Here is a 72,089-nt window from a genome sequence, read left to right as displayed (position 1 = left end):
GGAAAGGGTACGAATTGAACTCCACCAACTAGCCTTTCAGGATACCTGTCGTCACTATTATAAAGTCCGTGACTACACCTCTTAACCATATCTATTTTTAAAGAACCCAAATACGCGATAAAACGCCAACAGAAGCTATACCGGACCATCCAGCCAGCGTTGTCTGAGATTTGAGTCCGAGATTATGCAGATGTCTGGCCTCTGATTGGTCAGTGACGCAGATTGCGCAACATCCACGGAGGGGTCAATTGTTTGAGTCTCCAATCAATGCATGTTTTTGGGATGTGGTAGGAGAAACCCAACGCAGGCATGGGGAGAACAGGTAATCTCCACACAGAGGGGGCCGGGATTTGATCCGTGGTCCTCAGAACCGTGAAGCAACAACAAGCTCCAGACAAAATTGGTGCTATGTTACAATGGCATTGTGTATTTACTGTTTAAGAAGGTACTGGTCAGTGGGAAGAAGCTACTGAAATTTCTGCTGGTTTTCGTTTGCATTTAATGGACGGACGGATGGATGGATGGATGGACGGACGGACGGACGGACGGACGGACGGACGGACGGATGGATGGATGGATGGATGGATGGGTGGATGGATGGATGGATGGATGGATGTTCAATTGCACTGACCTGTTGCAAGGAGGTGGAAGAGGTGGTGACCAGAATGCGCTGGGTCCAAGAGAATTGTGTATGATTTTCTCTTAGTTCTGGGAACATGCAAGCCAAATAAAAGGCATGTTTGTTGTTTAACTTGTCCTGAGTGAGTGGCAATTGTACCCATTCTTTATAACATTGTTTAAAATACAACAAACACTTGGCACTGAAATGAACCATGCAGACAAAAGCAAATGTCAATATATACATGACATCAGACCTTGGCTGAATAAGGACGGCCAAAATTCGCATTGTTGACTAGATAATACATTGCGCTAATTTTTATTTGGGGCATTACAAAAATGTTTACATTGGTTGAAAAGTTGGATCCTCTCATTTTGCAAGTGCTACGGTGGCACAGAACGCCCTCATTTAAGACTTGTACTAAGAGAAGTGCATGCAAAATTCTCTTGGACCCTCCACATCCTGGTACCCACCTCTTCCAGTTCCTTCCCTCAGGTAACCGCTATCGATTAATGCAAACTAAAACCACCAGATATTCCAACAGCATCTTCCCTCTTGCCAATTAATTGCAAGAGGAAGATATTGACTCTATGTCGTGTGTTTTTGTTTTCATCTATAACCAGTATTTTTTAAAATCAAAATGGCTGGCCATTTTTGTACTAGATTGGCTCCAACTACCGAAGACCAATTTCTTGAGTGTTTTTGACATATTTGGCAATTAAAGAAGATTTAGATTTTGTCATTTTAGTCCACAAGCCAAAGGAAAAAGAATAAGAAATCATTGCATTTCTTCTTAGCGTTGAGGAATCACATAGCATTCTCCATGCTAAATTATTCTCTTCTATTTCATGCCTTGCAAAACATACACACTGAACTGTGAGGCAATTTCACCCATTTTTCAGATGCAATGCTGGTTCGGCTGGTTATTAGATCAGCGACCGCATCTGTTTGTGTGAGTAGTGAGTAGTCATGTTTCCGGCCATTTATTTTAACATGCAAACCCATACGAATCAGGCCCTAAGATTTGCATCAAAGGTAGACCTCAAGCATCACATTTTTTCAACATTCTCTGCCATGTCATGTCACCTATTAAAATAAGAAGTGATGTCATTTAAAAAGTTGAATTAGTAAAACTTCATACCTCACTTAACTTGTACTCGATTAGCTTGCCAGATGGCAGCAAGTCTTTGTGGCTAATGTCCATAGCTATCATTAGCAGTCAACCCCACGATCTGGAATTCTATTCAGTCTCACAAATCATCACTTGTTGCCCCTGCTCAATCATCCGAGTATGCTTACATAAATTCCGCTACACATATTCTTCTAGTATTCCCCTTTGCAAGTTCTTCACTTTGTGGTCTCTTCAAAAAGTTTACAAATGTAAAAAGTACAAGAACAACAACAACAAAAATATATGCTGGGCGCCCTAACAAGCGCTTGCAAACACCATAGGGATATTTGAATTTCTGACTAGTACTATTAGTGACATCATTGTTGAGCTTGATGCTTAATATGATGCTGCATGTACATTTTCTAAACTAAAAAAAGATCGGAATTGTCCACTGCCTTGTGAGGAAAAAAAGGTGCAAGTCTCTATTATCAAAATATTGTTAAAGTTAATTGACAAAACTGTCAAAGGGGGAGGAGCCTAGCAGAAAATCAATCATGGATCAAGTTGATTTCAAACAACTCTTACTGAACTCATCAGAAGTGTCCTGGTAGTATTATGAAATGAGCTAAAGGCAGGAGAAATGAATCTGACTTTTGGACAAAAGATAGACAAAGACGAGAGGATTAGAAAGGGAAGCATTTCAAAGGCAGAGTGAGAAAATACAAAGGGGGAAAAAAGATAGGTGAGGGGATTAGTGATGAGCGAGAAATGAGAGGGTGTCGAAATGGGGGGAGCATCTAGGAGAGAGAAAGGAGGCAGAGTTCAGATATAAATTCAAGGACGCCAGAGAATAGGAAGTGATCTGACTGTCTCTCTCGTAAGAAAGCACTGCCTTCTAATCCTTAATAAATATTGTTTTAAAATTAAAGGCCCCTGATGAAGCTGTTAATGCTGGCTTACTTGGTTGGCGAAGGAGCCAGTTGTACATGGGAATGAAGGTGGAGTCTTGCTGTGGCTACATATGTAAAACCACAGGGAAGCAGCAATGTGTTAGCCTGGCGCTTTGGCCCAACCTAAGTTCCCCTCTGTTCCCGCCGGCACATCAATCATACAAAACAGGCCCGTCACAGCCACACGGCATGCTGGGAGACACACCCGTGCCAGTACACACACACACACACACACACACACACACACACACCACACACACACACAACACACACACACCACACCACACACACACACACAACACACACACACACAAACGCACACGCACACACACACAAACGCACACGCACACACGCACGCACACATGCACACACGCTTGCACACACACAGGTGATGTCACTACAACAGTCATTCGCTCACATAGCCCCTCACAAACGAGCAAGTACATGCGCACAAAAGACTTGACAAGAATCCAAAGGGCAGACAGCATAAAACACATACAAATGCAAATAATCGCATTTCTTATTTCACAAAATGCCCACTGACAAAACAGAAACAGGTATCCTGTGCCCACAGCGTGCCCTCACCCAGTACTAACAATGGGTGATATTTACTGAGAGACCCCCAACAACACACGCTCACAAAAGAAAGGAAGAAAATACACAAAGGGATGCTTGGATCACTTGATCTCCAAAAACTCATTAAGAATGCATATATATGCAAATATATGCACCTCTAGAAATGCACCTTGGGCCAGAGTGTTAGTGTGTGTGCTTGCGAGTGAAAGTACACGGCTGGAAGAGTGTATGTGTTTCCACTGAACAACCAATGACACTTTGACACTGTTTCCAGGGAGCTTACAGTATATACTGTAATATTAAAATGTGGAGAGGTTTTTGGGGTCCACGCTCCCCCTCCATTATAGAAAATACAACAAAGAAAAAGTACAAAATTCAAATTTTGTGTCTTTGTACCTAATTGCAAAATAAGGTCAGTACGAATGTAAATACTGTGTGACTTATCTTATGCACCTAACATTGTTATGGAACAGCACAAATAGACAATAGGCAGTAAATGGCACAACCTAATGATTGCAGACATCTAAAACAATAAAATTGTCTTGCATTACTTACAGGAGATGTATTAAGCATTTTTGTCACAGTTGATAACTATTCCCAATAATCCATAAAAGCAGAGACACTTTCATTCAAAATACACAAGGGATAAAGAATTACAGGACACCTAATATCCACTTGTGACTGAAATAAGCATGCAAATAAACCATTAGCCATACTGTCTCCCTGGACAACTGGCCCAATTTCGAGTACAGTGTTTGTTACAATATTGACAGGTGGAGCTTGGCTTGCTTTTCACCAAGCGATTATTATTATTAGCTGAAGGTGTGATGAAAAAAAGTGAGCAGCCATAAATGTTCAATTGTATTTTTACTTCAAGGCAGCACTTCATTACTGCGCAGCTGAATTACTCTTGTCAATTAGTGAGATCTGTGCATGTGGCGCATGCAACAAACACATTGCCAAACACAAATGCCTTCTACCGCCATGCTGACACCTCAGGCAAACATTGATATATGTGCTGACTATAAGAAGCAAATGCTGAAAATCCCGTTTGCAAACTCTATTCTGTGCTAACACTTCAGCTCTGCTTAGTTTTTATTTTCCATTATATAAAAAAAAAAAATCACAGAATGACTTGATTATGGAGACATGTTTTTTCTTTTCCTTTCTTTTTTTTTTTTACAAATAGGCACTTTACTTAAGATTGACCTGGTTGTTTGGTGTAACACTTGACTGTTGGACAAGCACTCCAGAGACCAGACTATGAAATCAAGTTGAGTTAACAAAAATATACTTTGCTTTTGCATCTCTTCAATACACACCATGTTCAAAACCAGACATGAAATTAATTGATAGTTATTTACAATTTAGTTATAATTTATCCCGTTGTATTTACACAAACTGCATATTCAGTATTGTTTCAGTGGGTCGTCTCATTAAAATAAAATGCCATAATTATTCAAAGTTGTTACGACGGTGCATCATTGTATGTGTTAGTTTCAGTCGTGTTGACTCCAAAGAGTGGGAATAATGATAAATGATTAATGATGATAAATACAAATCTACAATCTACAATACAATCTACAATACTTCTGGCGTAAAGTTGACTCATTAAAATAATTGCTACTTGTCCTGACTGTGTTACCATTTCTGCATTTGTCGACATGTAGATTCACGGGATGTGATTTTCACAAACATACAACCCAAAACCTGTTATTTGTTGCTAAATTTAATCTGCTGTATGACAGTTAATCGATTTGCTGTAAGAGGCCTGAAAAAGAGTTGAGATCCTTTTGAAGGTTCACCTCAGGAAACCTTTTTATAACTTTTACTTTCCCTAGACAGACAGGTTTGATCAACATCTCGGTGGCAGAGCCAACGTGGGAAAGAACAGAGCAGAGAGGACAGTCACTGAATGTATATTTCCAGGCTTGTGGACCTGTCTCCTTCATAACTCTGGAAGGTCACAAGAGCCTCAAAAGTCCCAATACGAATTCTCTTCTCACTTCAGCAGCAGCCCCGCTTTTCGTTCAGCAGTACCATTGTCAAACGTCTTCATGACAAATCAATATAAACTCCCCACGGACTCCCCTCTACAGCTTTCTGTGCTGCCCTTGAGTTTTCAAACATGACTCAAACAGATATTTCTGTGAAAGACCTGTCTTGATAGCCTCAATTTTATATACTGTATTTGATTCCATTTTATTCACCTCATTTCATATAATGCTCTATATTTTAAAAATCACAAAATCCCCAAAAGTTCAGAAGAACTAATAAGAAAAAAAAAGAAGCTCTTTTAGAGTGATGGGAATTTTGCCAGTGGAACAGCTCTAGAGCATTGTACTCAGTTCAAATCCCGGCCCCGCCTGTGTGGAGTTTGTTCGTTCCCCCATGCTTGTGTGGGTTTTTTCTAGGCACACTGGTTTCCTCCCACATCACACAAAAATGCATTAACTGGAGACTCTAAATTGCCCCTAGGTGTGATTGTGAGTGCGACTGTTGTCGGTCTCCATGTGCCCTGCGATTGGCTGGCAACCAGTTCAGGGTGTACCCTGCCTCGTGCCCGATAACAGCTGGGATAGGCTCCAGCACTCATGTGACCCTGAGGATAAGCAGCTAAGAAAATCGATGAATGGATGGATGGATGGATGGATGGATTATTCTCATCAGAGTCACTCTGGGTATAACCTGAACTGGCTGTTAGCCAATCACCATGCACGTATAAAAAACGACCATTTACATTCACATCTATGGGCAATTTAGAGTCTTCAATTAACTTACCATGGCAAGGATGTGGGAGAAAATCAGAGTAGCCGGAGAAAGCCCACACAGAGACGGGAAGAACATGCACACTCCACGGAGGTGAGGTGAGATTTGAATGCGGCTTCTCAGAACTGTGAAGCAGGTTTACTAATTAGTTGTTCACTGTGCTGCCCTGAGCAGTGATAATCAATCAATAATGTAATGAATTTAAAAAAATACATTCGAACCTGTAGATCAGAAAAGGGTTGAATACATTTGTCATACTGAAGAGAGAGTTTTGTACAGGTATATACATATAAAAAGGGCTTTAAAAAAACACCAAGCATTTGTGCCTCCTCTCAAAGGCTTTGGGCCTCTCCTCTGAATGCATTGAGACCACGCCTTGTTGTACTGTCAATCCAACACCGCGACCACATATTACTTTTGTGACGAAATAATTCGACTGCTGGTTGCCCAACTACACCAGTAGGCAGCTCTTGATCTTGTATAATTGGGAGGGGCAACTTACCACTGACCACTTTTTTAATCATAGGCAAAAAATCAAAATGATGAATAACAGTCTAACTCTACAGCCTCTATTTCCATCACCTGCGTAGATCTGGCATGGTGGGCGGTGCAACCGTGCGCCAGGGGCACGTTAAACTAGTGTTGGTCATTTTGAGACCAACATCCTCTGGCAGTTCCAAGAGTGGGGGAGGGGTGAGGGTGGGGGGGCTGCACCACTGTGGGAGTGTTCACAGCCAACTTCATTTCATCCAGCCAATTTGATTTGCGTCTCCTCTTGTTTCTTTTCAACGTGGTGCACACAGATTTTTGAAGTACACAAACAATCCAAAGGGTGAACAGAAGCACAAATATCTGTTGAAAAAATACTTTACCTTTGATTGTTTTGTTTTTTTTTGCAATGACTTCAATATAGTGGCTGGCAGTGAAATTAGTATTTAGTATGTTTGCTTTTTTGTCACTAAACATACTTTCAAAGGTGCTATGAACCTGAAAATTTCACCAGATGTTGGGAACAACCCATGCAATCCATATAAACAAGAAAGATAAAACAAATACACTCAGATTTTGTGTGTAATAATATGAAAAGACAAGGAAAATGTATTGAACAATCCAACTGGTATTTATTTAATACTTTGTATAAGGAGCCTTTATTTGCAATGACAGCTTCAATATTCCTACTGTTTGGGGAAATTAATCGGATGCGTTGCACTTGTGAGATTTCGGCCTATTATGTCACACAAGCAGTCAAGGGTTCTGTGGGCTTCTTCTATGAGCCTTGCAGTTCAGTCCTTTCCATATATTTCAATTGGATTCAAGTAAGGTGTTTGGTTGGGCCATTCTAGCAGCTTTATTTTTTTTTCCTGTTGCAACCTATTGGGAGTTTCCTTGGCAGTATGTTTTCGTGATCAGTGATGAAATGTCTACCCGCGTTTCATTTTCATCATCTTTGTAGATGGCAGCAGAAAAAAATGTCTTAGTAGATGTGCTCACTCATACTTCCGTCAAGAATGTGAAATTTACCAGTTTACCCTCTGCTGAAAAGCAGACTGACACCATCACGTTCCCACCTCCAAACATTACTCTTGGATTTGTGTTTTTAGGGTGATTTACAGTGGCATTTCTACTTCACACATGGTGTCCATTATGACATCCAAACAGTTCATCGTTGCTCTCAACCAACCAGATTATATTCTCCTAGTATTTTACTTGCTTGTAGAAATGTTGCTAATCAAACATTAAACGAGCTTTAAAATGTTTTTTCCCAGCAATGAGGTCTTACATCATAAGCATGCATGCGGGCCATGGCAGCTGAGATCACAGTTTTACTTGTGACAAAATGACCTGCTAATTCTAGCTCTTGAAGCTCTGCACCGGTGGTCATTGGCTCTTGAACAACTCTTTTGCTTATTCTATGCACTCCTCTGTCAGAAATATTGCGAGGACCACCTGATCAAGGTAAATTTATAATGTTATGACCTGGTTTCCACTTACATATTCTGACTCCAACAGTGCTTACTGGAACATTCAGAAGCTCAGATAAGTGCCTGAAATCAATTCTATCATCATCTTTTGCAACAACTGGTTTGCAAGACAGTTCTTTGCTCTTTAGGCATACTCACATGTTCGGTGACCACACTGATTTCAATGCAGCTGTACTGCATGGAGTTTGCCTTTATACTCGATTGCAACCCATGGGCACAGTTTTAAGAAAGTGCTGCAGTTCTTCTTCAGGTCAGTGATAGCTGGTCGCCCCAGAGGGGTGTTTCCTCAGCACATTTTCCCCATTTCTGGCTGGTGTTTTTACTTTCCTTTCCATAACATGGAACAAAGTAATAACATTGGTGACCGTGGAACAGTGTCTGTGTGAACAAACTGACCTCCATGACCAGATAAGATGTTTAATTATGCTGCAAATTTGACAAAGAAGACTGGTGTAAGTAATATGTGGAGCTGGGAGTCATGACAAGTACGTCATCACAGTATTAAAACGCATAAGTCACGAGAGATGAGCTCCATGGATTTCCCCGTGTAGTTAAATTTTTTGACGTGTGCGCAGATATGCAGAAGCTACGCAGAGGTCCTGCGCAGGGGAAAACGTAGGTCATGTGATGTAATGCGGCTGTTTTTGGCCGGCGACCACGGGAGTATAAAGTGGATTTTACCCATCATGAGATGTGTCTTGTCTCACAGCTTGGCAATGAGACGTTTTTGTATGCCATCAATTAGGATTGAACCTACTGGTATTCACTTGCACTGACGATAGGCTCGATTGCTCTTGATTATTGGTAGATTTTAGGTGTTGTGTTTTTCCCCTTCATGTGTTCAATACACTTTCCCTGTGTCATCTCCCATTTTTACAAATTGTTTGAGCTTATGCGTTCTTCTCTCTTTGTATGGGATGGATTGCTTGGGTTGTGGTGAAACATTTGGGTGAATAACATTGGAAATACATTTGGTGAGAAAAATGGTGACATGCTAAATACTTATTTCAGCTGCTGTATAACCTTGTCCATCCCCTCATACTGTTGTCTCACTGTGACCTGCAAGGCTGAAAAGTTGTGTGAAACCCCTCTGAGTGTGTACACTGATTAGCTGTGTGTTAAGGCATGTGGCACATCAGATGTGAGTGTTAATTTGTGTTGCGAGCATCACCGTGACTCGTCCCAGCCCTCCTATAATGAGCAGTAACACAGTTGTGTGGCCCGGCTTCTAAGTGTTTCCTCCCCGTCTCTGCGACACACTGCGCCTTAGTAATTGGTCACAGAGGGGACAGTAAATCTGCACGAGGACATGGGAGAGGCACAGAGAAGGAGAGCGAACGAAGAGTGCGTGTTTGTGTGAGTTTACAGGGAGAGCTAGGTGAGAGAGGACAGGGGGTGGGTGTGTTTCATCTTCACAACTTTTTCTCTTCCAACTGTTTACAAGGACTGCTGCCTATAGCTCCAAAAACACGCATGCACACACACACTGAGAGGCAGCCCCCCACCTCTATTGCTACCACCCACACGCATATACAGTAAATGACCTTAGCGCGCTACCGTCTGTGAGTAGAGATTCTAATCAGATGCCGGGAGTATTGTGTCTGTCAAACCTGGCCAAGGTTACTTAACCTTCCAGTCTTAATTTCCCTTCCATGTTGGTGCCTACCTCTGTATCAAACATTAGCACATCTACAACAAAAAAAGGAAAAGAAGAGTGTCTAGAGGAAAGATGAAGATTGCCATGCTTGGCTGAAGCTTGGAGATGAAAGTAAAGGATGATTCACGTTGCAGTGGCAAAATGAACTGATCCAAGTCGAGCTGAGCTGTTCTATTTTTAAACATATATATGTCACAACTAATGGAGGAGGACAGTTTGTACTGTGGAACATGTCATTTCTATATCATAAGAGATGATATGTGCAATACAGTATTGGGTTCATAATACTGTGTGAGAGGAGAGCTGCAAGATTCCAGGTATTTTCCATGTCATATTGCTTTGTCTCTGGCCAATGGCAATACATATAGTGCAATTAAGGGGGATACAGGGGAAGTTACATGAATGGAAATATTTTTGGCTATAAAAGTGCCTTATCCTAGCAACCAAAGTACTAGATATAGTATGTAAACACTTCACTTGGGATGGTAATCGCTAACAATACACTCAGCGATTCCATTATTCTTTCATTCAATTTCTTTTCCCTCCAGCTTATCCTCACAAGGGTTACGAATGTGCTTGGATCGTATCCCTGCTATATTAGGGTGAGAATCCGGGTACACTCACAATCATTCCTCTGGTCAATTCAGAGTATTCAATTAACCTACCATGCCTGTTTAGGGGATGTGCAAAGAAACCAGAGCACCTGGAGAAAGCGCTGAGTTTTGGTCATGTGTTTACTACTGATCTTGGTGACAATTCTGTGTGATATAGCATATTGATACTTGAGGCCAGTTGGTGTATGAAAGCTACCTTATCAATTTTGTATGAGTGTGTGCTCTGTAAAATGTGCAGTGACATTGACCATTCAGATCCAGACTATAAGATAATCACTGGTAATTGCATTTAAACTTTCCAAGGTGTTGAATATGGAACCAGGACATTTAACAAATCCAGGCAATTGTTAACATTGGAACCAAGTCCCAGTGATTCTTGATATCATCCCTTCACATCTCTACACTATGTAAAAAATATGCCTTTCTGTATCAAGGCATAACATATGAACTGATCAAAGAATAAAATGAAAATATTTACACTAATTTCTCATGTATAATACACTCAGAAGTATCATGCGCACCCCCAAAGTTGACCTAAAAAAAAAATCAGGAAAACCCTTCTACTTCTTTGTCCATAGTGCAGTTTATACACTACATTACACATCCTTGGCCAAACTGACTGATCTTCAATCTGAAAAAGATCCATAGTAGCTACCTTTGGTGCATCGCTGTGGAACTCATCATTGATAACTTGGTCCAGTCCAGGTGCCTCCTACATTGGATCATGAACAGTGATCCCACCTTCCTCCCACACCCACAGCATGTCATCCTCTGTGCCACCCATGGTGTTTGTGAGGAAGCATTTGTTTAATCCCAAGAGTCTTGGTGCCATTTTTTCCTCATTATTGTCAGCATTTTGAGGCAAAGCTCCATATAGTGCAGCCTCTTTCCCTACGTTCGGCTACAATCCGGAGCATGTAATGCGGCTGATTAAAAAAAAAATTATGCACGAACAAATGAAAAATGACAAATGAAATTTGTGACAGGGAGATGCAGTGAATGGACTACTCATGACTAATTGGAGAGGTAAAAGAGGACAGAAGCGATGAATGACTTTAATAAGTGTGTGCCCTCCAACACGCAATTCCCACCTAGTAAATATTCTTGCTGTCCCCGTTCATCACAGGAAGCACATCTGGTGTGACAATGGAACATCAAAAAGAAAAAAAAAAAACAATTCTGCAAAACGACCGACAGCCTGCTCCTGTTTACAGTATGTTACCACAGCAACACAGACATCAATCACGCTTCACAGTGATGGGCGCAAAGATGGAGCCTCTTCAATTTACATGCTTTGCACGCACACACGCACGCACATACACAGACACACACCCACATCCACAGACACGGATATATACAGTGCTTTGCGAAGTTATTTGGCCCCCTTGAACTGTCCAACATTTCGCCACATTTCAGGCTTCAAACATCAAGATATAAGATTACATTTTTTTAAGAATCAACAAGTGGGACACAATCGTGCCATGGAACGAAATTTATTGGATTTTTTAAACTTTTTTTACAAATAAAAACCTGAAAAGTGGGGCTTGCAATATTATTTGGCCCACATTAATAGTTTGGAGCGCAACTCGGTTGGGGGTAAATCTAAATCTCCATCCCAGTCTCACGTCTTTTGCAGACTCCAGCAGATTTTCTTCCAGAATGGTTGTATATTTGGCTCCATTCATCTTCCCATCAATTTTAACCATCTTCCCTGTCCCTGCTGAAGAAAATCGGGCCGAAACCATGAGGCTGCCACCACCATGTTTGATAATGGGGATGGTGTGTTCAGGGCGATGAGCTGTGTTGCTTTTACGCCAAACATATCGTTTGGCATTGTGGCCAAAAAGTTCGACTTTGGTTTCATCTGACCAGAGCACCTTCTTTCACATGTTTGTTGTGCGTCCCAGGTGGCTTGTGGCAAACTATACACAATAATTTTTATGGATATCTTTGAGAAATGGCTGGAAAATAAAAGTAAATTTTTTTTTAAAAAGCCTACAGTGCAATAAATATATTTAAAAAATGTAAATACACTAAAATGCATGAGAAAAAGAAGAGTTTGAGACTAATTAACATACAACTGTTGTATTTTTATTCTAAAACAATTACTTTTGGAGGCGGCATGGTGGATCAGCTGGTAAAGCGTTGTCCTCACAGTTCTGAGGTCCCGGGTTCAATCCCGGACCTGCCTGTGTGGAGTTTGCATGTTCTCCCTGTGCCTGTGTGGGTTTTTTTCCGGGCACTCCGGTTTCCTCCCACATCCCAAAAACATGTGTTATTTGGAGACTCTAAATTGCCCCTAGGTGTGATTGTGAGTACGACTGTTGTCTGTCTCCATGTGCCCTAGTAACCAGTTCAGGGTGTACCCTGCGTCCTGCCTGTTGACAGCTGGGATCGGTTCCAGCACTCCCGTGACCCTCGTGAGGATAAAATGGAAGGATCAATATATACAGCATATGAGGAAATTAACTACTATACTTATTCTTCATTATCACAGCACTGGACAGTAATTTTCAGGCAGTAGTTAACTTCAGCAAACTCATTTTCAGCATCATATGATTGACAGTTGAAGGTTTTACATCATAGACTAGGAGTTCAATGTTATGTTATGTATGTTTCCTGTATTTGACCAGGGAAAAGCTTAATGCGAAATCACATTTTTTTTTTCAAAAGCAAAGAGGCAACAGAATTTCTAAAGTATGCAACAGGACAACATTTATAAAACAAACATTATAATAATATCCTATGATATAAGATAATATATAATAACAGTGACATTAAAATGTATGTAATTTGATTTTAAAACAAAATCTGTGTGCCAATTTTTTTATATTTGTGAAAGTGCAATTTTGGAGAACAGAGCCTGATTCTGACTTTTTGAGTTTGTATTTGTATTTTACCCCTGCTTGAGCAGTCACCTTATCATGATGGAGGGGTTTGTGTGTCCCAATAAACCAAGGAGCAAAGTTGTCTGGGGCTTCACGTCCTTGGTAGGGTCACCCATGTTCTAGGTGAGGGACCAGACAAGGCAATGTCAAAAGATGTCAGATGTCAAAAGACCCTCATGATGGTATACAGAAATTGATTCAGGTTTCCCTTGCCCCGACACAGGTCACCAGGGGCCCCGTCTGGAACCAGGCCTGGAGGTGGGGCTCATGGCCAATGCCTGGAACCCGAGTCTTCACCCATGGGGCTCGGCTGGGCATAGCACCAAAGGGCAACATGGGGCCCCCTTCGTATTGGTTTGTGACGTCAAGAAGCTCTGATTAAATAGGGTCAGACCCACCTCTACGCACCGCTTGGGCGCTGGTAGCAGTCCTTTTGAGAGGGCTTGGAGTCTGTTCCACTCAGGAGTTGCCCATGGTGAGAGACGCCGAGCAGGTATGGGTATACTTATTGCCCCCCAGCTCAGCGCCTGTACATTGGGGTGGATCGGCTTTCAGGTGGCGGACGGGTCCTGACTGTTGTTTGTTCCTATGCAATGCACAATAGTTCAGAGTGTCAGAATACAACTTTGGTGGTCGATGAGGCAAAAACCCGGGAATGGGAGGAGTTCGGTGAGGCCATGGAGAATGACTTCAAGATGGCTTTGAGGAAATTCTGGTCCACTGTCAGGCATCTCAGGAGGAGGAAGCAGTGCACCATCAACGGTGTGTATAGTGAAGATTGGGCACTGCTGACCTCGACTAGGGATGTTGTGGGTCGGTGGAAGAATACTTCCAAGACCTCCTCGTTTCTACTGACATGCCTTCTCATGAGGAAACAGAGTCTGGGTTCACTGAGGCGGGCTCTTCCATCTCTGGGGTTGAGGTCACCAAGGTGATTAAAAAGCTACTCAGTACCAGGACCCCAGGATTGGATAAGATTTGCGCAGAGTTCCTCAAGGCTCTGGATGTTGTGGGTCCGATTTGGTTTGTCCTGTGAAAGTACAATGATTACTTCTTCACAGTAACAAGGTGCATATTCTCACAAAAAGTGCTGCAAAGTAACAGACGATCGGCTATAATAAATGACCCCCCCCACCAACCTTATTATTTTGTTGTATCAAAGTTCCCATGTACTTGAATTATGATGCTCTAACATGTCATTATATCAGTGGCATGAAAAAAACATCAATAATACTATCATTTATACAGATACTTTCGGGGTAAAGAACTGCGACTCATAGTTTCCAGAGATCTGCATCCAGGGACGCATACAGTTTTAAGTGTAAAATGTTCGATGCAGTTTCCAGGTGTCTTGGGAACATAACCGTTATATGACTTGGTCAAAATACCCGAAGGATCAGGAATAACATCACACTTTATACACCCCATGCTTTATTTTGCTGTGATTGGCCATTTTTCAGGGGGTGTCCCTAGATGATACAAGCAAGCCAGCCCTCACCTGACCCACTACATTGTTGGGCCAATACTAACAACAGATTTCAGTCCTCTTTCTCTCTCTCTCTCTTCTCTCTCTCTCTCTCTCTCTCCTCTCTCTCTCTCTCTCTCTCTCTCTCTCTCCTCTCTCTCTCTCTCCTCTCTCTCTCTCTCTCTCTCTCTCTTGCTCAATCAATCAATCTATCTGAATATATTTAAATTAGTTTTTAGACATCAAAATACACAGTACAAGCAAGGAAAGCAAACAAATCCAATGCCACAGACACAAAACAGGTACACGTATACATAGATATTCCTGTCCCCCACCTCTTCTTTTACTCATAGCACAAAATGTAAGAGCACTGAAGGAAAGGGTACTGAAGCGCTATCTCACTGTCGAGGTTGGATAGAATACTCACTCACACACACACATGCACACCTACACATGTGCACACACGCACACACACACACACACACAACACACACACACACACACACACACACACACATACACACTGTATACATATTTAAAACTAAAAGTAACTCATATATTAGAATTATGAATAATGTTGAATCAAATAGCCAGCCAAAAAAAAAAGAAGTTTGCCACATTAACCACTGCTGTCAGAACATCAGAAAGGGTGGTCTATAAGTGTGGAGAATAATAATAAGAGGATGCTTCACTTTGAGTTTTTATTCATATTTTAGATACCGATAGAAGACGTCTAATCTGATGACCTGAGAGTTCTGAATGGCTGATAATTTAAAAACATCTATTCATCCATCCATTTTCTGTACCGCTTATCCTCACTAGAGTTACGGGCATCCTATCTCAGCTATCTTTCGGCAAGATACACCCTGAATTGGTTACTAGCCAAATGCAGGCATATCGACAAACAACATCACACCATTGGGCAATTTAGAGTCTTCAGTTAACCTACCATGCAAGATTTTGGAATGTAGGAGGCAACCAGAGTATCCGGACAAAACCAACACAGACACAAGAAGAATATGCAAACTCCACATAGGCGAGGCCGGATTTGGACCTCAGTTCCCAGAACTGTAAGAGATATATGCTAACCAATCGTACACCGTTCCACCTATCAACATTCTAGATGTTATTAAATGTAAATATAACTCTTTGTTTTTGTTTTCATTTCCATACCACTTATCCTCCAATTCAAAATATTTTTTTTCTCTAGGTGCTTCAATACTGATGATCGGTATTTAATATTATACCGGTTAAGCTGGAATAGGTTTTTGGGCATACATGATTTTATATCTAAAATAGAGTTGAAAAGGGCATCAAGTAATGATGGTCATCAGGAGAAACTGCAATGTGGAATCTGGTAGTGCTGTGGGGGTTGCTTTGGGATTATGGGGTATTGAGCCCCTTGATTCAGTTCGTTTGGTCACATTACAACAGGAGTCTGAGTTTGTTCCGTATTGCTAGTAGTCAGTCAGATTAATTTCCTATGATGTGTGGACTATGCCAGTGCTGCACTTTATCACCAGTTCTGTTCATAACTTATATGGAAATAATTTTTAGGCACAGTCGAGGTGTAGAGGAAGTCCAGTTTGGTGGCCTCAATACTGCATCTTTGCAATTTGCACATGATGTTGTTCTGTTGGCTTTATCAAGCCATGATCTCCAACTTTCACTGGAGCGGTTCGCAGCTGAGTGTGAAGGGGCTGGCACGAGAATCAGCGCCTCCAAATTCGAGACCATGGTCCTCAGTGAGAAAAGGTTGACGCAGCCTCTCCAGGTCGGGCATGAAATCCTGCCTCAAGTTGAGGAGTTCAATTATCTTGTAGTCTTGTTCACAAGTGAGGGAATAATAGACGGGGGGATCGGTATGGCTTCTGCAGTGATGTGGACTTAGTATCAATCTGTTTTGGTAAAGAAGGAGATAAGTTGAAAGACTCTTCTTCTTTTCCTTTCAGCTTGTCCCGTTAGGGGTCGTCACAGCGTGTCATCTTTTTCCATCTTAGCCTGTCTCGTGCATCTTCCTCTCTCACCCCAACTGCCCTCATGTCTTTCTTCACCACATCTATGAACCTTCTCTTTGGTCTTCTTCTCACTCTTTTGCCTGGCCGCTCCATCCTCAGCACCCTTCTACCAACATACTCACTCTCTCGCCTCTGAACATGTCCAAACCATCGGAGTCTGCTGTCTCAAACCTTGTCTCCAAAACAACTAACTTTGGCTGTTCCTCTAATGAGCTAATTTCTAATCCTATCCAACCTGCTCACTCCGAGCGAGAACCTCAACGTCTTCATTTCTGCTACCTCCAGTTTTGCTTCCTGTTGTTTCTTCAGTGCCACTGTCTCTAATCTGTACATCATGGCTGGCCTCACCACTGTTTTTTTCAACTTTGCCCTTCATCCGAACAGAGACTCTTCTGTAACATAACACACCAGACACCTTCCGCTAGCTGTTCCAACCTGCTTGGATCCGTTTCTTCATTTCTTTCTCACAGTCACCATTGCTCTGGATTGTTGACCCTAAATATTTGAAGTTGTCCATCCGTGGTATCTCTTCTCCCTGTAGCCTCTCACTCTTCCCCCTCCACCCCTCTCATTCACTCATGTATTCTGTTTTACTTCGGCTAATCTTCATTCCTCTCCTTTCCAGTGCATGTCTCCATCTTTCTAATTGTTCCTCCGCCTGCTCCCTACTTTCATTGCATATTAGAATATCATCTTCAAACATCATGGTCCAAGGGGATTCGAGTCTTACCTCATCTGTCAGCCTATCCATTACCACTGTAAACAGGAAGGGGCTCATAGCTGATCCCTGATGCAGTCCCACCTCCACCTTAAATTGTTCTGTCACACCTAAGGCACACCTCACCATTGTTCTGCTGCCATCATACATGTCCTGTACAATTCTAACATATTTCTCTGCCACACCAGACTTACGAACACAGTATCACAGTTCCTCTCTTGGTACTCTGTCATGGGCTTTTTCTAGATCCACACAGACACAATGTAGCTCCTTCTGACCTTCTCTGTACTTTTCCACTAGCATCCTCAAGGCAAATAATGCATCTGCATCACGCTCTTTCTAGGCTTGAAACCATACTGTTGCTCACAGATACTTCTGTCCTGAGTCTAGCCTCCACTACTCTTTCCTATAATTTAATTGTGTGGCTCATCAAATTTATTCCTTTTTTATTCCCACAGCTCTGAATATCACCTTTGTTCTTAAAAATGGGAACTAGAACACTTTTCCTCCATTCTTCAGGCATCTTTTCGCCTGCTAGAATTCTGTTGAATCAGTTGGTCCAAAACTCCACAGCCATCTCTCCAAATTGTTTCCATACCTCACCGGTATGTTATCAGGACTAACTGCCTTTCCATTTTTGGTCCTTTCTCGTGCCTTTCTAACTTCCTCCTTACTAATCATTGCCACTTCTTGGTCCTTCACACTTGCCTCTTCGACTCTTCCTTCTCTCTCATTTTCTTCATTCATCAACTTCTCGAAGTATCCTTTTCATCTATTTAGTACACAACTGGCACCAGTCAACACATTTCCATCTCTATCCCTAATCACCCTTAGCAGCTGGACATCCTTCTCATCTCTATCCCTCTGTCCGGCCAAGATGTACGGATCCTTTTCTCCTTCTTTCGTGTCCATCCTGGTGTACATGTCGTCATATGCCTCTTGTTTAGCCTTAGCCACCTCTACCTTTGCCCTACGTCGAATCTCAATGTACTCCTTTCGCCTCTCCTCAGTCCCACTTTATATGTCCACAGTCAGTCTTTACTGCTTCCCGAGGATTCCACGAGTGTGCATTGTGGAGGAATTAAGTGTCCCATCATTCAGTCCGGACACGCAATTAGAGCTGTAGTCATAACTTCCAGTAGACATGGCATGAGTCACATTACTAAATTTCTCAGCCAAACTGATGCCTGCCTTTTTAATATTCTCAAGAGGGAGGCATAAACACATCGATGGACACACATACATGCACTCAAGACGCTCCCTCACTGCCTATCTTTATAACTCAGAGAAATCAGTGACAAGTGGAAGGCACAGTTGAATTATAGTGGGTGATGACACATTTTATTGTTTGCTTTGCATAAAAGCATCTGCTAAATGACACAAAAGGATTGCATGTAAATAATGTAATTTAATGTTATGTTATGGAAGGTGTTAATACAGAATGGGTGTATGCCTCAAGGATGCAAAATTAATCACCAGACAAACTGCTTCTATAGATCCTTTTCAATAACGAGGTGATGACTGAAGACCAGAAGTCATTGAAAGCATAGTATGCATTTTTAATGATGCCAATAGTGCACACACACACACACACACACACACAAAGAAAACAACTCCATCCTTCCATAATTTTTTATGCAGATTATACTGTTGATAGTCAGGGTTGGAATCTATCCCAGCTGCAAACACCACATTGAGATGAGAACAATCCAAAACAAACTAAGCTTTTTATTTCTTTATTTCACTTACAAATGATCCATCCATTCATTTTCTTAGCTGTTTATCCTCACAAGGGTTGCGGGAATGCTGGGGCCTATCCCATCCCTGTCAATAGGCAGAAGGCAGGGCACACCCTGAACTGGTTGCCTGCCAATCGCAGCACACATAGAGACAAACAGGCACACTCACAATCACACCGAGGGGCAATTTAGAGTGCCCAATTAATGTTGCATGTTTTTGGGATGTTTGAGGAAACATAGCAGGCACGGGAACAACATGCAAACAGCATGCGTGGGGCACATAGGAGTGCCTGCTGTGGAGACAGACGGGAAATAGGAAACCAGCTTACTTGAACCTGCCTTTATTTGCATGTGCGCAGTGACACGTCAGAACAGTCAAATGTCAATCTAGCCGCGCAATCGATTTATTGGGCATAACCATACCAAACGAAAAGATGGATGATACAGTGAAGAAAATAAGCATCTGAACACCCTGCTATATTGCAAATTCTCCCACTGAGAAATCATGGAGGTGTCTGAAATTTTCATCGTAGGTGCATGTCCACTGTGAGAGAGATAATCTAAAAAGAGAAATCCAGAAATCACAATGTATGATTTTTTAACGATTTATTTGTGTGATACAGCTGCAAATAAGTATTTGAACACCTGTCTATCAGCTAGAATCTGTTAGTCCGCCTTTAAGAGTCAGATGCACCTGTGTGAGGTCATTTGCTGCATAAAGACACCTGTCCACCCCATACAATCAGTAAGACTCAAACTTGTAACATGGCCAAAACCAAAGAGCTGTCCAAAGACACCAGAGACAAAATTCTACAACTCCACACGGCTGGAAAGGGCTACGGGAAAATTGCCAAGCAGCTTTGAGAAAAAAGGTCCACTGTTAGAGCAATCATTAGAAAATCTTCTTCTTCTTCTTCTTTTCCTTTCGGCTTGTCCCATTAGGGGTCGCCACAGCGTGTCATCTTTTGCCATCTTAGCCTATCTCCTGCATCTTCCTCTCGAACCCCAACTGCCCTCATGTCTTCCCTCACCACATCCATAAACCTTCTCTTTGGTCTTCCTCTCGCCCTTTTGCCTGGGAGCTCCATCCTCAGCATCCTTCTACCAATATACTCACTCTCTCGCCTCTGAACATGTCCAAACCATCGAAGTCTGTTCTCTCGAATCTTGTCTCCAAAACATCCAGCTTGGCTGTCCCTCTAATGAGCTCATTTCTAATCCTATCCAACCTGGTCACTCCGAGCGAGAACCTCAACATCTTCATTTCTGCCACCTCCAGTTCAGCTTCCTGTTGTTTCTTCAGTGCCACCGTCTCTAATCCGTACATCATGGCCGGCCTCACCACTGTTTTGTAAACTTTGCCCTTCATCCTAGCAGACACTCTTCTGTCACATAACACACCAGACACCTTTCGCCAGCTGTTCCAACCTGCTTGGACCCGTTTCTTCACTTCCTGACCACACTCTCCATTGCTCTGTATTGTTGACCCCAAGTATTTGAAGTCGTCCACCCTCGCTATCTCTTCTCCCTGTAGCCTCACTCTTCCCCCTCTACTTTTCTCATTCACGCACATATATTCTGTTTTACTTCGGCTAATCTTCATTCCTCTCCTTTCCAGTGCATGTCTCCATCTTTCCAATTGTTCCTCTGCGTGCTCCCTGCTTTCACTGCATATGACAATATCATCTGCGAACATCATGGTCCAAGGGGATTCCAGTCTAACCTCATCTGTCAGCCTATCCATTACCACTGCAAACAGGAAGGGGCTCAGAGCTGATCCCTGATGCAGTCCCACCTCCACCTTAAATTCCTCTGTCACACCTAAGGCACACCTCACCATTGTTCTGCTGCCATCATACATGTCCTGTACTATTTTAACATACTTCTCTGCCACACCAGACTTACGCATGCAGTACCACAGTTCCTCTCTTGGTACTCTGTCATAGGCTTTCTCTAGATCCACAAAGACACAATGTAGCTCCTTCTGACCTTCTCTGTACTTTTCCACGAGCATCCTCAAGGCAAATAATGCATCTGTGGTACTCTTTCTAGGCATGAAACCATACTGTTGCTCGCAGATACTTACTTCTGTCCTGAGTCTAGCCTCCACTACTCTTTCCCATAACTTCATTGTGTGGCTCATCAACTTTATTCCTCTATAGTTCCCACAGCTCTGAACATCCCCTTTGTTCTTAAAAATGGGAACTAGAACACTTTCCTCCATTCTTCAGGCATCTTTTCGCCCGCTAGTATTCTGTTGAATAAGTTGGTCAAAAACTCCACAGCCATCTCTCCAAATTGCTTCCATACCTCTACCGGTATGTCATCAGGACCAACTGCCTTTCCATTTTTCATCCTTTGTAGTGCCTTTCTGACTTCCCCCTTAGTAATCATTTCCACTTCCTGGTCCTTCACTCTTGCCTCTTCAACTCTTCCTTCTCTCTCATTTTCTTCATTCATCAACTTCTCAAAGTATTCTTTCCATCTATTTAGTACACTACCGGCACCAGTCAACACATTTCCATCTCTATCCTTAATCACCCTTACCTGCTGCACATCCTTCCCATCTCTATCCCTCTGTCTGGCCAACCTGTAGAGATCCTTTTCTCCTTCTTTCGTGTCCAACCTGGTGTACATGTCTTCATATGCCTCTGTTTAGCCTTTGCCACCTCTACCTTTGCCCTACGTCGCATCTCGATGTACTCCTTTCGCCTCTCCTCAGTCCTCTCAGTATCCCACTTCTTCTTCGCTAATCTCTTTCCTTGTATGACTCCCTGTATTATGGGGTTCCACCACCAAGTCTCCTTCTCCCCTTTCCTACCAGATGACACACCAAGTACTCTCCTGCCTGTCTCTCTGATCACCTTGGCTGTCGTCGTCCAGTCTTCCGGGAGCTTCGGTTGTCCATCGAGAGCCTGTCTCACCTCTTTCCGGAAGGCCGCACGACATTCTTCCTTTCTCAGCTTCCACCACATGGTTCTCTGCTCTACCTTTGTCTTCTTAATCTTCCTACCCACCACCAGAATCATCCTACATACTACCATCCTATGCTGTCGAGCTACACTCTCCCCTACCACTACTTTACAGTCAGTAACCTCCTTCAGATTACATCGTCTGCACAAAATATAATCTACCTGCGTGGTTCTACCTCCGCTCTTGTAGGTCACTATATGTTCCTCCCTCTTCTGGAAATAAGTGTTCACTACAGCCATCTCCATCCTTTTTGCAAAGTCCACCACCATCTGCCCTTCAAAGTTCCTTTCCTGGATGCCGTACTTACCCATCACTTCTTCATCGCCCCTGTTTCCTTTACCAATATGTCCATTACAATCTGCACCAATCACAACTCTCTCGCTGTCTGGGATGCTCAGAACTACTTCATCTAGTTCCTTCCAGAATTTCTCTTTCAACTCTAGGTCACATCCTACCTGTGGTGCATAGCCGCTAACCACATTATACATAACACCCTCAATTTCAAATTTTAGTCTCATCACTCGATCTGATACTCTTTTTACCTCCAAGACATTCTTAGCCAGCTCTTCCTTAAAATAACCCCTACTCCATTTCTCTTCCCATCTACTCCGTGGTAGAATAATTTAAACCCTGCTCCCAAACTTCTAGCCTTACTACCTTTCCACCTGCTCTCTTGGATGCACAGAATATCAACCTTTCTCCTAATCATCATGTCAACCAACTCCTGTGCTTTTCCTGTCATAGTCCCAACATTCAAAGTCCCTACACTCAGTTGTAGGCTCTGTGCATTCCTCTTTTTCTTCTGACGCTGGATCCGGTTTCCTCCTCTTCTTTGTCTTCGACCCACAGTAGCTGAATTTCCACCAACGCCCTGTAGGTTAGCAGTGCCGGGGGCGGGCGTTGTTAACCCGGGCCACGACCGATCCGGTATGGGATTCTTTAGATGAACGCTCATATTTGTTTGGCACAGTTTTTACGCCGGATGCCCTTCCTGACGCAACCCTCTGCATTTATCCGGGCTTGGGACCGGCCTACAGATTGCACTGGTTTGTGCCCCCATAGGGCTGCATTAGAGCAATCATTAGAAAATGGAAGAAGCTAAACATGACTGTCAATCTCAATCGGAATGGAGCCCCATGCCAGATATTACCTTGTGGGGTCTCAATGATCCTTAGAAAGTTGAGGAATCAGCCCATAACTACACGACATGACTTGGTCAATGACCTGAAAAGTGCTGGGACCACCATTTCCAAGGTGAATGGTAATACACGTCATGGTTTGAAATCATGCATGGCACGGAAGGTCCCCCTGGTGAAACCAGGACATGTCAAGGCCCGTCTTAAGTTTGCCAATGACCATTTGGATGATACAGAGGAGTCATGTGAGAAAGTTTTGTGGTCAGATGAGACCAAAATGGAACATCCTAATTCCACTAACCGTGTTTGGAGGAAGACGAATGATGAGTTCCATCCCAAGAACACCATCCCTACTGTGAAGCATGGGGCTCGTAGCATCATGCTTTGGGGGTGTTTTTCTGCACATGGGACAGGATGACTGCACTGTATTAAGGAGAGGATGACCGCGGCCATGTATTGGGAAATTTTGCGGAATAACCTCTTTCCCTCGGTCGGACCATTGAAGATGTGTCGTGGCTGGGTCTTTCAATATGACAATGACCCGAAGCACACAGCCATGAAAACCAAGGAGTGGCTCCATTAGAAGCATATCAAGGTTCTGGCGTGGCCTAGCCAGTCTCCAGACCTAAACCCTATAGAATGTCTTTGGAGGGAGCTGAAAGTCTGTGTTTCTCAGCGACAACACAGAAACCTGTCTGAGGACAGAGAAGATCTGTGTGGAGGAGTGAGCCAAAATCAATCCTGCAGTGTGTGCAAACCTGGTGAACAACGACAGGAAATGTTTGACCTCTGTAATTGCAAACAAAGGCTACTGTACCAAATATTAACATTGGTTGTCTCAGGTGTTCAAATACTTATTTGCAGCTGTATCACAAAAAATAAATCTCTAAAAAAATCATACATTGTGATTTCTGGATTTTCTTTTTGGATTATCTCTCTCACAGTGGACATGCACCTACGATGAAAATTTCAGACCCCTCCATGATTTCTTAGTGGGAGAACTAGCAATATAGCAGGGTGTTCAAATACTTATTTTCTTCACTGTATGCTGACATCTATTTTTTGTTGTTGTTAGTATTACAGTACTACATTACAGTACAGTATTAGTATTAGTATGATTAGTTGTAATAGTAGTAGTAGTAGTTAATAGTAGTAGTAGTAGTAGCATTGCCCGGAGAAAACCCACGCAGGCACGGGGAGAACATGCAAACTTCCACACAGGCGGGGCCGGGATTGAACCCGGGACCTCAGAACTGTGAGGCCAACACTTTCCAGCTGATGCACCGTGCCGCCTATTACTATTATTATTATTATGATTATCCATCCATCCATTTTCTTTTTTGCCGCTTATCCTCAGGAGGGTCGTGGGGAGTGCTGGAGCCTATTCCAGCTGTCAACGGGCAGGAGGCGGGGTAGACCCTGAACTGGTTGCCAGCCAATCGCAGGGCACATTGAGATAAACAGCCGCACTCACAATCACACTGAGGGGCAATTTAGAGTGTCCAATTAATATTACATGTTTTTGGGATGTGGGAGGAAACCGGAGTGCCCGGAGAAAATCCACGCAGACATGGGGAGAACATGCAACCTCCAAACAGGCGGGGCTGGGATCGAATCCGGGTCCTGATAACTGTGAGGTCAACGCTTTACGAGCTGAACCACCATGCCACCTCATTCATACATAAGAGTATAATTTTTACATGGGCCAAAGGTGGAGCAATTTACACAAGAAAAGAACATTATTTTAACCAGGGACCTCAAATGAGGATTAGCACATCTCATTATCTATATTTCAAGGTTATTTGTGATTGGCCTCAATCTAGCAAAGTCTGCAATCGTTCTCTTGAGGTTCACATGTCAAACTGGGGCCCATCGAAGGTGAATTTAGGCAAGAAGAAAGGTACCACCCTGGACTGGTTGGTCCCCAAACACATCATGTAATAATAATAATAATAATAATAATAAATAATAATAATAATATAATAATAATAATAATAATAATAATAATAATAATAATGGTGGCACGGTGGATCAGCTGGAAAGAGTTGGCCTCACAGTTCTGACGTCCCGGATTTAATCCCGGCCCCGCCTGTGTGGAGTTTGCGTGTTCTTCCCTTGTCTGCGTGGGTTTTCTCCGGGCAACGCTACTACCACGACTACTACTACTAATCATACTAATACTCTTACTAATACTAATGAATGTTTTCATAGTGTTCAACCTGAGTTGAAAGATTCTGGAACCATTACTACCATCCAAATATTGTCAAGTGTCTCCATCCAATTCTGTGAATTGCAGACAAAGTTAGATAATTGCCACTCAGACTAGGAATTTGGCAAGCATCTTCCCCAAGAGGCCTCAGATGAAATGGCGCTTCAACCCCCAAAAGTGTCATTCTTAATGAAATGGTAATTACAAACCCAGCGGAACAGCTGAGGGGCCTGCTGGGGCCCACAGACTCATACTACCAGAATAAACCTGCTACAACGTCCTGCAGAGAAGAGAGAGCTAAGGAAGGTGGAGATTAGGAAGGGGATGAGGGGAATGTACAATAAGAAATAGCCAAGAGGTTCAGGTGGACCAACAGCAATTTGGGATTCTTTTAAAAAGTAATATGTAATACACACACTACTTTGAGTGTGCTGTACACATGGACGTTCATCAATAAAGCTGACTGTGTGGAAGGCAGCAAGGGGTTTGATGGGGGGTTGGTGGGCAGTGGTTAAAAGCACCCTCACAGCCTGAGTAATTGATTGCTTTGTAAGTGAACGTGTCTTTAACCTTTGGGAGGTCAGGCCCAGTCGGACACCATCACTCCTGCCTGGGGTTGAACGGCTTCCAGCCATTTGTGTTCAGCTGCTCCCTCGTCTCAGGGCCGATTTGTCAACCATGAGATGTTTTGGGTGTTTAGATTAGAGGCAAGATGGAAAAACAAAGGCAAAATGCCACCCCAAACAAAAAGCCTGGGCCCGGATCTCCCATTGATCTGCAGGCTAGGCACGGGGCCAGCTACCTGGGGTACAGAAACTGCATGAGGGTGGTGGGTTGGTAGGTGGGTGGTTTTGTCAGTCGTGGGGCGCGGTGGGGGGGTGGTTGGGGGGTTAAGGGGGGGTTTGGTCTTGTTGTGGGTTGAGCTTTTCTGAAACAGAGCCACAATGAACCCCCTGAAACACATCAACTGTGGTGCTTGAACCGGAGCCAGATTGGAGGCTGAACAGGAGCCAGGGCGAAGATTGAACGACAGCCAGAGCAGTGACATGAGATAGAGGCAACATATCGCCTTGAGATGCAGCCAAAATGCCAGCCATAGACTCAGGGGGGAATGAGAGGGAGCTTGGGATTTCCAACTGTGTTCTTGGTTGTAATTGACCCCTCTGTACAGGTCACTTAACCACGCCTCCTGAAGTTACGTCACCCCAACGCTTACTAACCTCAGACAAACAATTAGCAAAAATGGCGTCGCAGGAAAAAAAGACGACAGTGAAATTGTCCGATTTACCAGCTGATTTTTCACTCGCATTCTTACCGAATAGTGAAATATCTTTGAAGAGCACACAGCAGGGCTTCAAGTATTTCAGCGAGGGTTATTTCAATGGTATTTCCATGCATATCGGTGGAGAAACCATCGATATTAGCACGAGATCTTTCCGGAGTCAGAGGAAGACCGAGAAGCCACATAATATATTATAACCCAAAGACGAATTCATCATTGACAGTTTCCTATTTTCGTGTTACTTATCACACTTGTGTGCAGAATCTGTATGTCTATCTGTATAGCCGTTTGTGAACCGCCGTATGAAGGAAAAGAAGAAGGCGAGGCTTGATTTACGAGTTGTTTCTCTCGTTTTCTTTGTGTAATGTCACGCGCTCTCCTCAATAATTATTCTTGAATTAGTGCCGAACCTACGTAAGTCCCGATCGAGTACGACAATCACTACTTGAGTGTCTTCAAATATCCTTCCTTCAGTCTTGGTGTCTCGGTGCACGTCGAAGGTTTTTAGGACTCGCTAGTCCGGTTTAGCTTAGCTCGCTAACCGCCAACAAAGAGACACGTTTGTGCAGTCAGGTCCTCGCAAAGTATCGCTCAACACAGATCAAGTCTGTCAATCATTCACACGTAGCTATGTTATGCAAGCGAAGAACTGCTAATTCATTTATATGAGACTTGTTGAAAATCAAAAATAGGGCTTACCTTCGTGCAAACATATCTGTTCCGGTTGATTTTAGATGGATTCAGTTGATAATACGGTCTTCCACAAAGTTTGATTCACCAAAGACATTTTTTGTACTCGGTCTTCGGTTTTGGAAAGGGTACGAATTGAACTCCACCAACTAGTCCATCAGGATACCTCTCGTCACTATTACAAAGTCCGTGACTACACCTCTTAACCATAACTATTGTTAAGGAACCCAAATACGTGATAAAACGCAAACAAAAGCTATACTGGACTTTGTTTGAGGTACTGGCGGACGCCAACAAGGGGCGTGGTTTATGCAGATCTCTGGCCTTTGATTGGTCAGCGACGCGGATGACGCAATTTCTACGGAGGGGTCAATTCTTCTCATCACTGTTGATTTTAAAGTTCTCGTCTGTCACCCACCCAGGTACTTAGGCTTGTCCGTTTGTCAAGCTGTCAGGTTATGTCTCTAGCATGGTGATGCTAATGGTAGAACTGTACAGTGAAGAAAATAAGCATTTGAGCACCCGGATATATTGCAAGTTCTCCCACTTAGAAATCATGGAGGGGTCTGAAATTTTCATCGTAGGTGTATGCCCACTGTGAGAGAGATAATCAAAAAAAAGAAATGTCCAGAAATCGCAATGTATGATTTTTTAACAATTTATTTGTGTGATACAGCTGCAACTTAGTATTTGAACATCTGTCTACAGCTAGAATTCTGACCCTCAAAGACCTGTTAGTCCACCTTTAAAAGTCCACCTCCACTTCATGTATTATACTAAATCAGATGCACCTATGTGAGGTCATTAGCTGCATAAAGACACCTGTCCACCCCATACAATCAGTAAGACTCAAATTTGTAACATGGCCAAGACCAAAGAGGTGTCCAAAGACACCAGAGACGAAATTGTACAACTCCACCTGCCTGGAAAGGGCTACGGAGAAATTGCCAAGCAGCTTGGTGCAAAAAGGTCAACTGTTGCAGCAATCATTAGAAAATGGAAGAAGCTAAACATGACGGTCAATCTCAATCGGTGTGGAGCCTCATACAAGATATCACCTTGTGGGGTCTCAATGTTCCTTAGAAAGGTGGGGAATCAGCCCAGGACTACACAAAAGGACTTGGTCAATGACCTGAAAAGTGCTGGGACCACCGTTTACAAGATGACTGTTTATAATACACTAAAACGCTATGGTTTGAAATTATGTGTGGCATGAAAGGTTCCCCTGCTTAAACCAGCACATGTCAAGGCCTGTCTTAAATTTGCCAATGACCATTTGGATGATACAGAGGAGTCATGGGAGAAAGTTTTCTGGTCGGATGAGACCAGAATAGAACTTTTTGGTCATAATTCCACTAACCGTGTTTGTTGGAAGATGAATGATGAGTTCCATCCCGAGAACACCATCCCAACTGTGAAGCATGAGGGTGGTAGCATCAAGCTTGGGGGGTGTTTTGCACATGGGACAGGACAACTTCACTGTATTAAGGAGAGGATGACCGCGGCCATGTATTCTGAGATTTTGGGGAACAAACTCTTTCCCTCAGTCAGAGCAATGAAGTTGGGTTGTGGCTGCGTCTTTCAACATGACAATTACCTGAAGCACACAGCCAGGAAAACCAAGGAGTGGCTCCGTAAGAAGCATATCAAGGTTATGGCATGGCCTCACCAGTCTCCAGACCTAAACCCAATAGAAAATCTTTGGAGGGAGCTGAAATGCTGTGTTTCTGATCTTTTTTCTGATCTACAGGATATCTGTGTAGAGGAGCGGACCAAAATCCCTCCTGCATAGTGTGCAAAGTTGGTGAACAACTTCAGGAAACGTTTGACCTCTGAAATTGCAAACAAAGGCTACTGTACCAAATATTAACATTGGTTATCTTCTTCTTCTTTTCCTTTCAGCTTGTCCCATTAGGGGTCACCACAGTGTGTCATCTTTTTCCATCTTAGCCTATCTCCTGCATCTTCCTCTCGAACCCCAATTGCCCTCATGTCTTCCCTCACCACATCCATAAACCTTCTCTTTGGTCTTCCTCTCGCTCTTTTGCCTGGCAGCTCCATCGTCAGCACCCTTCCACCAATATACTCACTCGCTCGCCTCTGAACACGTCCAAACCATCGATGTCTGCTCTCTCGAATCTTGTCTCCAAAACATCCAACTTTGGCTGTTCCTCTAATGAGCTCATTTCTAATCCTATCCAACCTGCTCACTCCAAGCGAGAACCTCAACATCTTCATTTCTGCTACCTCAATTTCTACTTCCTGTTGTTTCTTCAGTGCCACTATCTCTAATCCATACATCATGGCCGGCCTCACCACTGTTTTGTAAACTTTGACCTTCATCCTAGCAGAGACTCTTCTATCACATAACACACCAGACACCTTCCGCCAGCTGTTCCAACCTGCTTGGACTTGTTTCTTCACTTCTTTACCACATTCACCGTTGCTCTGGATTGTTGACCCAAATATTTGAAGTCCTCCACTCTCGCGATCTCTTCTCCTTGTAGCCTCACTCTTCCCCCTCCACTCACTGTTGTGCTGCCCTCATACATGTCTTGTACTGTTTTAACATATTTCTCTGCCACACCAGATTTACCCACGCAGTACCACAGTTCCTCTCTTGGTATTCTGTCATGGGCTTTTTCTAGATCCACACAGACACAATGTAGCTCCTTCTGACCTTCTCTGTACTTTTCCACTAGCATCCTCAAGGCAAATAATGCATCTGTGGTACTCTTTGTAGGCTTGAAACCATACTGTTGCTCACAGATACTTACTTCTGTCCTGAGTCTAGCCTCCACAACTCTTTCCCATAACTTAATTGTGTGGCTAATCAACTTTATTCCTCTATAATTCCCACAGCTCTGAACATTGCCTTTGTTCTTAAAAATCGGAACTAGAACACTTTTCACAGCCTTTCTGACTTCCCTCTTACTAACCATTGCCACTTCCAGGTCCTTCACTTGCCTCTTCAATTCTTCCTTCTCTCTCATTTTCTTCATCCATCAACTTCGCAAAGTATTCTTTCCATCTATTTAGTACACTACTGGCACCACTCAACACATTTCCATCTCTATCCTTAATCACCCTTACCTGCTGCACATCCTTCCCATCTCTATCCCTCTGTCTGGCCAACCTGTAGAGATCCTTTTCTCCTTCTTTCGTGTCCAACCTGGTGTTCATGTCTTCATATGCCTCTTGTTTTAGCCTTTGCCACCTCTACTTTTGCCCTACGTCACATCTCGATGTACTCCTTTCACCTCTCCTCAGTCCTCTCAGTGTCCCACTCCATGTAGTTTTGGGTTCCACCACCAAGTTTCCTTCTCCCCTTTCCTAACCAGAAGACACACCAAGTAGTCTCCTGCCTGTCTCTCTGATTACCTTGGCTGTCGTAGTCCAGTCTTCCGGGAGCTTCTGCTGTCCATCGAGAGCCTGTCTCACCTCTTTCCGAAAGGCCGCATAACTTTCTTCCTTTCTCAGCTTCCACCACATGGTTCTGTGCTCTACCTTTGTATTCTTAATCTTCCTACCCACCACCATCCTATGATGTCGAGCTACACTCTCTCCAACCACTACTTTACAGTCAGTAATCTCCTTCAGATTACATCGTCTGCACAAAATATAATCCACCTGCGTGGTTCTACCTCCGCTCTTGTAGGTCACTATATGTTCCTACCTCTTCTGGAAATAAGTGTTCACTACAGCCATCTTCATCCTTTTTGGAAAGTCCACCCCCATCTGTCCCTCAAAGTTCCTTTCCTGGATGCCGTACTTACCCATCACTTCTTCATCGCCGCTGTTTCCTTTTCCAATATGTCCATTACAATCTGCACCAATCACAACTCTCTCGCTGTCTGGGATGCTCAGAGCTACTTCACCTAGTTCCTTCCAGAATTTCTCTTTCAACTCTAGGTCACACCCTACCCGTGGGGCTTAGCCGCTTACCACATTATGCATAACACTCTCAATTTCAAATTTTAGTCTCATCACTCCATCTGATACTCTTTTCACCTCCAAGACATTCTTAGCCAGCTCTTCCTTTAAAATAACCCCTACTCCAATTCTCTTCCCAGCTACTCCATGGTAGAATAATTTAAACCCTGCTGCTAAACTTCTCGCCTTACTACCTTTCCACCTGCTCTCTTGGATGCACAGTATAGCAACCTTTCTCCTAATCATCATGTCAACCAACTCCTGAGCTTCATAGTCCCAACATTAAAAATCACTACACTCAGTTGTAGGCTCTATGCATTCCTCTTTTTCTTCTGATTTCTTCGGATCCCGTTTCCTCCTCTTCTTTGTCTTCGACATAACATTGGTTATCTCAAGTGTTCAAACACTTATTTGCAGCTGTATCACACAAATAAATCATTAAAAAATTATGTGATTTCTGGATTTTTCTTTTTAGATTTTCTCTCTCTCACAGTGTGCATGCACCTATGATGAAAATTTCATATCCCTCCATGATTTCTAAGTGGGAGAACTTGCAATATAGCAGGGTGTTCAAATACTCATTTTCTTCACTGTTGCTCATACCATGTCCTGAAAAGACAGGTCAGAAACCATCAACACCTCCTGAAATGGACTCTCAGTCATATTTACATGAGTAATACATCCATGTAAGTGCTATTTATCGCAGACCTGGACCTTGTAATGCGTTAAGGGTCCCTATTTTGGCTCTTTAGACCTCCAAAAAGTCACTCTGTCACATGACCTCAGTATAAAAGTGTCCATTTCATTTAATAAAGCCTTGGTTTAGTCATAAGAGTTTTCAGAAAATTCCCCATCTGACAGCTACTACTGTTAGACCCAGCTTTATATCTGGTTTGGCCCTGTTTGGCTCATACCACCACCATCCCTCTGAGTGGTTACCTTTGAATATAAGACCAACTTGCACACGTGTTTTGTTGACAGCACTGGGTCGGGAGTCAAAAGGGACCTCGTTTCAGGCCTCTTGGTAGAAGTACATCTGGAATTCAGGAATAAGTGGATGATTTTTGATATTTCACGTTTACTGAGGCACCATAGAGACAATTTGACATCCCAATTATGAGAAAAGGTTGGTTTGGTGAAATATGGAACCTTTAACGGGAGGAGGTCCAGCTGAAATGTTGTTAGTGCATGAGTAGAACAAGTGTGATTCTTCATTACTGTAGGCAAGAACCAGCATGTTCACGGTTGTTTAGAGTGTTTTTAGTTTTTGTGATGTACTGTGTAACAACTTACACAGGTAAGTGTAACAAAAGGTATATGTGTCAAAGAAAAAGCTGCCACTTGTGCCTGCTGCCACTTCCATCTACACTTCTTTTACCACAGACGAGATGTACTGTACTGTACCTGCCACTTCCATCCTCTGCTGACATTTGGGGGTGTTATATTTTCCCATCTTGTTGTCAGATTTGACTGCAGCTAATGCGTGGAAAAATGGTGGTGGTGGATGGCAGCTTCATTTTGTAGACCATTTGCCCAAGATGACGTAGAATGGCTTTTGTAAAATTTTCACGTTGTTACTCTACGGAGATAAGTTACCCACTTGCAAACAACTTATGCCATTGTATGCCACTTTTGGGTGGAATTTACAATTAGGATGGAATACAAAAAAAGGATGAAAGGATTCATAGCTTTCCCCAAAAAAATCAAGTTGAGGAAATGGTGGGAGGATGCAGCCAGAAGAGTTGAGCTGCCGAGAGATCTGCGGTTGTTAAAAGCTTTTGATGGCTCCCAGCTCATGGTGTGTCTGGGTAGAAACAAGTTATCATTGAAAAATAGTAAAATAGGTATGTGTATAACTTTACTCAGTTAGTATTGAACACATTTATAATATCAGGCAAAACAAACAAGTACCAACGGCAGTGGCAGATATGAAACAGAGCTCTTTAACACAGTCTGCATTAACAAGCAGTGGCTACATATACACCACAAAAATGACCAAATCGAGTTTTTTGCCACTGGTCATTTTCATTCTCATTTCTTGTTTCTTCCTCACTGTCCTCATTTCCCTTTTTACTATGGCTCAAACTGAAGCTCAGCCTTCATCGCTGCCAGGGGCTGCTATTGTGGCTACTGCTAAAAAGTCCAGGTGTCTGGGTGCACATCCCCATTGACGTCACTACCCAGAATGCACTGCGATGAAAAACAATGGCAGCCGAAATTGAAATTACGGGAAGTAAAAATAGATAAATCGGGAAGTGAATATTGAACATTGTATCGAATTGTTTTGTTACTCAAGTCAAAAGAGATCTTATATGTCAAAAATTACATTGAAATAGGAGTTCACGTTAAAGGCAGCTCAGGCGGGAGGAAGTTGCCAGAGTATTGTGAGATTTTTTTTCAAATGTGTTTATTGAAATTAACTCATGAAATCCTATAACGTGTAAGCATTCTTAAACCAAAAAATAATCCATCCATTTTCTGACGTGCTTATCCTCACGAGGGTTGCAGGAGTGCTGGAGCCTATATTAACCTGTCAACGGGCAGGAGGCAGATTATACCCTGAGCTGGTTGTCAGCCAATTGCAGGGCACATGGAGACAGACAACAGTCACACACAATCACACCTATGGGCAAGTTAGAGTGTCCAATTAATCCGTGTTTTGGGATGCGGGAGGAAACCAAAGTACCTGGAGAAAACCCACACAGGCATGGGGAGAACCTGCAAACGCCACACAGGCGGGGCCAGGATTTGACCCCCAGTCCTCAGAACTGTGGGGCCAATGATCTAACTAGATGCGCCACTGTCTTCTTCTACTTCTTTTCCTTTCAGTGTGTCCCGTTAGGGATCGCCACAGCGCATCATCTTTTTCCATGTGCACCTATCTCCTGTGTCTTCCTCTATTTTTTTAAAAAGTTTTTCAAAATAGAGTTTTAAAACAAAAGAAGCTAGAGAGTAGCTCAATATTTTATTGTCACCTTTTGGTAACAATGCTCCTCAATCACTAATTACAACAATAAGCCCAACATGATATTAACATGCATACTAAGCAAATAAAATTAACGTATAAAAATATAAGAACACTTTCCACCCTTCAGTTAAGCAAATGTAGAAACATATAACACTAATTTGAAGTCTCAAGTATTTTTGGAAGTGCCGTACAAGATTAAAAATAAGCAAAGCCTGTGACAATGGCAATACCTTGATTTTTAAATGATATCATTCTCCAGTTATGGTCCTACAAACCCTGTTAACATTATTGCTACTTTTAAATGTGCGCCGCCATAAATGAAGCCTTAACCATGTGGTCACCCCCCGGTGGCTGGCTGACTACGTTGTGGACAAATCTACAAATGAAGCACTAATAATGTGCTCGCATTTTGAAATCTAACAAATCGCAGATGATCAGGCTCATTTAAACATGACAGCCGAAATCACGTTCATAATTAAAATATGATTAATTGTGCAGGCGGAGCCCAGCATCTTATTATCTGTTGCCAGCCCAAATACCATTCATAGTTAGCTACGACTTGTCGTGAAGCTTGTCCAAACTAACAACAAAACATTCAACTGGTTTGCAAAATGGCAAAACAAGTTATTATGTTTTGTTATTATGGGCCAGCACCATGCTCTGTCCCAAACTTCAAAATAACAGATTAAAACAGCATTAATGTTCAATGTAATGTCATGTTACCCCATACAAGGGGTGTCAACTCATTTTTGTCACAGGCCACATTTTACTTCGGGTTTCCCTCAGAGGGCTATTATGACTGTGAAACCATAAAAATCTTTAACTGCCTCATCATATTTACGCATGAAATTTATGAACTAGTTTTGGAATCAGAAATCAAGTGTAGTGGGTTTTCCAACTATTGTTGTTTGGTAACACAAAAATGTTTGTAATAGCTCAATGATATCATTTATTAAGCAGGGATACCCAGACTTCCCTTTCCCCAGCCACTTCTTCCAGCTCTTCTAGAAGGATTCCGAGGCGTTCCCAAGCCAGCCAAGAGACATAGTCTCTTCAGTGTATCAGGGGTTGTCCCCGGGGTCTCTTTCCGGTGCAAAATACCCAGAACACCTCACCAGGGAGAGGTCCGGGAGGCATCCAGATCAGATGCCCTAGCCACCTCATCTGGCTCCTCTCAATGCGGAGGAGCAGCGGCTCGACACTCAGCCCCTTCCGGATTCCCGAGCTTCTCACCCTATCTCTAAGGGAGAGCCTGGACACCCTGCAGCGGAAACTTATTTCGGCCACTTGTATCCGGGATCTCGTTATTTCGGTCACGACCCACAGCTCATGCTCATACGTGAGGGTAGGAACGTAGATCGACTGGTAAATTGAGAGCTTCCCCTTTTGACTGAGCTCCCTCTTCACCACAACAGATCGATACAAAGTCTGCATCACTGCAGACGCTGCACCGATCTGTCTGTCAATCTCCTGCTCCATTCTTCCCTCACTCGCGAACAAGACCCCAAGATTCTTGGGGCAGGATCTCATCCCCGACCCCGAGAGGGTACGTCACCCTTTTCCGACTGAGGAATATGGTCTCAGATTTGAAGGTGCTGATTGTCATCCTAGCCATTTCACACTCGCCTGCGAAATGCTCCAGTGAGCGTTGGAGATCATGGCTTGATGAAGCCAACAGAACCACATCATCTGTAAAGTGATGCGATGCTGAGGCCACCAAACCTGACACAATCTATGCCTTGGCTGTGCCAGTAACGACCCGTTCCCCTACTGCAGGGGAAGGGAGGTTACATAGCACACCAAACACCTTCCGCCAGGTGTTCCAACCTGCTTGGACCCGTTTCTTCACTTCCTTACCACACTCATCATTGGTCTGGGTTGTTGACCCCAGGTATTTGAAGTCATCCACCCTCGCTATCTCTTCTCCCTGGAGCCTCACCCCCCCCCCCCCCGTCCCTCTCATTGACGCACATATATTCTGTTTTACTTCTTCATTGCTCTCCTTTCCAGTGGATGCCTCCATCTTTCCAATTGCTCCTCCGCCTGATTCCTGCTTTCACTGCATATTAGAATATCTGCAAACATCATGGTCCAACGGGATTCCAGTCTTACTTCATCTGTCAGACTATCCATTACCACAGCAAACATGAAGGGGCTCAGAGCTGATCCGTGATGCAGTCCCACCTCCACCATAAATTCTTCCGTAACACCTACAGCACACCTCACCACTGTTGTGCTGCCCTCATACATGTCCTGTACTGTTCTAAGATATTTCTCCGCCACACCAGATTTACACATGCAGTACCACAATTCCTCTCTTGGTACTCTGTCATAGGCTTTCTCGAGATCCCCAAAGACACAATGTAGCGCCTTCTGACCTTGTCTGCTCTTTTCCACTAGCATCCTTGTGGCAAATAATGCATCAGTGGTACTCTTTCTGGGTGTGAAACCATACTGTTGCTCGCAGATACTGACCTCTGACCTGAGTTTTCCCTCCATTACTCTTTCCCATAACTTCATTGTGAGGCTCATCAACTATTCCTCTATAGTTGCCACAGCTCTACCAAATCCCCTTTGTTCTTAAAAATGGGAACTAGCACACTTTTCCTCCATTCCTCTGGCATCTTCTCGCCCACTAGTATTCTGTCGAATAAGTTGGTCAAAAACTCCACCGCCACCTCTCCAACTTGCTTCCATACATCCACAACTATGTCATCAGGACCAACTGCGTAGATTATTGGTTGTCACTATGCCCAGTTCGGGTCTCACCTCTCCTAGGTGTTATGGTTGGGATCCCTTATCTGTGTTATCTATGATGTTGTTCTATGTATTTACCGGCGTCAGTCCATTATAGCCTCTCACTGTATTACATGTCCTCAGACAGCAGATACGGACTATTGCCTGTGAGTAACTTTTTTTTCCCTGGGCAGCTCGTTTTGATTTTTCAGCAGACCTGATTCTTTGCGAACTGGTTAGCCGAGCCGATGACATCGTTTGTTTTATGCCGAGTCATGGCGGAGGGGTTTCGCATGCCAGACCCCGCCGTTTTTGATGAAAATGTTTCCGAAAGCTGGCGTGTTTTTGAACGAGAGTACGGTATTTTTATTACGACAGTACACCCGGAGAAGCCTGCAAAGACAAAGGCGTACATTCTCCGTAACCTGGGCGACTCTGAAGCCATCAACCGCAAATGCTCCTTCGTGTATGTGGTTGAAGTGCCCGAGCCCGGGAATAATGGAGCGATGATCACCCCTGCGGAGTCCAGAGAGGTTCCAGAGTGTTTGAAGAGAAAATTCTGGGAAATGTGCAATCCTCAAACCAACAGGACAATGGACAGGCACACGGAATCAAAGACAAGGTGAGAGCATAGAACATAAGTGACTTGAAAATTAAAGCTAAAACTTGCTACTTTGGAGATTTGACTGAGGAGGAACCGCCGACACATTCTTCTCCACCACAGCTCCAGACAGACGATCAAGACTTAAAAACCAGTCATCACACTGTGAAAGGCCCCAGATTCACACCACTCACGCCTAATCTAACCTCATGCCAGTCAGCATGCACTACACACTAGCCCAAAAAGAACACTTAACAGTGCCTGCTACATAACGCGCTCAGCTTGCTTCTGCAGACCGAATCCTAAATACACATGGAAAAAAAAATATCTGTGTATTGTGTTTATAAAGGGTTAAAATTAGTGTTTGTTTGATGAAGTAGTGGTAATTGATTCATCACATCATCTATTTTAATTTTTGTAAAATTCATCCTGACTTCATTATCCTGAAGCTATGTTTGTTTGTCTTCATGTATTATTTTCATTTCAGAGGTACAACGAGAGCTACTGCTAATGTGTTAGTTATATAAGGAATGTTTAAAGTGCTCTACTTACTGAGTGTTTTTTTGTTTTTGTTTTTTTGTGTTTGGGATGCAAACTAAAGGAAGGGGATGTAGATTAATGGCTGTCACTGTGCCCATTAAGGGTCTCACCTCTCCTAGATTTTATGGGTTGGGTCCCTTATCTGTGTTATATATGATGTTGTTCTATGTATCTACTTGTGTCAGTCCATGGTAGCCTCTCACTGTGTTACATGTCCTCGGACTCCAATAAACGCTTATTGCTCCAGAAACCTGTGTGATCTCTTACGCACACAAAAGAAGCCAGAAGCATTTACAAACTGCCTTTTCATTTTTCACCCTCTTCAGTCCCTTTCTAACTTTCCCTTTAGTAATCATTGCCATTTCCTGGTCCTTCACACTTGCCTCTTCTACTCTTCCTTCTCACTCATTTTCTTCTTTCTTTTGTTCTTTCATTCTTTCCATCTATTGAGCACACTACTGGCACGAGTTAACACATTTCCGTTTCTATCCTTAATCACCCTTATCTGCTGGCCAACCTGTAGAGATCTTTCGCTCCTTCTTTTGTGTCCAACCTGGTGTACATGTCATATGCCTCCTGTTCAGCCTTCGCCACCTCTACCTTTGTCCTACGTTCCATCTCAATGTATTCCTTTCACCTCTCCTCAGTCCTCTGTGTCCCACTTCTTCTTAGCTAAACTATCTTCCTTTTGTGACTTCCTGTATTTTGGCATTCCTCCACCAAGTCTCATTTCCTACCAGAAGACATACCAAGTCCTCTCTTGCCTCTCTCTTCAGTCTTCCAGGAGCTTCTCCTGTCCATAGAGAGCGTCTCACATCTTTCCGAAAGGCCGCACAACATTCTTCCTTTCTCTACTTCCACCACACGGTTCTCTGCTCTACCTTTTTCTTCTTAATCTTCCTACCCATCACCAGAGTCATCCTACACATCACATCCTACAGTATATTGCTGAGCTATACTCCTCTAGCACTACCTTACAGTCAGTAACCTTCTTCAGATGAAATCATTTGTATAAAATATAGTCCACCTGCGTGCTTCTACCTCTGCTCTTGTAGGTCACACTATGTTCCTGCCTTCTCTGTAAAAAAAGTGTTCACGACAGCCATTTCTGTCCTTTTTGCGAAGTCCACCACCATCTGCCCATCAAAGTTCCTTTGCTGAATGCCGTACTTACCCATCACTTCTTCATCGCCCCTGTTTCGTTCACCAACATGTCCATTGAAATCTGCACCAAACCAAAAGAGGTTGTTCCCCAAAATCTCACAATACATGGCTGCGGTCATCCTCTCCTTATTAAAGTGCAGTCGTCCTGTCCCATGTGCAGAAAATTACCCCCAAACCATGATGATACCACCCCCATGCTTCACAGTAGGGATGGTGTTCTTGGGATGGAATTCATCATTCCTCTCTCCTAACACGGTGAGTGGAGTTATGACCAAAAAGTTAAATTTTCTGACCACAAAACCTTCTCCCATGACTACTCTGTATCATCCAAATGGTCATTGGCAAACTTAAGATGGGCCTTGACACCAGCTGGTTTAAGCAGGGGAACCTTCCGTGCCTGATTTCAAACCATGACGTCTTAGTGTATTACCAACAGTCACTTTGGAAATGGTGGTCCCAGCTCTTTTCAGGTCATTGACCCAGTCCTGTCATGTAGTCCTGGACTAATTCCTCACCTTTCTAAGGTTCAGTGAGGCCCCACGAGGTGATATATTTCACGGGGCTCCACTCTAATTGAGACTGACCGTCATGTTTAACTTCTTCCATTTTCTAATGATTGCTACAACAGTGGAAATTTTTCACCAAGCTGCTTGGCAATTTCTTCATAGCCCTTTACAGCCGTGTGGACTCTGTGGAGTTGTACAATTTTGTCTCTGGTGTCTTTGGACAGCTCTTTGGTCTTGGCCATGTTACAAGTTTGAGTCTGACTGATTGTATGGAGTGTACAGGTGTCTTTATGCAGCTAATGACCTTATACAGGTCCATCTGATTCAGGATAATACATGGAGTGGAAGTGGACTTTTAAAGGCGGAGTAACAGGACTTTGAGGGCCAGAATTCTAGCTGATAGACAGGTGTTCAAATACTTATTTGCAGCTGTATCACGCAAGTAAATCATTAAAAAAATCATACATTGTGATTTCTGGATTTTTCTTTTTAGATGATCTCTCTCACAGTGGACATGCAAAATTTCAGACCCCTCCATGATTTCTAATTGGGAGAACTTGCAATATAACCGGGTGTTCAAATACTTATTTTCTTCATTGTACTTGGCCAATAAAGCTGATTCAGATTATAATATGAAGCTTTTATTTTGAAGTTAACCCTCTCAGCACATTGGTAGAGAGACATTATGTCACGAAGAGACACACTATAACCAATTCTTGTTGCGACTGCCTTGTCATCAACGTTTTGGCTGGTCTGACAACCGTAAAAAAAAACGCAAGTAGCAAATAGAGGGAAATCACAACTGTTGAGTTATTTGCAGTTTGCACAAGTGACAAATTAAGAAGAATAATGGAGAAATACCCTACAAAAAATTCACAGCTTAATGTTATTTTAGATTTATGCATTTACTGTATTTGCTTCCATTAAGTTGCCCTTGTAATTGCACTTTGTAGTAGCATATTTATTCAGTTAGTCCTTGGTAAAATTCAATTTTATGGAGCACATTTACGTTTTTTTTAAGAGATCATTCTTCTTTTGTTTTTAAACCTTTGCTGTTCATGCACGGCCAAGCAGAATGGTGAAACTGTATGCATTTTTTGCCATTAAAGTTCAGCTGTGGAGCAAGTGAGTTTGAAATACGCACTCTGCTATTTTTTTTTTTATTTAATTTTTGATACTGATGTTTACATGTGTTTAAAATCCAGCCAGACAGAAAAGGATTTTGGGGAGCAGACACGTCTGGCAGTGCGCTTTAGTTCAGTCTCACTACTGGATTTTTGCTCTTCCCTAAAAGAGGAGTACTTTCCACACCTGAGAAGGCATGCTCGGAAGATTGCAGTCTACAGCATCACTCTACAGCTCCACCACCATGCCTCACTATTGCTTGCATATTCATAATTTCTCTTTAACCTTGCAAAAATACCGTGAACACCCTATTTTGCAAGTTCTCCCACTTAGAAAACATGGAGGGGTCTGAAATTTTCATCGTAGGTGCATGTCAGTTTTTCATCTCTTGTCAACTGCTGCTCTTCACTCACTCCCCTGTACTTTCTTTATTTTAGTAACATACAAAGAAAGTCCTAAAGAATATGGCCAGGAATTTGAGCTATGGCATGTTTATCGCGCCCCGGGAACAACCCTGTGAATACCCAATCTCGTCTGGTCTTGGAAGCTAAGGAGGGGCGGTCCTATTTAGCACTGTTGTTGGATGGGAGAGCACCTTGGCATACCAGGAGCTGAGGTTGGGCAGTAGGCCAATCACCTGCTCTTGTAAAAACTGCACATAGCAAAGACTACAATATTTTTGTAATCTAATGAGAGAAGGGAAAAAAGTTCACCACTGAAGGATATCAAGTCAATGAAAATGTAAAAACAAAAACAAAAAAAGATAAGTCAAATAGGTTTCTTTGACAGTGGAAGAAATTTTGAAGGCCCCCCCCCCAAAAAAAAAAAAAAAAAGACTATTTGAACAGGAGTGTATAGACTTGTTCTATCCACTGCATGTAGTATTTGTATGTGTTGCAACCATCAAATAGATTCCTTCAGAGTTATTTTCTTGTTCTTTTTTTATAGTTATGACACCATGAATGACCAAGTCATCAGTTTACATTTTGATGGAGAGTGAATGTGTGTTTTGGACTGTGAAAGTGTCTTGTGTGGATGAATGTATAGGTAAACACACCTTTGATTGATGGGTCAGCACAAGAACCAATATGAATATTGGTCATGTGTGTTTTTGCGTATGACAAACAACCTTTTGCCTAAGGGACGTGAGGAAGCAGAGCTCCGCTTCTCCTGCAGAGGGTTCCGTGTCACCCAGCAGGTGGGTACAGCAGGCAAACAGAGGGGTGCCTGTACATGCCTCTACCCAAACCCCTCTACACCACCACCACCGCAGTACACCCTCCTGTATTACAAGAGGGGCAAGTCTGTTTCCGGGACCTGGTGCTCTTCCAAACCACCGCTCATACATTATTCATCTGCAAATAGCAATTTTGATATTTTGCTCGGGGGAGATGGAAAGAAAACTGACAAAAATCCAAAATAGAGTTCCACAACAACCTATGCACTCTTATTGTTCAGTTTAATAGTTTGTATTTTACTGGAAATTTGAGTAAACCTAATTTACATACACTACTACATTTTGGTTTTATTCATGAACAAACATTCACACACACACACACACACACACACACACACACACACACACCTGTAAAGACTTTTTATTTTTTTGCCAATGAATGCACATATGCTTAACTCAGCCCTGCAACGATTCACTAATTGGCATTTAACAAATAAAGAGATTAAAGTGTCCAGTTTTCTCCATTCCAATTAATACTCCTAAAAAGTAACCATGTTTTTGCTTTCCCGAAACTCGCAAATAACGATCCAAGAATTATATGCATCATGTTGCATTTTCTTTCATGAGCTTGTGGAACCTGTTAAATCTAAAAGTCTATTCAGTGATTCTGGTTGAACTACATTTGTTGATTGTTTAAAAATATTTTTCCTGTTATGAAAATGATGTCACAAACTAGAGCAATTGTATTAAAAGAGGGTAAACGAGACATTCTGTGTCTTAACTTCAATGACGAATGCGGAGAACAAAGATGATTTGTACGTAAGTGTGACACAAATGAAGTCCAGAATGCTCAAATTCCAAATTTTACAACTTCAGGGATATTCATAAAGCGGGTGACGCATTTGGCCAAGAAAAATCCAACTCTTTGTTTTAAGTCAAAGCGATAAAATGCTGTTATTATGACTGCCCCTTGAAAATATGTGGAGTGAAAGGAAATACCAGAGAGCGAATCATTTGTTGCACTTTCTACCTCTCTCGCTCCCACTGGGGCACTGCCATCTAAAATTACTTTACCCTGGTGTACGTCCAACAAAAGCGCTCTCCTGAATTTGCTCCCCTTTTAAATTTGTTGTAGAATAAGCCTGCAGCTACTAATCAAAGGATGTCGGACGTGAAAAGTTCGGTCATGGGGTATAGATCATTGTGGCTTCCAGAGATGTCTCCTTGGGAGAAAAGAGCGGATGGCTGACTGGTATTTTGACTGATGGCAGCGAGAGAGCGACTTCTCCCGAGACTAAATCCATGTTGATGCCAAACCGCTCATTTCCCTGCCACAAAATATTTAATTAAGCTTTTCACTCTGTGCTAGGTAAATGGCCTGACTTTTCCAGATTGGATTTTATTTTTTATTTGTCTGCAATTTTACGTTGGACAAATGTTGACTGAGGGCCAAAAAGTGTGCAGGGTTAAACAGTATTAAATGGATGAAACTGTGTACTAGCTCAACTAACAAAACTGGGCCGGGCGTGCAAGCACGACATTTCACGGGTACATCCGTGCAGGTCCCAGTGGCCCAGATATAATCAAGACCCCGTCTTAATTACTTAATAATCCTAATGAGCAGCAGATTTAGCTTTTACAGAGATAAGAATCAAAAAGATGTTAAGTCTATTTGTCATTGCATTGAATTCTGAATGTTAATGAATTTAGTTCAACATGATAAAATGGAAACATATCAAGGTGGGTTTTGACCGAGGGGCTTAGTCATATTTTTTTTTGAAGCTGGACATTTAATTACGTGGTACGTATTACGCATTATGTGCTAAGGATCAGAAACCATACAAAACAAAGGCCACTGCTTACACGTGTGTTTTATTGATCAGTGTACAGTATATGCATATGTCTATTTTTCATTGTTTGATAGATGTGACATCAGGCTAAGTGAGGCGGCCCACCAATCCTGTGCAAGAGCGTCTGCTGTGGCATTCTTGGCCACTTAATTACAAGTTGTTGGTACCACAGAATGTGTCACTAACCTTTTCAGAGGCTGAACAGATGGTGTCCCTTCTTTTTGAGGTCCTGCCAATGCCCAGTCTGTGGCTCCTGGGAAAATGACCTAACTCACAGGCAGCTGGTTAGTGCGGCTTGAGTGATTCTTTACAAGCACTTCTATTGGGGACGTACACCACTGCGGACAATGACTCAACCGATGTAACTTTGTTCCCAACAATGTGAGCAAATTTTTTTGGGTGAAAGCATTACAGTCAAAACTGTCTTTTAATACATATACGCAAGACAAGTGGGAAAAACATTGCTGGGGGAGTCGTATGTACCTTCCTCATGCTGTTGGCAAATGGTGTGAATATCAGCAGAGAAAGGACCTGAGAGGGCAGGCAGAACAAAAAGTGAAAAGAGTTTCTTGACAGTTACAAAGAGGCCCCATGGAGATGTGAGGGGAGTGGCCTTCTCCTTAATGGCTAAAAAGGAGGGAGTAGATCTTGCATGGGAGTTAGCCGTCGAAGAGTGAAAGTTGATGGTGAAAATGCGAGGGTGCAGATTTCATGCGTACGGAGGCGGTGGAGTGCTGTCTTAACATGCTCCGTGCTGTGTGGACACAAGATCGACTGTCACTCTTTCGAGACTTGGCTCAACCTCCTTCCAACCACACAGGAAGTTGAGAGTTGGATGACTGCCGTCTGACTAATTTCTTGATATGCGTAACATGGCGTGGGCTTCAACGTAAGGGTATTTTAAAATGCTTGTGTAAAAGTTTCAAATGGGAACACTTGCGTTGACTCAACTGGTAATCAGTGTCCTAGTGGAAAATTCTTGGTCGTGTCTCTGTTTGCAGAATACGGCTGTGTGCAGGGCTCCTGGGCTCGTCGCTCCTGGTGGTAAAATACTGTAACTGAAAAGGCCTCCGAGTCTTCTTGGAAAATGACTCAACTCAGTTGTCCTTCACTGACATGGTGGGGGACATACAATATCATGTGTCATTATTTTCAACATGTACTTTCATGGGTAAACCTGTTTCCTGCAGAAATCTTCAGATATACTGTATGTCTATGCAGCTTTATGCCCAGGAAGCAGGACCGGGCTCGATCAATATTTCAAGCAATAGGATTTAATTGCTCAATAGTTTTGGGATGGATATACAGTATTTAATCACTAAAAGAGAGTAGCGTGACAAGAGCTGTTTACCCATATTTCAGCTTTTTGAGAAGATTGGGTAATTTGAAATTCTTGTTTCCGGATATAATTAAAAAGAATTGCATACCTTTTGGAGACTTCAATACAAATCCATTCCAGAAACATAAAATACTTATTAGTTTTAAATAGTCCTCACAAAGAGGTATCGATATAATGGTTAATATTGTCAGACTATATTGGGAATTGCACTGTTGCTGAGGAATTTCCAACCTATAACCAGTTTTCTGTTACTAAGTAATTAATTGACTCTTGCAAAATTACATAAGAACTATATGCTTTGAGAAGATTCAGAATTGAAAATAGTTCAATTATCTGAGACTATAGTGAGAGAATTCCACTAGGTAAGATTTCCTAAAATAAGAAAAATATGCGTTCCCAGCTCAGGGGGTACTTCGCCTCTCACCCAAAGAAAGAGGGGATAAGCTCCAGCACACCCGCGACCCCAGTGAGGATAAGCGGTACAGGAAATGGATGAATGAATAAAATACAAAAATATTTTATGTTTTTAACAGTTTGATTTACTCCATTTGAGTGAAAAAGCCTTAAAACTAAAATAACGTTTTGACAAGTTATTATGAGCTTTTCTCAGTGTCGGCATGCTTGGGCAAACTAAAATGTGACATTTAAATTTCCCTGTGCAATGTATATGGCCCTTACTTTGCTAAAAGAACATAAATTTCATTTCCGTTAAGGTGAAATCTGACTAAATATGTTTTCTCTTCAGATGCGGATTCTTCTGCCTCCTATTTTCTCTCTATCTGAATCTTTTTTTTTTTCCAGGTTGACATGATGTATCTGGCGCAGTCGTCAATAGTGCAGGTGAAACGATCAAGTAAAACATGTTACCTGGAGCAAGAAAACAATTTGCCCTTTGTTAAGATCATCAAAGGCCCATGCAAACTGGAGTAACAAGCCCAAATATAGTTTGGTCTTTTTGATAATATAGATTTTTTTTTTTTTGGAATATGGTTCACTTTCATTTTAAGCTATGAAATTATAACAGGTGTGACATTTTGGACCAGAAATGAAAATGCAATCGATACATCTCTAACAAGCACCCACTGATTACTCAATAAACAGTCAGTTCACTCAATGCAATAAAGTGACTCCGTAGCTGTGGGCCAAGACCCCCTAAGATCAAGTTAAGGTCGCAAGATAACTATTTATCATAAAAGGTTAATGCACTTGTGAAATGTTGAAGGCATCTATTACAAGTGTGAACAAAATAAACAACAAGGTTGGGCCTCTCTACAGTTTCAATCCAAATAGAGTTGTTTCCAGTTAATAACCTAATAATAAATAAATAACACTGCTTGTTTTATGTAGTATTTATTTAGGTACACGTTACCTCAGTAATAACTCTTCTCAGCTTCTGTATTGAGCTGCTGTTTGTTGTTTTGTTCTTACTCTGTCCCACCGACCCCTCCCCACCCCCCAGTGACCTTGTACTTTAGCGGTGCTCCTCCGTTGGACACACCCTTCTGCTGATGCTATTATGGAGGGACCTACATGCTAAAAGTCAGTGGTGGTGATAGAGGCTGATTAGATTGTGTCCATTGATCGAGCAATGTGCAGTTAGAACGTGGACAGTGTGGGCTGTGCGCCTCGTGCCTCTGCTCCGAAGACACTGACACTCTGAGAGCGAGGAGATGGAGCCCCATGCAGGGCACCAGATTGAGTTATTGATTAGCTCTCTTCTGTCTTTTTCGTCATTTCTCTTGGCACTGCTCTGAAAGACCCCTTCATCAGGTTAATGAATTTCACTTATTCCAGATTAACGACGTAATGTCTCTATAGTAATAATGACAGAAATTAGCTCTTTATCACCCCCTTTAGATTTCCAAGAGAGGTTGGTGAGCAGGGAACAGAAGAATGGAAGTTTATGAAGCCCTATTTCGTACTGATGACTCTGATTTTTACAAAAGTGAACTAAGCGAGGAGAATTAAGACATCCCATGATTTCAGCCCCACTGGCACAACGGAGGAGCATTTTGATGGAAGAGATGTGTTTGCTCTGAATGAAGGAGAGCAAGAGAGAGAAAGACCGATGCATAGCAAGTCATGATGGGAAAGGGAAATGACGACAGTCGATGCTACAGGACAGACAAAGAGACGCTGACGTTCGAGCAGTGAATTGGAAGAGAGAAAGCAGAACTGGTCACACTGTCATCAGGCACAGGCGACTCTTCAGGGTCAGCCATCATGACAGATTAGGATGCTAACAAATGAATAATGAGGGTTGATTATGGTCTGTGAGATGGCGCGCTGTCCAGCATCAATCCACTAAGCAATTACTGGCGACGCAAACAGCCTCAGCCAAGGCGGGCAGGCAAGCAATAGCATCAGACCTCATCTTCCTCAATAACTTGTTGCCTCCTCACATCACAGAGATTAAAACTAAATACCTGTACTCCATTTAGCTGCCCTTATAAAGCCCCTCAATCAAAGGTATCTGAGAAAAGTTGCATCATGTCCGCGCATCTCAGCACATGTATCACATCAAAAACAATAATTGGCTAAGAACCCTTCATATTTGTCTCGTGTGAGTGAGAACATCTCATCTGATTCAGTTAACAGATTTGACATCAGACATTTAAAGTCAGTGGGGAAACATTTGTGCCATGCTATATACCGAGAGCATTCATGCAAAGTTTGTAAAATCACAAAAAAGACATTTTAATTTGGTTTAAAATGGGCAAAGTCACAGGCTTGCTCAATTGCCCGAGAGGGCCCTGCCACTTTTGAAAAGAAACCAAAAAATTATCCATTGATTTTTTTTTTTTTTTTTCTCGTCAGCTTTGGGAAGAGCTTCTCCCAACTTTTTGGTTGGCATCTCAGCTCCTCACAAGTGGTCTTTGATGAATGGATACCCAGATTAATAAGGGGGCTGTTAATTAGCTTCAGGTCCGGGTGACATAAAACAGGCTTCCAAAGACCATCTGACTCAGTGGGGCAGCAGGGAAGAAGTCGCAGTTTAACAGTTGTGAGGGTTCGCGTTAGGACGCTGTCCCCTCAGGGCATGCTATCTGTTGATTACGTGTGTCTACTACAGTATTGTTATTGTCAGATGGCACTCGATCCAGGCAGAGGCGGGCGGAGTCCTTTGTCTGTCTGTCTGTCTGTCTGTTCTTACAAGCTTTTACATTCACAACTTATCAGTGGCACTGCTTTGCTGATTTGCCACATCCTGTCCTGTTCTTCTCTGTCCATTCTCATCTCATCCTATTGGTTAGCTGTTGGATGTTCTCACAGTATGTCACCAATTCTGAATACACATCCCCGGCTAACACACTATGTACGAGCCTTCATGTACATCAGGATCTCCCCTGACATGTGAAGGCTTTTTGTATATGATGTGTTCAGGGGTTAAGTCGTCATATTCGGCATCTTCTGAAAAAAGAAACGTCCATGTTACAACCTTACACATCGCAAGTGCTCACCTTGCATTTCATTTTGAAATGCTCCCACACTTTTGTCATTTTCAGTTTTTTCGTATTTCATTTTTTTTATCAATTCAGCTGGGCCCTTTCTGTATCAGCATCTAAGATTCACTTAAAGCCAAAGTGTCATCCCTGTAAACATTCTAAAATAGATATTGTAATGAAAAATACATATAACATTATTCACTTCAGTGTCCATACGAAAAAATAAATGTGAGTGGAGAGCACGTCATCCATGCGCAAAGTTGCAGAAGTGTCATTCTACGATGTCCAAGTGGTCGCCATATTGGCATCCTCTGTAAGTGAAGTCACCCAGACATTCGCCAATGAAAACACGCGGTGCACCCTAACTATGGGAGACGAACACATGCCTTCTGACACGGAAGCTCTTTTCAAAAAGGACAACACCACACAACCGAGTGAAGTTACCGGGGGAATATTACACTATTGTTTCGAGCCCTCAGGGCAATATTACACTACTGTTCTGAGCCATATTCAGATGATATGCGATCACGGCCAAACCGCATCCCCGTCCGATCCACGTCCGCGGCAGAGATGAGCCATCGCGGCACATGTTGTGTGGCTTATGACGAAGCCGAGGTGTACTGCTTTAGGGGGATGTTCATAGATGCTGCAGTACGATGGACAACACAGCCAGCCGGGGCGCTTTACTGCGCGCACACGGCTGAGTGACTCATTCTCGGCTGGGTTCTTCAGAGCTCCCCCCGTTCGCAAAGCCTGATGCGCAGCCTTCACAGAAGCTGTGACCGCCGAACGCGGCGCTTCAGCCAGTATGACTGTTTTTTGGCGCCATGGTGGCATATAATGGAGCCGAGGCGTGCTGCTTTTAGAGGGTTATTCGCAGCCACTGCAGTACGTGATGAACACTATCGAGCTGGGGCGCATTACTGCGCGCACGAGGCTGAGTGAGACATTGTTGGCTGGGTTCTTCAGATTCACCGCCGTCTGCGCAGCAGCCCGACACAATCTGACGCGCACATCGACATATTTCATACATGGATCTTTTGTTACGTTATGAGAGACCGATAACGTGGTCCGCCCCAAACTATTATTTTTTTTAGTAGATGAATACACACCTACCTGTGATTTGGAACCCAAGAAGCTCTCGTCCTCTGCACCCGCGCAACCCATTTTTCACAACGAACCGGGTCTCTTTCAAACTTATGAAGGGTAATTCCATTATCTTGAGCGTTCAAGCAATGTCTAGCAATGCAATGAGCCGGCATTTTGGCTAACACCAAGGAACAACGAGCTTCATTCCCGGAGGTAAAACTAATGGAAACAAATGAGTCCACTAGGGGGCGCCGCTGTCTTTTACATCACTTCCTGCTTCTTCTCGAAAACAAATCCCTCGAGAGGATTTTCATGGCGGGAGTTACACAAAGTTGTATACTTAAAAATCATGTTTTGTGGTGAAAAAACCCATGGGCCCATATTGGCTGACATTTTTCCATTAATAACATACTAAAAATCATCCATTTCATGACACTTGACCTTTAAGTTCTGGCTTTTTGGTGACAGCGTTGTCATATCCGTCTGTCTGTCAAGCATAGATGACAATTTGTTTTTCAATGTTTTGCTTTTGAAATAGTTAGTAGGCTCAAAATTCGAATGTTGACTCACAAACAGCATTACGAGACCACCTAATTCGAGCCTTGTAGTTTGTTGGGAAATTAATTTATTTAAACAAAAATATTATAAATGTATCTTTCCAACAACAACAAAAAAAATCTCATCAGCCAGCTCACCATCAATTGTTTAATCGCCCTACATTTTGGTTTCTGGAGGGATTTGGCTGACCTTTAACCATGAGCTAATGAGAGTGATAACGAGGATTAAAAGGGGTTTACTGGAAGGTGTCTGAGAGCGGGGTTTAAACAATTACACTTGGGCTGCCAACATGCCTCTCTCACTGACTCAGGAAATTACAGCCACCCCCACTCACACTTTTAGTCACGACAGGAAAGAAAGAGAGAGAGAGAGAGAGAAAGAAAGAAAGGAAAGGATGAAAGAAACCAAGAGCTTATGGAAGAAATAAATCAATAATCTTGGGCTCATGTTAACTCAAATGTAAATTGCTGGGCAATCATGCTTTAATAGCCCTCTAAGAGAATGAATAATTGGGTTGACACTATCGGGGCTTATCATGCAAGACCATCTTCCTCCATGTCTGTCCACTGTAAATGAGCTTCAGGCTCTGTTTCAGTCAACATACAGATAGACATCCATCCAGTTTCTGAGACACTTATCCTCACGAGGGTCGTGGGAGTCCTGGAGCCTATCCCAGCAGCAACGGGCAAAAGGCAGGGTACACCCTAAACTAGTTGCCAGCCAATCGCAGGGCACATGGTGACAGACAACAGTCGCACTCACAATCACACCAAGGGGCAATTTGGAGTCTTCGGTCAATGCATGTTTTTGGGATGTGGGAGGAAACTGGAGTGGCAGGAGAAAAATCACGCAGGCACAGGGAGAACATGCAAACTCCACAGAGAGGGGCTGAGATTTGTACCCCGCTCTTCAGAACTCTGACGCCAATGCTCTACAGCTGCGCCACCGTGCATGTACTACTGTAAAGCGAAAATAGTGACTGTCGAAATTATTTGTGAAGACTGAAAAGCTTTGGGAATTTTGGTAATGTGATAGAGTTTTCCAATAAGTCCTGGTTTGATGTTTAATGGGTTGAACTCGTGAAGGAGGTGGAGAACTAATGGCTTTTATACATTAAGTTGAGGATGTTGTCATTGAAAATTTGGAATAATGAAAAATGTGGGAATTTGGTAAATGGAAAAAAAGTTCTAAAGATTACAATCTATATCAGTCAACAGGGCCATTGAACTGGTGCTTGAAATGTCCCGAGGCCCTGAAATAATTATATGGACGGAAAGTTCTCTCCTTCCTCCATGACAGCATTGCATGCAGGTCCACAATAAGGTGTTATGCCCCTGTTAGTCAATACATTCCTTTGTATGGTGTTTCTATATGTGACCAGTGGACTCTGTGTTGTGTAGTTTTAAAGACCACGTCGTGACACAGTATTCGTCTCGGAGGCAATTTCCATTTATTTGACACAGCTGCCATGAACAATATGCCATGAAAAATAAAAAATACAATCACATTGTATACTTGTATACTGGTACATAGATTGGTAAAAAAAAATTATACATATACATTTCTATATGATATTCGATGTCTTATGTTAAACATTTATATTTATTACGGTAATGTGCGCCCCCAACCTGAACTCTATGACCTCGTAGGGGAGCTAGCATTTTACGATCATAATACAAGCGTCATGGACACATAAAAAAAACAGGACCGTGCACACAATTGAAATGGTCGTTTATTTTTTTAAATGTCCCCATTACCCTCGTCCGCAGCTGCATGATGACCACGCCTTAAGAGCGACCGAGTCCCAGCTGTCTGACAGCCACGCCATGATCTTTGGCCGCCCCCCCAACCAAGCCTTGGTGGTGACCGATCCCCGGCCACCTCACGACCAAAACTCAGCGGCAACGGATCCCTGGCTGCTTCCCGACCTAGCTTTGGTGGCGATCGATCCATGCCTGCCTCACGACCAAGCCTCGGCGGCGACTGATCCCTGGCAACCTCACGACCACGTCCTGGGAGGTCTCTGTCCGTCGACTGCTCCCATCTGGTTCCTGCTTCGCCTTTGGGTTCCTTCTCGAGGACGTCCACCCGAATCGGCCCATAGAGACCCTGGTGCTTGGCGTCCTGGCCGACCTCCTGACCTGCTCGGCCAGGCGACCCGCTTTGGGTGGCCTGGACGGCCACCAGACTGCAAGGTGTTGGTGCCCTCCCCTGGTCCCCCTTCCACCCTCCCTGGTCATATTTTTTGTTCTGGATTTTTGTTTTTGTTGCGTCTGGGATCCGTGCCTTGAGGGGGTGTTCAGTCATGTGCAAGGCTGGCCCATGGCAAAGGGGTGTGACCTGGCCACCACTCTGAGCGGTTTCATCTATGACACCGGTCACAGCTGTTTCACATGAGGCGCTGTGATTATACCATGTATTTAAGTTGGAGTTTTGCCACTGGCATTTGCCAGTTCGTTGAGTATGCTTTACCGGATCCAGGGTTACTCCGCCACTGTGCCATTACAGTTCAGTCCCGCTTTTGCTATGCTCTTTAGTTGTCTCATAGTTATCGGGCCTTGTGTTTTGTTTTGTGGATCCCGCCTTCTTGGACTGTGTTGTCGTACACAACTTTAGTTTATAATAAAACCCACTGAACATCATGCCTTTGACTGGGAGTCCTGCATTTGGGTCCGCCCCGGCACCGGTACTTGACACGTTCCACTCAGGGTTAATATGTCAGGCAGCTATTTAAAAATTTTGTGTGATTATAAACATAAACTAAACATATATACTTTTAACTCTGTTACATATAGATAGTAGCTTCATACTGCTGACCTGTGTGAGGATGGGTTCCCTGATTAAAAAGCTAAGAGCAGTGCTGAAAACTCACAAACAGGGTTTGTGACACCATAAACACCAATGATTTAAAAAAAAAAACAAGGGCTGGATTTTTTTAAAAATGACTTTATTCGACGTGCAAATAGTGGGCGATCCCTACTCAAATGATTTTAGTGTACATGTAAAAGAAGACAAACGGGTAAGACACTGATCACGTGTATCTTTTCGGCTTGGCAACGCTGACAGCTTGACTGAGGCCTTTTTGAACCCATTTTTCAATCTTACCTCCATTACTGTCAATGGCGTGCAGGCACTTAAAGGCCTGTTCCACAAGGCTAAAATGACTGGATATGCAAAATGCAAATGTACTACGGCAGCACAATAGAGCAACGGGGTAGAGCATCTGCCTCACAGTTCTGGGGATCAGGGTTCAAATCCTGTTGGCCTGTTTTCCCTGTGCCTGTGTGGGTTTAATCGGGGCATCCTAAAAACATGCATTAATTGAAGACTAAATTGCCCGTAGGTGCGAGCCTGAGCGCGAGTGGTTGTTTGTTTATGTGTACTGTGCGGTTAGCTGGCAACCAGTTCAGGTGTACCCCGCTTCCTCCCCAAACAAAACAGTATCAGTATAAACAGAATTAAAGGTCTCACTATAAACAGAAATAAAGGTCATACATATATTTATTGACACACAATGGAATAAAACATTCTGAGCACTGAAGTGTTTCATACAACCGTTGGAATGTTTCATAAAATAAAATAAAAACCTACATGGACAAGAATTAAGCCTTGATTGTTTACTCTGATTTTCTTAATTGTGCTTTTCCCCCCTAAATATCTTTCCCAATGAATCACTTGTCCCCATGTGCAATGCTTCTCCGTCCCTTACTGCGGTGGTATTTCTGTGTAACCCACTTTTTGTGCTCCTTATTCTGTCTATGTTTCTCACTGAGACTGTGTTATTCCCCCAGAGAGTCTCTGTCACTCATGTCAACGGGGGACAAGGAGAATGTGGCGTTTTCCCCGGATCAAAGAATTTACGAGCAATTAAAAGTTGGCTGACGCCCTGCATCCATCAGACCCGCATGCTGCTTCCATGCTGTGTGAGGGGGATTCGCAGTAAACCACAGGCTATATACTTTTATATATGTTTTCCCTTCAAAGAGAGGAGGTTATGACAAAATTATGTTTTACTCTCCCCAGTTTCTAGTGCAATGTAGACCGTTCATGGAGCATGGTCGTTGGAGGTCAGAGATTTTGAGAGTACAATGGGCGAGTGTTGGTGCTTTCCTTACACACAATTACTGCGCCTACTCTTCTGGCAAATTAGTTACAATGGGGAGAAAAATGTTGAAATAAGTTTGTTGAATATGATTGCAGGGTTCTGATTTATCCACATATGCCGATGTAATTTTAACACAGAACTTTCCTCAAGTATATATTATACTGCTATATATAATAAAAACAATGAAAAAAAAACACTCAAGACTCTTTATTGCTGGTAATGGACTTTCTCATTCAGATACACACACTCATACACAAAGATGCTTTACAGCAGAATGAACACACCCAAACACACACACATACATGCACACACAGAAAATCAAAGTCTCATACATCAACTCAGTTACTCTTTTCACTTTCTGTCTCTTCTTGACAGGTCGAAACTCATTTGCATCGTTAATTGTCTTGTAATGTACTTTTAATTTGAAAATGGAGGCAATTAATTATTTTGATATGGAACAAAGTGCTACAAATGTAAACAGTCTAATAGTTTTCTGGGAACACAGGATCATTCTTCAACAGAGGAATTTGATCTTATCTCGCATGTTAACGACACTGCGAGAGCATTTCACCACTCGTGTACTCTCCTTGATATTGACTTCATCTTTGCAGAGGACAGTGCTTTCTTTTATTCTAAATCTACCTCTGAAAAGTTCTCAGTTTCATAAAAGTTATCCAAGAAATCAGCGTACTGTTTATAAATTTAAATCTGTTGAAGTGTTTATGTATTTGCCCTTCATCTCTCTTGGTTGAAAGGCATTAGGGCTACGATAAGAAGAAAAAAAATACTACAAGACTAAATAAAAATATTATGAAAGGAAAAACATCATCAGTAAGAGCAATTGTAAAATTGCTTTTTGTTTGATTATCAACCACTGTTCAATGAATATTGAATGATTTTACCGAATGAAAACATGGCAGGACCCCTACTAAAGACAAAAGTATCTTGTCTCAGAGTGTTGCATTTGCCATAATTTCTCGCGTATAATACATCCTGAAGTAAAATGGCCACCCCCAAAGTTGACCTAAAAAAATCAAGGAAACCCCTCTACCAATGTACAATGCGGACAACCAATTTGCTGCTATCCATACGCTCAAAATATTAGGAATTATATGTATTTCTATTTTGCTATGTTTGTACTTTTATTGTTTGTACTTGTATTGTTTTTAAAAAAAAACTGTCTGTACAACAGTCATTAATAATAATCTTTGCACATGTACTGATGCAGCGGTAATGTATATCTTGGGACATAGTTGTCCTGGTCGCTGTAATTGACAGAACAGAATCCCTCAACCAACTAAAATAAATGCTCAATGATGGCATAACATTTTATTAATCTTGTTGATAACATGTATTACAGTCTTAAATAAACTATTTAACACTGTTAAACTTTGTGGAGAAACATTTTTTTGCATATGAAATATTTGCACAAAAAACATTTGTGCACAGTTCACTTTTATCAAGTACATTACGCATACGTGGCCAAGTCTTAAAAACAAGCATCTGACTCATCTCCAATCTGAAAAAGATCCATAGTAGCTACCTTTGGTGCATCGCTGTGGAACTCATCATTGATGACTTGGACCAGTTCTGTTGCCTCCTGCATTAGATGATAAACAGTGATCCCATCTTCCTCTCACAGCATGTCATCCTCTGTGCCATCCTTGGCGTTTGTGAGGAAACTTTTTGAATCCTAAGAGTTTTGGACCCCTTCATTCCTCATTACTGTCAAAACTCTGAGGGGAAGCTCCATACTGCTAATAGAGTGGCCTCTTCCCCTCCGTTCGTCTACAATTTAGTGCAGCTCTTCCTTCCTCTATGAGAATTGTACAACTCTCACACGTCCCAAAACTCTTCCATGTGCTTTTTGATGGAATATTTTCTCTTTCATCTTCATCCTCAATCTCACATATGATTCAGCCACTTTGAACTGCCACCTTGCTTAAAGGTTTCCCACTTCTTTGGCACCGGTGATGATTTTTATTTTAAAAGCAGCTCCATAACTAGCCTTTGTATTTTTTGTCTTAGTTTAAGTTAAAACAAATGCACGGGCAGCCGTTTCTGTTGTTTGGTATAATAGCCACAAATATGCTATGCTAACGATCGTAAAATGGCAAACTCCCGCAAGCAGGTCTGCAATCTCAAGTTGGTGGCGTACATTACTATAATGCATATAAATGTGTAACATAAGCCAGTGAATGTAAATGGATAACTTTATTTCACCCCACTATGTTCATGTATACAACTATACAATGTGCTTTTCTTTTAATTTTTAATCAGATGCTCCTCTACTCACATTATTTTGTGTTACGTTTTTTCCGATTTTATGTTTGAACTGACTGTAAAATAATTTTGTCAAAAAAAAAATTTGAGTGAATTTTTTAGTTTAGTGCACTCTCGATAGTACGAGACATTCATTTGACACTGCCTCCATTGTTTACTTGGGGCAAACGACAGACTGAATATGCCTTGCCTCTTCCCAGTTCATGGCGCATTATCTTTCTGTTAAAACGTCGTATCTTTAATCTCTGTGTTTACATATACATTGTTTTGCGTATTTGTAACCCTAAGTAAATACTGTGCGGTTGGTCAAAAGCGAAAGTCTACACAAGTGATAGGTGTACTCAAAAGAAGTGACGAGCCATCTCATTTGAGAGGAAGGTGGCTATTGTCACGAAAACTGATGCTGGTGAAAAACATGTGAACATTGCACATTTCTTCCAAATGCCTCCGTCGACCATCAATACCATTTATAAGCAGAAAGATCGGATATTAGAGTTTGAACGGTCACACATTACAACGTTGAGTAACAACTCCCGTTCATTTACACATTACGTTCAGTCGTTTGGAACGTAACTAAAACAGAAGTTGAGGAGCATACCTAAATGTAATGCGCTCGCTTGACTTTTTGAGAAAACGTTTTTGGAAAATCTTTCCTATTATACATGAAAAATTACTGTGGCTTTACGGGAATTTGCACTTTAAGTCATGAAATCATGACATCGTACCGTGATATGAAATTTCCCATGAAAAAAAAACAGCAGCTTCTTCTAAAAAAAAATTTAAGGTATTTTTTCTTCACTCCTAATTCTAGAATTTCTTTTGTTTTCAGTGTAATCCATTTGAGACAGAGCATTTCTTTTGCATTGGAGACATGGCCAAGAAAGGAAGTAGAATATGTTCAGTCAAACCCAGGTCAATCACATATTGGAACAAAATTAGATATCATCATTATCCACCATCCACACAAATGAGGAATCGGTAAATTATAAACAACACATAACACCAATGCGACATTAAAACTGTGTAAAGTCTCTAAATTACACAACATAGCAAAGTTGGTCGTGATACAGAACCCTGCTAACTTTAGCTTGAAACTGGCCAAACAGATGACAAAGTGAAAAGAGAGTTTGGTTTGGAGGTCATTCCAGGACCAGGGACCACAGAAAAAAAAGACTACTCTTTCTATCCTTGGTCCAGATTGAAGGTCCCTGTAACTACAGGCCATTACTGGATCCAAGACTGTGAGTATGCAATAAATGAGGTAATCTTAGAGCAAATTTAAGTGGATAATCTGCTCAAAACGGCCTTTTAGATAAAAGTGTCCTTGTGTTGCATCCTCCGCACTGTATTAGTGAAGTCCATCCAACCAGATAGTGGTCGTATAATAAATAAAGACATCAAAGAATAGTAAGGAAGGGGTTGAATGGAGGCGACAGCAAAAGGAAAGGAACAAAAACACTGACAAATTCACTCCTGAAACCTGCTAAATTCACCATGGAGAAGAACAGGACAGATTAATGTTATTTTCCCCATTCCTTTCACTTGTCTTTGTCACCTCTTCCACCCTCATTTCCTTTCCTCTCACCTCTCTCTCTCTCTGGCTGTCTCATTCCCTCTCTCTCTCTCCTTGTCTCTCTCACTCGGTCTTTCGTTCTCTCTTCTCTCTGCACCTGTCTCTGTCTGTCTATCTCTCTAACTCTCTCTGTCTGTCTGTCTGTCTTTCTCTCTCAGTCTGTCACGTGCACAAGTCACAAAATTTCACTCTCATTACATCTTCCTCCCCCTCTCGACCACCACTCCTTACCCCCTGATCACTTTCATCCCTCTCTCTTCTGACTCCCCAGAGGGTACCGGGAGCTCCCTAACATCACAGCCCTCCTGGCAACAGCCAATAAATTATGAGTGACAAGCCTTTGGACCAATAAAAGCACCACCGTATTTCATGCACAGTAAATCTGATTGCAGATGGTGCTGGCGTGTGGCGATTGACATGTTTATTGTTGCCATAGCAGTGGGAGAAGGAACGGAGGTGGTGGGGTGGTTGTTGGCCAATGTGATAGTTTTGAAAGCTCTTTGCCTATAAGGCAGTCAAACAGATGGAAACTGTCGGATGTTGAAAATCTAGTTCACTCACAAAATAAGCTCCAAAACACCAACCACATACACACGCACGCACACACACACACACACACACAAAGTACAATAAGAATATGCCAAACATCGATAGCTGTTTTTTCCCTTCAGTCATGCATTGCATTTGCAGCTGAGACACCGGCCATGTGTCTCAACAAATCTTTTAAATTACAAAATTCAAACCATTCAATCATAATATTAATTAGAAACACTTGCAGCATAAACAACACATTTTATACCAGAGGTCTCAAACTTATGGCCTGTGGGCCAATTGAAGCCAGTGAGAAAATATTTTGTGGCCCACTAGTTGACGTCAATGTTTAGTGTTAGATCGACCGGTGCTATTTTAATTTTATTTTTTTCATTCATTGGCCTGGGCATTTTTTAAAATCACCTTTAAGCTACCAGACGAGCCTGACCTCATGATATCTTTTGGCTGAATTTGTTGTCAGCAACATTAGTCACTTCTGAAAACCTGCCATGAAGCGAAAAGTTGCTGACGAGCACAGCTATTACCTAGAAAAGTAAAGAGACATTTTTTTTTCTTGACCACAGGGGGAGGCTGACGCATCTTATACACACAGAAAGAGTTATAGAGCTTGATGCCATTCCACAACTAGAGATGCTGAGGCATGTGCAAAATACCAGGGAAATGAGAGAGACGACCCAGTGACCTACCTTGTTCTAAACAGTTAATAATAAAGATTGAGAAGATCACGTTAGTTTTACTTTTTGGAACACTTGAAAACTTTTTGTGAAATACCACATACAGACTCATCCAGATGCTACCATTAGCGGTCAATACATAAATTGTGTTTATTTGAACACCCTGCAAGTTCTACCACTGGAAGGGTCTGAGATTTTCATCGTAGGTCCATGTTCACTGTGAGAGAGATAATCTAAAAAGAAAAATCCAGAAATCACAATGTACGATTTTTTGACGAGTTACTTGTGTGATACAACTGCAAATAAGTATTTGAACACCTGTCTATCAGCTAGAATCTGTTAGTCCGCCTTTAAAAGTTCACCTCCACTCCATGCATTATCCTGAATCAGACGCACCTGTGTGAGGTTGTTCGCTGGATAAAGACACCTGTCCACCCCATACAATCAGTAAGGCTCAAATTTGTAACATGGCAAAGACCAAAGAGCTGTCCAAAGACACCAGAGACAAAATTATACAACTCCACACAGCTGGAAAGGGCTACGGAGAAATTTCCAAGCAGCTTGGTGAAAAAAGCTCCACTGTCGGACCAATCATTAGAAAATAGAAGAAGCTAAACATGACGGTGTATCTCTATTGGACTGGAGCCCCATGCAAGATATCTTGTGGGGTCTCAATGATCCTTAGAAAGGTGACGAATCAGCTCAGGAATCCACGATAGGACTTGGTCAATGACCTGAAAAGAGCGGTAACCATCGTTTCCAAGGTGTCTGTTGATAATACACTAAGACGCCATGGTTTGAAATTATGCGTGGCATGAAAGGTTCCCTGCTTAAACCAGCACATGTCAAGGCCCGTCTTAAGTTTGCCAATGACCAGTTGGATGATACAAAGGAATCATGGGAGAATATTTTGTGGTCAGATGAGACCAAAATTGAACTTTTTGGTCATAATTTCACTAACCATGTTTGGAGGAAGATGAATGATGAGTTCCATCCAAAGAGCATCATCCCTACTATGAAGCATTGGGGTGGTAGCATCAAGCTTGGGAGGTGTTTTGCACATGGGACAGGACAACTTCACTGTATTAAGGAGAGGATGACCGTGGCCATGTATTGTTTGATTTTGGGGAACAACCTCTTTCCCTCAGTCAGAGCATTGAAGATGTGTTGTGGCTGGGTCTTTCAACATGACAATGACCCAAAGCACAGAGCCAAGAAAACCAAGGAGTGGCTCCGTAAGAAGCATATCAAGGTTCTGGCATGGCCCAGCCAGTCTCCAGACTGGCCAATAGAATAACCCAATTAACCCAACTAACCCAATAGAAAATCTTTGGAGGGAGCTGAAACTCAATGTTTCTCAGCGATAGCCCAGAAACCTGTTTGATCTAGAGAAGATCTGTGTGGGGGAGTGGGCCAAAAAAAAACCTGCAGTGTGTGCAAACCTGGTGAAAAACTACAGGAAACGTTTGACCTCTGTAATTGCAAACAAAGGCTACTGAATCAAATATTAACATGTTTTTTTCAGGAGTTCAAATACTTATTTGGAGCTAATTCACACAAATAAATCATTAAAACATCATACATTGTGATTTCTGGATTTTTCTTTTTAGAGTATCTCTCTCACAGTGGACATCCACCTACGATGAAAATTTCAGACCCCTCGATGACTTCTAAGTGGGAGAACTGACAATATAGCAGGGTGTTCAAATACTCATTTTCTTCACTGTAACATCAGTTGGTGCTGTGCCTTTTGAATCAGTTCCTCATTCCTTCCCAAGGAAAGGCATTGGCAAACAATTGAAATTCATCAATCAATCAATTCATCACTTTTCTTGGCACACTAAGCAATTGAGTACTGTGATGGTCCAGTCTTCTGTTGCTTCTGTTACAGTATCAGCATCTACCTTTCATCATATTCCTGGGTGTGTTTTGTTTGTTGTAGTTTGTCAGCCGTTTGTTATGTAGTCTATGTTTTTCTAATGATGATTGCTCACATTGTTTGTGAACTCAAGAAAATATAGTTTTGCTTTGGGTTTCATGGTTCTGTCCATGTGATTGTCAGAACATTATAGCCAAAAGCATGGGCCACCCAGAAGTGGAACACTTATGCCTGGGTTTAACCAATCAAGGGGGGCTGTTATGATACCATGATCAAATGTTATGGCAGCGGCAAATTCTCCACGCCCTTCCTTTGGATTAGATTCTTATTTTGGGTGGGCTTAGTGTCAAGGCAACTGCTCAGTCCAGCCACTTGGGTGTTTTGTTTGCATCAGCCTTTTGCTGTTTAGGTTTTGTTTTTGTAATTATCTTTGCTCATGTTGTTTAGGCCCACTTAATTGAATAAAGAATTGCCTTGCTTTGGGGTTTAAAGATTTTAAACATGTGATTGTGTCAAGCACCACACGTCATGATTCACTATAACTGGAAAAACCTAGGTTTTGAGGTCAATATGCAAGATCTGTACTTTTTTTTAACTGAACCACAAAAGATAGGCGTGATTGTCAATGAAAAAGTGAATGCCAAAAAGGAAATGGGCAAGAATAAGGTGAGAATACTTTGAGGCTGTTGGCAATGATCCATTGTCCCAATTATTGACTGGACCTGTGAATTTCATTGACATTTTTAATTAATGTTTTCATTTATTTATTTATTTATTTATTTTAGCAACAAGTACATACCAACTTGTAAAAAATAGTTGAGTCCTCTATTTTTTAAAATAATGTAAACATTCACTATGCATAGTGGAAAAGTGTGTGAACCTTTGTATTTTTTCATAGTTGAGTCTGCTGGCAGGATTAACTTCCACCTGAAGTTGCAGGTCAGACCTTAAAAAAAAGTCCAGATGTGTTTTCGACCAGCATCTTATTTATCGGCCAAGTATGTCAAAAGTACAAGTAATTTGTCCCACGAAGGTTTTGTCAGCAATATTCTTGTGAGGTCTATTGTGAATCGTGTTTTTGAGGTCATGCCACAGTGTCTACACCTTTTGCGCACATTTTTGTTTAACTTTTTCCTTTGGATCATTGAGCAGTTACAGCAATCATCCTGTTCAGTGTCAATCAAAAATAGTTCTCCAGTTCTTGTGAGAAATGTCTTGATGAACTTGGGTAATTTTCTGTCGATAATGTGTCCATGTTCTGGGGTAAATAAGCCTAAAACCATGATGCCCCCCTGCACGATTCACAGTAGACATGATGTTTTGATGTTGGTGTCCTCTCTTTTCTCCATACATATTGTTAATCCAAAACAGCTAATTTTTTTGTTTAATGTAATCTATCTATAAAATATTTTTTCATGCACACTATTAAACATCCCAAAAATAGAGAGAACTTCAAATATTTTGTAGTGTTTCTTTGGACAGCATTGCCTTTCTCCAATAATTTTTATTTAAAGTAGACTTTAATGTAGATGTAATGTAATGCAATTTAATGTTTTCAACAGATGTAAGCAATGTTTATACAGTTGAAGCATGTTTACATACACTGTGAAGAAACATTTCATTTTTTTTCTCACTATCTCAAGTCAAATCAGACTAAACTTCTAATTCCAAGTCAGTCAGGATCACCAAAATTATTTAATTTTAAATGTTACAATAATGAGCAATAGAATTTTAAAGAGAATTTTATATTCATTTGAGGTCAAAACTTTACATAAAAAATACTATGCCTTAAAGGAGCATGGGGAAGCACAAATGAGGTCATGGCCTTAGAAGCACCTCACAGCTCAAACATTCTGCTTCCTATTTTGAAATCATGTGAAAATTAAAGGAAATCAGCCAGGATGTCACCGACAATGAAGGCATTACTCCGAAACAAAGAAACAAAAAAGAAAGATTACAGTTTGCAATAAGACACAAAGACAAAGATCTTAACTTGTGGACAGATGTCCTGTGGTCTAATGAAACTAAAGTGGGGCTGTTTAGCCATAACAAACAATGTAACATTTGGAGGAAAATGGGGGAAGCTTGTAGACCTGTGAACACCATACCAACTGTGAAGCATGGAGTTGGCAGCATCATGTTGTAGGGAAGTTTTGTTGTAGCAGGAACTGGAGCTCTTCATAAAAAAGACGGCATCATGAAGAAAGAACATTTCATGGAGATTTTAAGGCAACATCTGAAGACATCAGCCAGGAAGCTAAAACTTGGGCGCCTATGGGTCTTCCAAATGGACAATGACCCAAAGCATACTCCCAAAATAGTTAAAGTCCCACTGTCATGATGCATGATTTTTAGTATGTTATTAATGAAAAAACAGCAGCGAACATGGACCCATGCGTTTTTTTCACCACAAAACATGATTTTGACGTATGCAGCTTTTTGTAACTCCCGCCATGAAAATCCTCTCGAGGGATTTGTTTTCGAGAAGAAACAGGAAGTGACGTACATGACAGGACCACACTCAAGTGGACTCATTTGTTTCTATTAGTTTTACCGCTGGGTTAGGGAAGGTAGCTCGTTGTTCCTCTGTGCTAGCCAAAATGCCGGCTTGTTGCATTGCTGGACATTGCTTGAACACTCTGGAGGATGGATTTAACCTTCATAAGTTTGCAAGAGACCCGGTTCATCATGAAAGATGGATTGCACAGGTACAGAGGACGAGAGCTTCGTGGGTTCCAAATGACAGGTAGGTGTGTATACAGCTACAAAAAAAAAAAAAATAATTTGGGGCGGACCACGTAATCCATCTCTCATAATGTAAGAAAAGATGCGCCTTCATATGACAAGGGTCCTAAATGTGTCGATGTGAGCATTGGACGGCTTCCGCGTTGGGCTCAACCGCGAAGGCTGCCATGTCGGCTAACCAGCGAAGTCCGCGAGGCACGACGCAGCAGCCTTCGGCGGCTTCGGCGGCACGTCCGCCTGTCACGGGGTGGCTCATCTCAGGCGCCGAGATGGCTTATCACGGTGCCGAGCCGGGCTGCTTTATGGTGTTGTCATCTCTTGCAGCTGAGTGCGCCATTGCCGGCAGGATTGTTCATAGCCACTGCCGTCATCCACGATGAACAACACTGCTGATGGTGGCAGTGATAAACAATTGTTTATGGCACACTCAGCCGCGAGCGGCGACAACGCCGTAAAGCGTCCAGACTCGGCGCCGCGATGAACCACCCCAGCTCGGCGCTGCGATGAGCCACCTCGGTGCCTCCCTGGCTGAAACCGTGATTGGCTCGTCGTACCCGCGCTGCGGCGTTGTGATCGCTCGCGGCTGAATACGCTACATACTGTCATACTGTCGGGGAGTATGTTGTTAGTTAGTTGTTAGTGATCCACATATAATCTAAATATGGCTCAAAATGATAGGCTAATATTGCCCCGGACTTGACTTGATTGTGAGACGTTCTCTTCTTTGAAAAGAGCTTCCGCATGTGAAGGGGCGTGTCCCATAGTAGGGGCCACAGCGTGTTTTCAATAGCGAATGTCCGGGGCGACGTCACAAACAGGGGATGCAGCCAATATGGCGACCACTTGGATGTCGAATGAGACTTCCGCAACTTTGCGCATGGATGACGTGCTCTCCACTCATAACTATTTTTTTGTGTAGACATTGAAGTGAATAATGCTGTATGTATGTTTCATTTCACTATATGTTTTAGAATGTTTATAGGGATGACACTTGACCTTTAAGAAGTGGCTTGAGGATAACAAAGTCAACATCTTGGAGTGGCCATCACAAAACCCTGATCTGAATCCCGAAATGTAATCTGAAAAGGCATGTGCGAGCAAGACATCTGACAAACCTGACTCAGTTACACCAGTTCTGTCAGGAGGAATGGTCCAATATTCCAGAAGATTACTGTCAGAAGCCTTTGGAAGGTCATCCAAAACATTTGACCCAACTCATGTAGTTCAAAGGAAATGTTACTCAATACGAAGAAAATGTATGTAAATGTTTGACCTTGAAGAAAATCTTTCATTATTGGGCCTTTAACAGAATTTTTAAAATTAGGTGAGCCTGACTAACTTGAAACAGGAGAGGTTTAGTCTACTTTGACTTCAGACAATAAGACAACAAATTGAATGTGTGTTTTTGACACTGTAAGTAAACTTTGTGAGCATTGTTTTTTGATCATTGTCCTGCTGAAATGTCCACCCTTGTTTCATTTTCATCATCCTCATAGATAGCAGCAGATTTTTGTCAATGTCTCAGTACATCTGCCCATGCATCCTTCCTTCAGTAACAACAACATGTTCCATCTCAAAACTTCACGCTCACTGTGGTGTTTTAGGGTTGCGTGCAGTGTCATGTCTCCTTCAAAACTGGTGTGCATTATGACATCTAGTAGTTCTTTTTTGCTCTTGTTGGAACAGACTCTATTCTCCCCTTGTTTAAGAGGCTGCAAACTTTAAATGATCTTTGAGATGTCTTTTTTTCTTTCCCTTCTCGTTCAACAATGGGGTCTTTCGTGGTGAGCGTGCGACAGTCCATGGTGGTGGAGTACATTACTGCTTTTCTTGTGACAAAAGTAACTACTAATTCCAGGATCTTTTTGAAACTCTCCGCAGGTGGTTGTTGGCTCTTGGAGAACTTCTGATTATTCTTTGTAATCCTCTGTCAGAGGACTTGTGAGGAGCACGTGATTGAGGCAAATTTATAGTGGTGTGATTGACTTTCCATTTAAAGCATTGCAGCACCAACTGTGCTCACTAGAACGGTCAGAAACTCATATATGCACACGTAATCAATTCCATCATTGTTTTTTAATTAGTTTGTGATGGTCTTGAGACGGTTCTGTGCTCTTACCCTTCATGAGATGTGTTTTGACTCACAATGGCAATGACGTTTTTTTGGTGGCCATCAATTGGGACGGAACAGATATTTATTTCCACTGCAAAATGGCTGGATTGCTGTTTGATTATTGATAGATTTTTAAGTGTTGTCTTGGCTTTCCCTGCCTTTTGTGCCTCTTTTTTTCATGTGTTTAATATTTTACTTGCTAATGCTCTCTATTCAGAAATAGAATACAATTGCAATTATGGAAAGTGAGTAACTGGTTTCATTCAGTGCACTCACCTGTTGCAGCAAGAACGTTTTGCTCCTCAAGCAGGACATTTTCATGGAACTTGGCATAAAGCACACTGGTTGTAGTGGTCCTAACTTGAAAGGCATTCTCACCTTTCAAACCCACCTCTAATAATAAGCTCTAGTTGACCTTAGCTCCTCCCCCAAATACAGAGCTCTTCAAACAATAAAAAGGTCTCACTTCTTTGAAAAATCCTTGACAAGCCCTATAAATGTCTCTATAAGGGCGAGAAAATTCCCCGTTCAGGTGCCGATTTATATGTTGCCAGTAGACAATTTAGTATTGCCAACTCCAGTTTTCACCATCTTTCTAACGGTTCTTGAACCTTTATCCTGAAAATGCATGGACAGCCAGGTCAGATGCTTAAACACAGAGTGGGGTGATTATGAACATAAAAGAATATCTGAACGATAACCCCACATGCAACACTTACATTATTTCACTAGCATCAATGACTGGCATACCTGAATGAGATGTTCTATCAGCTCTGACTGTGGCATTCTCTTGGAGGGGTACAGTAATTAATGGACACTTGGTTTGTGACGGTTTCATCAGGAAGCACATTTTTCACCACTATACTTTCTTCAGACAGTCGCTGGAACATAACGACTGTGGAATTCCTTTGGACTGCATGGTCAGTCTGGGGTTTGTGAGCTCATATTCCAAGCACCTCCTGCCCTCTGCTTAACGGTAGGTAGCCAGAGCAGAGTTGCTCAGAATTCTCCATGCTGCAAATAATAGACTTCAACACAGCAGGTCACACATGCTCAACCAGCCCATATTGCTAGCTGCAGCATGTCTAGTGCAGTCCAGGTCCTTGAAGAAATTTTCACATTGGTCATTGTCTAATTTCATGTTACTAGCATCATATGTACCATACAAAACACCTTCATGCCCAACACTTTGATTTTCTCATTCAGACAATAGACAGTATTTACCTTGTTAGACCATATATCATATATTTATGATACCTTTTAGGCACATGGGAAAGGTTGTGCAAAACAACATGCCTCCAGTTTCCATGCACCAGAGATGTAGTGAGCTGTCAGTAACATAAAAGTCCATGTTTGACAATGCCCACAGAATGATACACACTGGCCTTTTTTTTAGTCATGTTTTCATGCATGCTCTTATGCTGGTATTTAATTGTTCTATAGTCTTTTTTAAGATAAAACATCATGCCCAGCCTCCCAAAAATGAAGGATTTCTCCAAAGCCTTCTCTATGAACTGCATCAAAAGGTCAAATATCTTTGACCATGAAATTTACCAGCAAACTAGTGATTTTCAGCTGTATTTTCACTGTTAGGGAGGGAGTTTGGTAACACTGCTAACTGAAATCTGACACGAGCATTTAGGTTGTTTATGAGCTAGGTTTAATGTGGGCCTTTTTAAATGAGTGTTTATAGCTTTTGGTGATTTGACGGTAGACCTGAATACTGATGATGTTACCACTTTAATTTTTGGTAAAACATTTTCACATGCTTGATGCACCACTGTAAGTCAAAGTGGTGTAGTGAAATTAACTATTTGACTATTTTCTACAGCCCTTGATATATATCCATCCATCTATCCATCCATCCATCAATCCATCCATCCATCCATCCATCCATCCATCCATCCATCCATCCATCCATCCATCCATTTTCTTAGCCACTGTTTTCGATCCAAAAGATTACAGAGTCAGCTATCAGCTAACTTTGCAGCTAGTTAGCTTTCAGGCCAACTAGCGAAACCCTTAACTGGGCTAACAATTGCGTGGCAAAACATAGACATGACATAATTTAAAGTTGTCTCTCCACATTTATGGTTGTTTTTTGTCTGGAAGTTCCCCATCTCATTGCATGATTTAAATGAAACAGTCAGTTCATGAACAAGTGTCGACTTTTCTTACATGACTGAAATATTGTGCTGCAAGTAGTCATGCTTAGTATTGACATTTCCTATTTACTCATTTTTTGACATCGTTGTTGCTGTGAAGAATTTTGGCACCTACAAAATCAAAACCTGTTAGGAAAATAGAGGGAAAAAACATCTTGCACTCATCTGCTTCAGTTGTCCATTTTCTTCATGCCTAATTCAAGACCTCAGCAACTATAACTGCTCCAAAAAAAAGTCTTGATATATAGCTTGTCTAGATATTGTCAGCTTCATGGAATACCTGTAAGTGTGGAAAAAAAAATGAAAAAAATGCTGACCCCGTTCTTGTGTGGATTTTCTCCGGGCACTCCTATTCCTCCCACATCCTAAAAACATGCATTGATTGAAGACTCTAAATTGCCCCCAGGTGTGATTGTGAGTGTGGCTGTCATTCGTCTCCATGTGCCCTGCGATTGGCTGGAAAACATTTCAGGGTGTACCTTGCTTCCGACTCAATGACAATTGGGATTGGCTCCAGCAATCCCGCGATCCTCGTTATGAAAGTAAGTAAAAAAAACAAAAAAATGACTCAAGCGATTATCCTATTGATCCATTCATCCTTTTTCTGAATCGCATATTCTCACAAGGGTCATTGGTGTGCTTGCATCTATTGTAGCTGGCTTCAGGTGGGAGGCAGGGTACACCCTTAACTGGTGGCCAGCCAATCGCAGGATACATATCGACAAACAATGTTTTCCACACATTCATACCTCGGGACAATGAATGCTATTTTTGGGACACAGGAGAACACCGGAGGTCTTGGAGAAAACCTACGCAGGCACAAGGAGAACATACAAACACCTCATTGGCGAGTCTGGGATATGAACCCTGTCCTCATAATTGTGAGCCAAATGTTCTCTCCAGTTGTCTACCATCCTGCGGCACAGAAACCATTTACAACTTGAAAAAAAAAAAGATTAATAGAGATGAGCAAACTTTCTTACTGTCTGCTTTTTCCAAGGTCGAGTTTCTGAACATCGCATTAATAAACACATTTTTGCAACTGCTCTTATTTTTGGTTCTGGAAGTGGAGCTCAACACATCATAAGGGGTGGATCTACTCTACAGTACCGGGCTGTTGGCCACACCAAAATTTACCTCATCAGACAACTGTCATTCATTCATTCATTCATTCATTCATTCATTCATTCATTCCATTTCTCCTCTCTAGTGTCGCAAGCATGCTGTAGCCTATCCCAAATATCTTCACGGGAGAGGCAAGGTAAATCCTGAACTGGTCACCTGCCAAATGAAGTATGTTGTTGTTTTAAACAAACAAAAAAAACAAACAAACAAAAAAAAATTATATATATATATATATATATATATATATATATTATATATATATATATGTGTGGAATGAATTTCCCCTGTTTAAAAAAACTGAAAAATTTCGATCACCCTTGTATCCTTTGATTTTTCTGTATGTAGCACTTGGGGGAAAGATATGGACATCTCTGTTGGATAGAGTAACTACATATTAAAGCTATTGTATCTATTATTGGTTAAAGCACTAAGTAGCTCGGGGGTCAAATCAACCTTCACAATCATAAATGCACTTCAAAGGTCCCATCCTACAACAAAATGGACCAAAGCTCCAAAATGCTTGGCAGATGAGACAGCTCGATTTCTCATTTATCGTTCGACAATTGTTATTTTTGACTCCAAAATGTTATGTATATATGTGATGCTAATAGATACTTTTCATTGACGTCGCGCCGACCACGTGTTTTTGTTTGCAACGCCATTTTGGATGACAAGATCGTGTCTACATATCATGGCTCAGAAGCGATGAGTGTATACTGTGATGTTTTGGCTACGGTTATTGTTTGAGCTTTTATCTTGAAAGTCTTTTGACAAACGGAGACTGTAACCAGAGGCGATTAAGGAACTTGCACTGGAGTGAGAAATAAAGAAAGAAGCCACATTTGAAACTTGACAGCAAATATCGTCTCATTATTAGATTGAGCCATAGTACTTCTCGTGTGATGTTATTGGGATTGTGTTGACGTCAGCGGGGTGCGATGAGACAGGACTATAAGAAAGTCAGCTAGAGAGGTCGGCAGGGGGGCGAAAATAAAAATTATCCACGTTAAAAAGTACAGTTGGACTCACGTCTACGTTATTCAATAACACGACAGCAACATCATAACATGGTGTCAGACTGACGGTAGTATAACAACAGACTCACAAGACGATGACGAATTGACCGCGATGGAGGCATACGTTCGGTATTCCAAGCCCGAGGATGGACTGGGAATCATCCAATTTACCAGATGCATAGTGGAGATTCAAGCAACACGCCGAAGTCATTTTCACAGGACTGCTTAAAAACAGCTGAAGAGGAAAAGTGCAGTTTCCTCCTGCTGTGGATAGGCAATAAAGGATGGGATATCAGCAATACGTTGACATTGACCGGAGACGAAGATAAGTTGCTTAAAACCCACTACGAAAAATTGTTTGATTACCTTACTCCGAAAGCAAACCCCATATTTACTAGATATAAGTTCCATGAGAAGGCATAAGGTAACTGTGAGTCATGTGAGCACTTTATGACAGACCTCGAGCTTTTGGTAAAGACTGTAACTACACAAACAGTGATGAGATGGTCAGAGCTTCCCTGCCAACTCACCGAGTGTGTGCGAAAAGTTACTCAGCCAGGGGCCGGTACACACGTTCGAAAAAAGCGATCGGCATAGCCCGCTACCATTAATTATCAAAAGTGCAGCTAAATTCTATGGCTAGTGACAGCCACGAGGTTCACATTATCCACCGCAAACCTGGAAACCAAAGTTTCACTGCGGGTGCTAGTAGGCATATTGACAGCCCAAAGACCTCCGTAAATATATGTAACAAGTGTGGGGGATAGCACAGTAAATTAGGTGACTGCCCAGCCAAAGGTAAACAATTCCTTAAGTGTCAGAGCCCTTTTTCAATGAAATACCATGATGAAAAGGCCGTAAGACGATTATAAGCAAGCCAATATTCACAAAATGATTACTAAAACACGGGTTGTATTGTGGTTTTGCCGTAGGCATCGTAAACAAAAGTCATGTGACTCATGATGTCACGTGAAAAGTATCTATTGGCTGTTGAGGCAAAGCATCATGTGAAATTGTGTAGAATGGGTGGGTGTCAACCCTGAGGTGGGCAGGTACTTGAATAATGAGCATCGTAACTGCTTCCCATCCAGACCTGATTCTGAATAGCTTTTTTGCCCCCCTTTTGTATTTTGACAAGTCCATAAAATCAAGCACTGCAGAGATTTCAAAGTAAAAAAAAACACATTTTGAAAAAGTATTTCATGCATAAAACTGTGGGGAAAATGGATTTTGATGGCATGGGACATTTAAACAGTGTGATGCAGTCAGTAATAAGCTGTGTTTCACAACTAAAAGGTTCCTGTGGCCCATTGCTGTTTATGTTTTGACCATTGCCTCAGGTCCTGAGAACGTTATGCAAATCATTTTGATGATGCTTGCTTGTTAAAGCAATTAAAATAAAGTCACTACACTAAATTGACCACACCTCTG

The sequence above is a fragment of the Syngnathoides biaculeatus genome, chromosome 5 (assembly GCF_019802595.1).
Source record: "Syngnathoides biaculeatus isolate LvHL_M chromosome 5, ASM1980259v1, whole genome shotgun sequence".
Classification (NCBI taxonomy): domain Eukaryota; kingdom Metazoa; phylum Chordata; class Actinopteri; order Syngnathiformes; family Syngnathidae; genus Syngnathoides; species Syngnathoides biaculeatus.
Note: the sequence above shows the minus strand (reverse complement) of the source record.